Source organism: Nicotiana attenuata, unplaced genomic scaffold (genome assembly GCF_001879085.1).
Source record: "Nicotiana attenuata strain UT unplaced genomic scaffold, NIATTr2, whole genome shotgun sequence".
Taxonomy (NCBI): Eukaryota; Viridiplantae; Streptophyta; class Magnoliopsida; order Solanales; family Solanaceae; genus Nicotiana; species Nicotiana attenuata.
Window position 1 is genome coordinate 52924 of NW_017673129.1, and position 68176 is coordinate 121099.

General features: G+C 40.6%; 1 protein-coding gene across 1 annotated transcript; it reads left to right on the plus strand.

The window, feature by feature from the left end:
- Window positions 1–39345: 39345 nt before the first annotated feature.
- Window positions 39346–41086, plus strand: LOC109215523 (beta-D-glucosyl crocetin beta-1,6-glucosyltransferase-like). The gene has a single exon (XM_019379600.1). It carries the CDS (start codon window positions 39429–39431, stop codon window positions 40737–40739), a length of 1311 nt encoding a protein of 436 aa, XP_019235145.1. The 5' UTR covers window positions 39346–39428; the 3' UTR covers window positions 40740–41086.
- Window positions 41087–68176: the final 27090 nt, after the last annotated feature.

Sequence of the window (68176 nt, forward strand, 5' to 3'; positions counted from 1 at the left end):
GCACTTGAGCTGATAACAACAAGAAAATCAGTAAATAGAAGTAAAGGACAACATAACTCAATTATCAGCAAAGAAATCAGGAAAATTAAAAAAACAAATGCACGACATCACCCTTCGTGCTTTTACTCTCATTCTCACCAAGCAATTAGAATAACAAAATGTGCACGGCATCACCCTTCGTGCTTTTCCTCTCTTTCCTCACATATAATCAATAGAATTGGCACGGAATGGTACATCGTGCGGCACGGCATCACCCTTCATGCTTTACACTCTTTCCTCACAATAGCAAACAATGCACGGCATCACCCTTCGTGCTTTACACTCTTTCCTCACAATAAACAAACAATGCACGGCAACACCCTTCGTGCTTTACTCTCTTCCTCACCCAAACAACAATCACAAACAAGGGCAAGGGAATAAATAAATAATAATAGGAATCCCGGCAAGGGAACACAATAAAACAATTAAATTCCAGCAAGGGTACAACATCAATAATCTCAACGTCCCGGCAAGGGAAAATATTCAATAATCAACAACGTCCCGGCAAGGGAATAGATCAATAACTCTTTCTCTTTCTTTCACTTTTATCACATAGTTCACATTATCACTCGAGCCAATGCTCCAAAGATTTACTTATCTCATATACCTTCACAATTTGTATTTCAACTCGAACCAACGCTCCACGAAGTTCAAAGATCACAATTTCTTTCACAAGATCTTTACAACATATAGAAGTCATCAATTAAACATGGAAAATATAACAAAATCCCAACTATTCGCAAAATAAGGACTCACGGTCATGCTAGACACCAATGTATAGATACTCGTCACCATGCCTATACATCGTACCCGACAATTAGCAAGTAGCAATTAAGACTCAACTCCTATTCCCTCAAGCTATGGTTAAACCAAACACTTACCTCGATGCTTTGAATTCAACTCAAGTCTCAATTATGGCTTTACCTCTCGATTCCGCCACCAATTCGCTCGTATCTAATCACAAATTGTTTAACTACATTAATAAACACTAAATGAATCAATTTGAATGCATAAAAAATGAATTTCCCAAAGTTTTGCCCAAAATTCCAAAATCGCCCCCGGGCCCACGTGGTCAAAACCCGAGGTTCGAACCAAAACCCGGTTACCCATTCCCCCACGAACTCAAATATGTAAATTGTTTTGAAATCGGACCTCAAATTGAGGTCCAAATCCCCAATTTTTTAGAAAATCTAGGTTCTACCCAAAACCCCCAATTTCACCCATGAAAATCCTTGATTTTAAGTTGAAAACATGTTAAATGATGGTAATGATTGAAGGAAATGAGTAAAAATCAACTTACAAATGATTTGGAAGAAGTCTTGTTCTTGGAAAATCGCCTAAGGAGTTGTGTTTTGAAAATGGGGTGAAAAATGGTTCAAAATTCGACTAAGTATAAAAATATGCAGGTTGCAGATATGGGATTTGCGAACTGGGGTTCGCAATTGCGAACCTCGACCTGTTATGGGAATTGCGAGAAAATTGTTCGCATTTGCGAACCCTTTCAAAATCCCAGGATTCGCATTTGCGATCACTTATGTCGCATTTGCGACCTACCCATTTTTGCATTTGCGAACAAATAGATCGCATTTGCGATCAGGCAGCCAAGTCCCTGGTCTCGCATTTGCGATGCAGGGCTCGCATTTGCGAGACCCTCTTCGCAAATGCGAAGTCTGCTGCTCAGAAAAATACCAGAAATTCCAAAGTTCAAAAAAAATGCACCCGTGGCCTATCCAAAACTCATCCGAGCCCTCGGGGCTCCAAATCAAATATGCACACAACCTCAAAAACATCCTACGGACTTATCCGTGCGATCAAAACGCCAAAATAACATCATATACATCGAATTAAGCCTCAAATTTCATGATTCCTTCCAAATTTTCATAAAACATCAATTTTCCATTTTAAGTCCAAAACACGTCAAACGACGTCCGTTTTCAGTCAAACTTTACAGAAAGCGCTTAAACCATATATAAGGGTTTTACCGGACGCCGGAACCAAAATACGAGCCCGATACCATAGTCTTTTAATCAAATTTCATTTTTATTTTCCTTAATTATTTCCAGAAAATAATTTCACACAAAAATTCATATTTCGGGCTTGGGACCTCGGAATTTGATTCCGGGCATACGCCCAAGTCCCATATTTTCCTACGGACCCTCCGGGATCGTCAAATCACGGGTCCGGGTCTGTTTACCCAAAATGTTGACCGAAGTCAATTTATTCAATTTTAATATCAAAATTTAGCATTTTTCTCACAGAATTCATACTTAAGCTTTCCAGCTACGCGCCCGGACTGCGCACGCAAATCGAGGCAACCCCAAATGAGGTTTTTAAGGCCTCAGAAGCACAGAATGAGTAAGGAAACAGGTGATAGACCCTTTGGGTCGTCACAGAAAAACACATGAATCACTGATTTCACGTCTTCTAGTTTCCTTTTTATTTTATTTTTTTAACATTAATCTCTTAAACGCCGTTCATATGATCTTTATTGCATTTCTTTTTGAACGCACAAACAGAAATGTTCATCGGTTCAGTAACAAAAAGTCAAAACATTGGTTCAACGTGACTGATCTATTCAAGATTTGATGCATATTGTCATCATTATTTCTTCTCATTCTATCTTCCCTTCGTAATCATTATTTTTGACAGTTGGATTTTTTTGAACTAGCTAGTAGTACTTATTCATCTCTATATTCTTAAAACAGAAATAAGAAAGTCCCTGATTTTAATCTAAATATGATAGTATATGCTAAACAACTGATAGAAAAAAACAATCTCTCAAGTGAAAGGCTGTTATTTATTTAAAGGACCATGCAATAAACCTTAATGTTTAAATGTACTTGATCATAACTATTTAGTCGTCAAATATTCTTCTTGTTTTTTGCTAGTTTGAACTGCATGCATGTAATGATGAGTAATAAGTAGTAGTTTGTCACGTCGCACTTGGATTTATAATTCCAAACAAGTGAAGAAAAAGAAAAGAAATCTAAAGATATAATCTGAGTTGAATTTATCACAAGATTTGGTTTCCATTTACTACAAAAAAAAAGGACTTTTTTTCAGTCACTCAAACAATACAAAAGATCGTACCATGTTTAGTTCTTGATTTATGGAGTGACTGGTGGCCAATTAGAAGGGCTGAAAATCAGAGCCGAAATTGCAGAAATTACACTGTGTTTTGCTTTTGCTTTTGCCGTCTCTTGTATTAAAAGGTTTAGTATGTTAGTAATGAATATACTTACTATGTTTATGTATGGCAAAAGAGATGGAGAAGAAAGATATCCTCAGTAAACACTGATTCCAACCTTCTGCCCTCCGACTACTTATGTTGAGATGAATTTAATTGTGAAAGCTTTTTGAAATATAGGTGTTGGATAGGTTTCATAGATAAGGATCACGTAGTAGACGTTTAGACTTAAAAAATTTGATTTTTGAATTTTATAAAATAGTTTTTGGAGTTAAGTTGAAAAAAAGTACTGTATTTGAAATTGTGTTTGGATATGTATTTCACTTGAAAAAGTATTATAATTTTACGAAGGGAAGTCAAATTTTACAGGAAAAACTGGTAAAATTGAAAATTCATCTTCAAAATTTATTAATACTCATCTTCAAAAATTCAACTAAATGTATAACCAAACATGATTTGAAAATATTTTTTGGGGAAAAAAATTATTTATGTCCAAACGAACACTTACAAAGACTGGTCTACTTGAAATTTTAAAACGACAGTAGAAGAAGGGAGCATGATAATAAAAAATAAAATACATTTAATGATTGAGACTGAATAGCTAAGATTCAAACCAAAAAAAACAAACGCATTTAATGACTGAATTAAAAATCAGTCATTCAAACCTTTATTAAGTACAAATAAATCAAGCTTAATAGCGCAAGTAATTTTAACAAAACTATTTTTATTATATATTTATTTGTTGTAGCATGTGTTTTTTAGGCTAAGGATCTTACTCTTAAGATTTTAGGTGATTTGGTTGGGTAAAAGATATTTGACTCTGTCGGGGAAGGTAATTACATCAGATATATTGGAAACAGTTTATTTATCTCTACCTTAGTTTGCGTACACCTTATTACGTGGGATTACACGGAGTATGTTGTTGTTACCAAGGTAAAAACTTAAACTCCTTATTTGTAATGTTTACAATCTTTTATTTTTATTTTCCTATTGTGTATTACTCCTCTAATTAATTACTTTTAGTTCTTTGTTGGTGATGAATTCTTAGGTAACAGAAATCCATCAATCTCTGTTAGGATGGCGTGAGAATGAATGGACGGAATAGAAATTAAGGAAACAGTGTAAGACATGGGAAATATCAAAAAGCCAGTCATTCCCTGCATTTTCGTGTTCTCCTTTGTATTTTGTAAGTATTTGTTTGTTTGTTTGCTAGTAATGATGCCATTACTTTTTGTAGAATTGACGACATGTATTATTTTTGTCCATTATTGTACTGCTATTTTTACTTTTTTCAATTTGTTTATTTTACATCTTGTGATTCACTCTGTCACTTACTCCCTCCGGTCCAAAATAAGTAATTTTTTTGATGTTTTCACACAGATTAAGAAATTCACCTTTTAGCATTAATTAGCAATGGAATTGACCATATTAACCTTTACTATCTCACATAAACACTCCTAACACATATTCCAACACTATTTACTCCAAGGACAATGTAGGAAAAAAATAATTAATTCATTCTTGAAATCTGGAAAAATCACTTATTTTGGACCACAAGAAAAATACCAAAAAATCACTTATTTTGAACCGGAGGGAGTAACTATTTATCTCTCATCTTCAATTAATACTACAAAGAATATGAGGAAATAAGGAAAATGATTAGATGGATCTTTGAGTTTCAATTGGTTAACGTTGAAAGAAGAAAGAGTAATGAGTAACAGGTACATTCTGACTTTTGAGACTTTTGACAACTATGTAGAAATTTGATATTCAACTTGAATGTTTTTTCCGAGATATCTAGGCATAAATTTCATTATTATCCGTAAATACAAGACTTTAATATTTGAATGCCGAGCCTTGAAGTAATGATAAAGTTGTTTTAATGTGATCTATAGATTACGTGTTGGAGCCGTGAAAGCAATCAGTAATGCTTGCATTAGGGTAGGTTGTCTGCATCACATCTCTTGGGCTGTGACCTTTCCCCAAACCCTACGTGGACGCGAGATACCTTGTGCATTAGGATGCTACAAGACTTCAATAAGTGAATTTCAAGTAAAATATTAAAGTATTTGTTTGTAAATATATTTTAGGTGAAATACTAATTTTCACTTATTAAATTTTAGCTTTCACAATATTATTTTCCAAATAAAGCTCATGCGATCTAAACTATTGATCAAATATTCACAAACTCTTTCTTAATCAACTTCAATTACTTTTTTTTTCAACTCAACCAAAATATTGTCCAAACGCCTGACAAAAATCTCCAACCCAAAACTTCTATTTCTTCAGTTATATCCCAATGTGGAATCAACTGATCATAAAGGTTACTCCTATAAATTTAGACGAGCAAGAAAACTACTGAAGCTATATCTGGGCTTGGACCAATCCCTTTCCTGAGGTGGGCTGGTACATAATATGTGACGACCCAAAGGGCCATCACCTATTTCCTCATCCATTCCGTGCTTTCGAGGCCTTAAAATCTCATTTTTACTTGCCTCGATTTGCGTGCGCAATCCGGGCGCGTGGCCGGAAAGCTTTTATGTTGAAATATGTGAATTCCGTGAAAAATTTTGATATTAATATGATTATAGTTGACTTTGGTCAACATTTTTGGTAAACGGACCCGGGCCCGAGATTGGACGGTCCCGGAAGGTCCGTAAAAAAATATGGGACTTGGGCATGTGCCCGGAATCGAATTCCGAGGTCTAGAGCCCGAGATATGAATTTTTCCGTGAAATTATTTTTCTGAAATTTTTAAGGAAAATGGAAATAAAAATTTATTAAAAGACTATGGTATCGGGCTCGTATTTTGGTTCCGACGCCCGGTACAAGTCTTAAATATGTGTTATGCGCTTTCTGTAAAGTTTGGTCGAAATCGGACGTCGTTTGACGTGTTTCAGACTATGAGTTCAAAGCTTGAAAGGTTATGAAGTTTAGAAGAAGAATCATGTGTTTTGAGGCTTGATTCAATGATTTTGATGTTATTTTGGCGATTTGATCGCACGAGCAAGTCTGTAGGATATTTTTGAGGTTGTATGCATGTTTTGTTTGGAGCCCCGAGGGCTCGGGTGAGTTTTGGATAGGCATCGGATTGCATTTCTCATGTTTTAAAAATCTGGTATGCTGGCTTCTGCAATTTTCGCAAATGCGAAGGGAAGACTCGCAATTGCGAAGTCTGGGAAAATGGGCACTGTCGCTAATGCGATCAACACTTCGCAAATGCGAAGTCTGGGGGAAAGGCTTGGGCTCGCAAATGCGATCCATTGGCTCGCAAATGCGAGGTGGCCCTGGTCGCAAATGCGATCGAATGTTCGCAAAAGCGAAACCTGGCCACCAGACATGTGTTCGCAAATGCGAACTAAGAATGTCGCAATTCCCAGGCCTGTGATGTTCGCAAATGCGAACTTACCTTCGCATTTCCCATATCCGAGGCCCAGCAAATTTTATACTTAGTCGAATTTTCACCACTTTTCACCATTCTTTCAAAACCCAAACACCATAGGCGAATTTTCAAGAGCAAACTTCATCCCAAATCACTTGTAAGTTGATTTTTTACTCAATTCTTTCAATCTTTAACATCATTAAACATGTTTTCCACTTGAAATCAAAGATTTTCATGGGTGAAATTGGGATTTTTGGGTAGAACCTAGGTTTCTATAAATTGGGGAGTTGGACCTCGATTTGAGGTCCGATTTCAAAACAAATTATATATTTGAACTCGTGGGGGAATCGGTAGCCAGATTTTGGTTCGAACCTCGAGTTTTGACCACGTGGGCCCGGGGGCAATTTTGGAATTTTTGGGAAAAACTTGGGAAACTCATTTTTATGCATTCAAATTGATTCATATAGTGTTTATTAAAGTAATTGAGCAATTTGTGATTAGATTCGAGCGAATTGGAGGTGGAACCGCGAGGTAAAGCAATAGTTGAGGATTAAGTGGATTTCAAGGCTTTGAGGTAAGTGTTTGGTTTAACCCTAGCTTGAGGGAATAGGAGTTGAGTCTTGTTGCTAACTGCTATGTGATCGAGTACGATGTATAGGCATGGTGACGAGTATCTATACATTGGTGTCTAGCATGACCGTGAGTCCTTATAATGTGATTATCATGAACTTATTGTGAATTTCATGTTTATTGGAGTATTTCCATATATTGTGAATAACATGTGAATGGTGATATGATAATTTGATTCCTAGGAGCATTGGCTCGAACTGTGATACGAATATTGAAAGTATATGAAATGACTTGATTCATTGAGGAGCGTCGGCTCCAGTTGTAGAACGAATTGCGAAAGTATAAGTGATAATTGAACCTCTGGAGCATCTGCTCGAGTTGTGAAAAAGAATTGTGAAGTAAAAGCGAGAAAGAGGGAGATCATTATGTTGCCCTCTTGGCGGGCTATTGTTGGGTTGTGATTCCTCTGCATTGTGTTCCTAACGGATACTAGGGTCGCTCAGGTAAATGTTTCCTTGTGTCATATGATGACTATAGTTATAGATGGGTTGGTTGGGTGTGGTAGTCGGTTAGATATAGCTGAGGTGGTCAAGTGTGGTAATAGGTTGGTTATAGCTGTGGTAGTTAGATGTTTGAACTAATGTGGTGGTCAGATGTTGGAATTAATGTGGTTATAGTAATCCCCTTGCTAGAATATTTGAGATGATGTTTTGTTCCCTTACTGGGAAGTCGTTATATTGTTGTTTGTGACGGAATATGAGATAAGAAATTTCTTGGAGCTTGGGCTCCAGTGATATCGTGAGATAAGAAAAGCAAGAAAGAGAAAACGTTGTTGATTATTCCCTTGCCGGGACGTCTGGTTGAACTTGTTGGATTCTTTCCCTTGCCGGGATGTTTGTCAAATGTTTACTTATTTTTATGCCCCTTAATTGTGACTGTTGTTTGGGGAGCCGGACTGTTAAATGATATAGAGGATCGGGTTGCACGCCACAACAATGATATTGAGGATCGGGTTGCACGCCGCAACAATGATATAGAGGATCGGGTTGCACGCCGCAACAATGATATTGATGATCGGGTTGCACGCCGCAACAATGATATAGAGGATCGGGTTGCACGCCGCAACAATGATATTGAGGATCGGGTTGCACGCCGCAACAGTAAAAGGTGAGGATCGGGTTGCGCGTCGCAACAATGATACATGATAAATGATATGGGTCGGGTTGCACGCCGCAACAGTGGTAATTGAGGAGCGGGTTGCACGCCGCAACAATAGTAATTATGGAGCGGGTTGCACGCCGCAACAGCTATTGAGGTTATGTGTTTGTATTTGAGTATTGATTCCTTGTTCATTGTGAACCTAAGCTGTTTTAGTTGTTACTCTGGATTGCTGCTAATATTGTATCTCCCCTTAGCATGTCTCCCCTCCCATGTTGTTAATTACTTGGTATTCGATCCCCGCTGTATAGTTATAACTGCACAGGTTTATGTGATGTCCAGTCTAGCCTCGTCACTACTTCGTCGGGGTTAGGCTAGACACTTACCAGCACATGGGGTCGGTTGTGCTGATGCTACACTACTGTGCATTTTTTCAAAGGTCCAGGTTTTGAGGAGCAGCAGCAGCAGTAGTTCGGGAGCAGACTTTCCTATTCACGAGACTGAGGTAGCCTTGCAGGCGTTCGCAGGCCCGGCGTCTCTTCTCATTGTTTTCTTTTAGACTGTTGCCTCCTTATTTCGAGACAGACAGCTGTTATATTTCTTTCAGACCTTTGTATTTAGTTTATCCTTAGTGGTTCGTGAGTAATGTGACACCAAATCTTGGGTAGAGGTTGTTTTTGACTATTCCGCGTTTTAAATTCATCATTTTAAGACAGACTTCCGCTATTGTTCTTGTTAGACTTTATGTTCTATATTGATCTTATAAACTGTTAAAGATAATTGCTAGTGATGGAAAGGTAATTAAGTTGGCTTGCCTAGCTACCACGAGTAGGCGCCATCACGACTCTGATGGTGGGAAATCCGGGTCGTGACATAATAATGGTTTGAAATGGGAAAATGGATCCATGAGTTTTATTTCGGCTTTATAAGCCCAATAATTCTTGTTATACCAACCTAACAAGGGTGAGATTCCAAAATAGCCAGATTTACAAGTGGTAATTGAAAAATAGCCACAGTTTTAAAAGTAGAACTTTAGCCACTTTTCATGTAAAGATAAATTTGAACGAAAACACTGTTCAAAATCCGAAAAATATTCCAGCATAATATAATAGAGTTCGAAATTTTTACATGTGAACTTCCAGCATAATATGATGGAAGTTTACACATGTGCTCCAATCTCCAGTATATTATGCTGGAACTTTCCATGTGCTGGAATTCCAACATAATATGTCGGATGTTCATACACATGTGAACATCCGGCATATTATCAATCTCCAGTATATTGTGCTAGAACTTTCCGTGTTGCAGTAAAATAGTGACTTATTTTCAATGACTTTGCAAACGCGGGCTATTTTTCAGTTACCAGTCCAACAACTAGCTAGCTCGTTCTATTTTCACACCTAACAATGGACCAAATCTAACTTTATGTCCGATTATGCATTGAATTCATCATCATTATCATAGTCACGATCAACCCATCTTCTTATGCATTAATTAGGGGAATATTTTTTATATATACTATAATAGAAACGTATTTACCTATTTTTTTAGGTTTTGTAGTTTTCAATAAGAATCTAGATTTTGTTTTTTACAAATTATACATATTCCACCTTAAAAGGCTCGCACCCCATTATTAGTGCCTCCAATTAAAGAATTCAATTAAATCCTTTTTTCCCCCTCTTCTCTCCTCTCTCCTTATGTTATGTTCCTTTCCCTAATTTCTTCAGTTTGTTTGCCTAACACACTCATTCACAAATTGGTCCATTCGAAGACCAAAAATACATATGATTCTCGAGCATACATACTGATGACATCCGCAACACACCTCGATAAGAGATATGATACAGTCATATGCTATATAAATTACCTAACTATGAGTCGGGGTTGAATTCACACAGAGTTATAAGGGGTGTTAGGAGTATATATTTGAAGACAGTGAATGGACTGCCCAAAATTGCACTTTCATCACAAGTATTTGTTTGTACTTCTACTATCACTATAATGATTGTATGTTAAGGAAATCAAACTAGAGATGAATGTTTTTGGTATTTTTTCAAGTAGTTTAAAAGCCTAGGGATGTGACCATAACCCAGGTGTTTGCCTAATGGATAAAGACGTTAATACTTATTTTGTTGATTGGAGTATATTATAGCTCTCAACTCTATATTTCCCACTCAATACCTCTCGGTCAGAGAGTGATTTTGCCCAATTTGACTTTCTCAAGTCCAAATGGGTATCAAACAAAATAGTTGATATGAATTCAAGTCGGGTTCTTACTATCTCTAGTTTGAACCCTTTAATCAGGCTAATCAATCTCTCAATTAACCCAATTCTTAGTTAGCCAAATTAACCTAGATTAGGTCCCTCTTTCTCAAGTAGAGACTAAGTCAAAAAGGCATGAATCAATGTTTGCAACCGTTAATTCTAAAATTGAAGCATTAACTAAGCTAAATAATCAACACCAAATCATAAACAAGTATTAAATTAAATACCCATGAAGTTTACACACTAGGGTTGGGTCACAACCCTAGTAAGAATCTAGCTACTCATAATGGAAATTACAAAAAACAAAAAATAAAAAGCTAATTAAACTCATTATTAAAGATAAAAATGGTAAAAATGATGTTTAAATACTAAAATGGTTATAAACTTCCTAAAGTAGTAATGAGTAACAGCTACAACAGTTTTTTCTTCAAAATTTTACCTAAATTTTTGAAACTCGTCTATTTATACTGGGCCAACAATTGCTGACAAAAGTGCCCCCCGGGAGGTCTGCGGCCGCACAATTCTATATGCGATCCGCGAATTTCTTTAGTTGGCAGGAAGGAGGATTCTACAGCCGCACATTTTTGGACTGCGACTGCGAAGCAACTTCTGCGGCCGCACAATTCTTGTGCGGTTTGCATTTCAACAATGCGTCAAGACTTGGTCTTTTGCATACTCTTTGAACTTGGAATTACTTGTCAGTGTAGACCCTGTTTTGCGACCGCACAATTCATTTGCGGTCCGCACATTTGTAAAAATCCTGTTGGGTTCTTTAGCTTGGGTTGCGGCCGCATGTGGAATTTTGCGGTCCGCCTCTTCTGCGCCGCAGAATTCCTTTTGCGGACCGCACTTCTTTGCTTCTGTGCCCTTTATTACCTTGTGCTTCGAAACACTCTTTTTTGAGTCGGATTTCATCATGGGGGACCAAACTTCCAACATTCCTGCAATTTGCACAATTTCATTAGTTTTGGGAACACAATTCAATACTTTCGGACTAAAACAAAAGTAAAAAGGTGCTAATAAGCAGTCAAAATACCCACTTATCAACTCCCTCAAACTTAAGTCTTTGCTTGTCCTCAAGCAAATAAAATAGTTCCCACCTCCAAAAGTTATGGGTCATTTGAGCGAGTCAAAGGTGAGCCATTCACACATCAGTTGGAACCAACGATTACCCACACTACTCATGCATTATCAACAAGGTGACAAGTTAAACATTCATGCACATATAGTTCTAATGTGACATTTGAGCTTTAAGAATTGACTTTACTCATCAAGGACTCTTGTTCTATTATGTAGGCCATGGTGGACTCCAAACTCTTCCTCCTCTGCTTTTCATTTGCTAAGAGCACTTAAGAAGTTAGCACTCAATCCGAAGATTCATGAAAGGTTGACTCATCTCTCACAAGAGAATGTCAGAAGTAAGGCTTCAAGTACCATAGACTTGCCCCTCATGTAGATCGCCACTAATGTAATCTCATTCTGTTTGAAATTGAGTAGGACTTCTTTCGGGATATAATGAAGGCTTTTGGGTTAGGGTAGGATACTGTATGTATAAGTGGTTACACCTTTCCTTAAGCACTCTATCTTTCATTACTCGGTTCACAATTGCCAATTCTTGAAGGTACTTTCTTTTCATTGGGGACTAGAGAGACTTAACATCACTTTTTCTTGTTCATTTCATTATTTTTCTTCCTTTTTGATTTCTCAATGCTTGGGATCATTACCTTTGAATCCATTCAACTCTTCCACTTATTCACTTTTTGCATTTTTCTTTTTGTTCTTTTCTTTTCTCGCCTTCTCTTCTCATAGAGATCATTTTTTTTCTCTTTTTGTGACTTGATACCTTTTTCAAATTCCTCATCTCTCCCCCAAACTTACATTTTAAGCTATTAGTTTCACAAGAGTGTTAAGAAAAACTCGGGTGCCAAGAGAGGATCACGACAAAATGGGTAAAGGCTTGTAACATGGTTATCAAATGAGGAAGGCTAGAGGCTTAAAGGGGTTGAATAGGGATAACAACATTGGTTGGAAATAGAAAACTCAAACGGGCCAAGGAGAGCCTACAATCACTTCTCAAACCAAGCAAAACTTAGGATTTCACCTTGAAACACATTCGGGGCAAGTTTTAGACCCTTCGCACGGATACTTGGAGTAGCAACAATTCATCTCACCCCTCATGAAACTAGATTGTCAAAGAGGATAGAGTCAAGAGCCTACAACGACCACATTCAAGTTTAAAGATCACCATGATCCAATTAAACCACTCAATGATTACCAAAGTCAACACAAGAGTCATAAAGTCACTAACTAGAGCTATTTCTTTTAAAAACCTTGTCTTTAACCATAAGCACGTAGTTAATGTGTTGGTGCCAAATGAAGCATGGTTGACTCTTCGAGCATGACTTAATTAGCTCTTTTATTCATTACTACTACTATTATTACCCTAACACAACATGGAATCATTCTCTTAAGAAGGTTGTCACGCCATTCATCATTTGGACGAGTCACCCGGCTCACACAACAACTACCTTTGGAAAGAACCGTGGCATTAAGAAAAGGCTTATTATCTACTAAAACATAAAAAGAAGCTGCTTAACAAAACAAGAAATAATATGGAAACAAAAATAAAGAAGCTAATAAGCAAAAACTACCAAAAATAGAATGAATATACATAGAGAGAGAGAGAGAGAGAGAGAGAGAGAGAGAGAGAGAGAGAGAGAGAAGATATATACATACAAATAAGAAAAGAGAGAGACCATCAAATTATTACAGGCCAAATGTATGAAAGTACCAAATGTATCAAATAAACTCCACCCCCCGAATAAAAATAAAGCATTGTCCCCAATGCTTAGCAAAATAAGAATAAAAGAGGAAAAGGTGAAGAAAACTCCTTATGGCTCCTTAGACATCTCTGTGTCCCCAGCAATGTCATCGCCCTTTGGACCAGCCAGCTGGATCTCATCATCGTCGACTCTAGGTGTGGCTGGGTTGGTAAACATATGATGCACTGCCTCAGCAGTGCCAGCAGCAAAGTCTGGCTCTTCAGATTGGCCAGCTGGTGCTACCGGTGCTGATGGGGCTGAAGGATCTGGGGCAGACTGGTACGGGTCAAACAACATGTAAAAGGGAAGGTCTCTAGCCGTAGCAATCCTGTTCACCTCTTTCCAGAGCTTGTCCACTGACTTCTTGCTTTCTTAGGACTTCCTCATCTTCTTTACTTCCTTTCCTAGCTCTTCAATCACCGATCTGTGCTGTACCAAGGTGCTCATAATTATCTTCTGGTTCTCCAAAATCTTTTTTAATGTCTCATCAATGGTTGAGGGAACCTGAGGTGCCTGAGAAGTGGACTGCGCCGCAACGATACCGGACCAGTCAGACAGCTTTGCACTAGCTGTCGGCATCCAGTTATTGAGACTTGCATATGTCTGGGAGATTCGCAGCACAGATAGTGGGGAAGTGGGCATGGGCACTGGCCTCCGAGCTGAGGTAGGAGCTGTAGTAGGGGCTGTGGATGATGGCGGAGGCATAGCTGCGGCACTGGAGCAAGGCTCAGCCGAAGTGGATGGAACATCAACTGTCTCAGAAACTACCACGGCTGGCTCATCAGACTGGCCTGTGGTGGTAGAAGGCTGAATTTTCTTCTTCAGGTTATTTACATTCATCAGTCAGTACCAGATAAAAGGCTTCTTCGCCTTCACCTTTGTGTCATAATCCCTCGGCTCTACCTTTGCATCGGTGAGATATTCTGTAATAGTGTTGGGATATGGGTAGGACGATTCATCTTGCCATGCAATCATTGAGATGTTGGCCGATATCACGGCACCCATATTGATTGGGTACCCGGACATAATATATGCCACCAGAACTGCCCGAGGAATCGGAAGGTGAGTATCATTTTTGATTAGATACAGTCTGCTGCATACAAAGGTTTGCCACCCATTCGCCTCGAAACTCAGAGTGCTTCGGTGGATGGGAACCCTAGCGGCAATCCATGGTGGTGGTGGCCCTGGTGCTTCTAGAATCTCCGCTAACCAAGGTTGGACTTCGTCTCCCAGTGCACACTTCTTCAAATATTCCTTTGGCTCAACATCTTCAAATCCCAAGTTTGCATTGAACTTATGCTGATCAAACCTCACTTTGAGGTTATGTACTTTTGGTCACCTTTGTCCCCTTTTCGATATGAGCCACATTGGTATAGAATTCACGGACAAGGTATTCTTTGGCATCTAGTACACTCTGAGTGAACCACATCCACCCCTTGCATGGCCTGAACTATCTCAAAATGTCTGGGTTGTACCTCTCCAAATCTGTCAATAGAAACTGTCGGTCAAGAGTTAGCAACCTCACTGGCCACCACGTACAGAAGCTGGTGAAGGCGTCCAGGCTGACAACGCGGTCCTCCCAAACCTCTTTTTTCTTTGATCTTTCAAGGCCGACAGTTGTAGCATCTCCCCCTCTGCCATCATCGGGGTTATCATGATCTGGTGTATCATGTGCCTCAGGGACTGGTGTAGCCGATGGTTCAGAAGCCTAACTAGCACTCTCCGATCCCTCGGAAGTGCTATGATATGAGGACAACTCGTCCCTGATTTGGTATCTCCCTTGCGGCCTTGACTTTACGGACGACTGCTCCTGAACAGAGGCTGAGTTGCCCTCTGATACTTCCCTAGATGGGACATATGAGCTCGTATCGGAGATATCTTCACCTCTCCCTTTGCCACCTGTCGGTTTCTTCCTTGTTGTCTTTGGTTGGCCAAGGGTTAAGGCACTCTTGCCTCGAACCCTGAGAAGGTTCACCTCTCCCTTTTGAAGTGTCTCCTCGTCCCCTAGATCGAACTGTTGTTTACATCAAGTAAACGCGAGTGTTAGTTGCAAGTCAATGTTCAAACATACACAGGATTCATACAAGTAAAGGATAAACCAGAATACACAATGAGGGTGTTTGGTTAGATCATGCTTGTAGGGAAAGTGATCTGTGGTCTGCATAATATCATTTGCAACAACAAATGGGAAATCGCAGACCGCACAATTTTGTTGTGCGGTACGCACAATTTTACTTGCGCCCGCACCTCTGAAACTCAAAAATGCCAACTCTTTGATGATAGAGATTTGGCTAATGTGCAGCCACAACAGGATTTCTATGGTCCACACAATTACACTAGCGGCCGCACATTGGAGTCTCAAAGTAGGGACTCTCTGATGACAGTAAATGTGTTGTTCTGTGGCCGCGATGGGAATTCTGCGGTCTGCAGATTTAACTTACAGCAACAGATCCCTTCTTCACTAACTTGCCTTAAAATCAACATCTGCGGACCGCACAAATTCAAGTGCGGCCGCAGATTTGAAAAAACTACGTACAAAACAACTTTTCTACCTAGGTTTTTCAAATTCTTGCACAGTTAGACATGGCAACATTATAACAATATGAAATTTCACTAACCCAGTCCCATAGAGCATGTATCAAGCTAACCCAGTATAGATTTACCCCTCATGGACACACAATTGAACTCGAATAACAAATGGCCTAAAAAGAACTAAAAATCTACAAACTAAATTAACTAAAAAGATTAACGTGAAATTGAAGCATACCAAATAGAGTGTGTGTAATGAGTGACTGATCAAAGTGGCTGTGTGTGTGGACAGATGAAATCACCAAGAAAATTCAACAAAGCACAATTTTTGTTCGGAGAGTGAAAAACGATACAATGGGCCCTGTTTCTGTATTTATACACTTGGTTTGCTAAGGGAAAGAAGCGCGAATACGGACATGAATTTTCATGTGTATTTCTCACTCTGTTACGTGGGATCTCATCACAGCTTTTCATCTGCGTTCCACACATTTTCATGCGCGGCCGCACATTTCCTGTGTGGTCGCAGATCGACCTCCGCACCGACAGGCTAAAACTTCAGAGAGTTGGTATTTTCATCATCTCAATTGTGCGGTCCGCAAGCTAAATGTGCGTCCGCAATGCTCTTTTGCTATTGCACCCACAATTGTGTAGTCCACACAAATCAACTGCGGTCTGCATTCCTTAGAACATTTAGCCAAATTTTTTGTCCACAATTCCTGTAAGTCACACTCAGCCCTATAGCACACTTCAATTCAAGTTAGATAAAATACAACACCTAGTTACAAAATAAAAAGGAAAAGAAACACTGGTTGCCTCCCAAGAAGCGCCTGATTTAACATCACGGCACGACGCAGAATACCATCAAGTGAAATAAATGACCGCCATGACGTGACTATCTCCAACCTTTCCCACATAATGCTTCACCCAGTGACCATTGACTTGAAATACTTCATTGCTTTTGTTCTTCAAGTCTAATGCACCAAAAGGTGTCACACCAATAATTTCAAAAGGACCACTCCACTTGGATTTTAGCTTCCCAAGAAACATCCTCAACCTTGAGTTAAACAACAATACAAGATCGCCCACCTTGAACTCTTTGTTCCAAATGTATTTGTCATGAAGATATTTCATCTTTTCTTTGTACAAGGACAAACTCGCATAAGCATGGTATCGGAACTCATCCAATTCATTCAAATGTGCAACACTCAAATTAGCGGCTACATCTCAATTAAGATTCAACTTCTTTAGAGCCCACATGGCCTTGTGCTCTAGTTCCACCAGATGATAACAAGCTTTTACGAACACCAACCGGTATGGTGACATCCCGATAGGTGTTTTGTAAGTCGTCCGATAAGCCCATAATGCATCATCAAGCTTCTTGGACCAATTCGTTCGATTAGCAGTCACCGTTTTGGAAAAAAATACTCTTTATCTCCCGGTTGGGGACTTCCACTTGCCCACTAACTTGTGGGTGATAGGGAGTCGTGACTTTATGAGTAACACCATACTTGTCAAGTAAAGTGTCGAAAGCCTAGTTGCAAAAATGTGACCCCCCATCGCTTATAATTTCACGCGGAGTACCAAACCTTTTAAAAATATTCCTCTTCAAGAATGCCACCACACTTCTCGACTCATTGTTGGGCAGAGCAACGTCCTCAACCCATTTGGACACATAATCCACCGCGACCAAGACGTAGGTGTTTCCACAAGAACTCACAAAAGGGCCCATGAAGTCGATATCCCATACATCAAAAATATCAATATCAAAAATGGTAGTGAGAGGCATTTCGTTTTTCTTTGAGATTCCACTGGCCCGTTAACATTCATCACATCTTTTCACTAACTCACCTTCATCCTTGTAAAGAGTGGGCCAATAGAAACCACAACTAAGCACTTTGGTTTTCGTTCTCGCCCCACCATAATGACTACCATATGGCAAAGAATGACAAGCCCCAAGAATATTACCTTGCTCTTCTTCCGGTACACATCTTCTAATCACCCCATCCGTACAAATCCGGAAGAGGCATGGTTCATCCCAATAATAATCTTATCAATCCCGTTTGAGCTTCTTCATTTTGTTTGAAGAGAACTCATCCAGAATTATTCCACACACAAAAAAATCTGCAAGATCCACGAACCATGGCAACTCTTTCATTGAAATAGCCAAGAGTTGCTCATGGGGGAAGGAGTCATTGATTTCAAGGCCATCATGCAGCCTCCCTTCCTCCTCCAAATGAGAAAAGTGGTCTGCCACTTGGTTTTCACTACCTTTTCTATCTTGGATGTCAACATCAAACTCTTGCAACAAGAGCACCCATCTCATCAACTGAGCTTTGGAGTCCTTGCTCATAAGGTAACGAAGCGCCGCATAATCTGTGTGGACAATGACTTTTGCACCCATCAAGTATGGGTGGAACTTCTCAATTGCAAACACAATGGCAATGAGCTCTTTCTCCGTGACGGTATAGTTGACTTGGGCATTATTCATGGTATTACTAGCATAGTAGACCGGATGAAAAATCTTGTTGATGCGTTGCCCCAAAACAACCCCAACCGCTACGTCACTTGCATCACACATGAGTTCAAACGGTACACTCCAATTTGGAGCGGTGATGATAGGAGTAGTTGTCAACTTGAACTTCAACTATTTAAAAGCTCTCATGCAATCATCATTGAAGTTAAATTAGCATCCTTCTCAAGAAGCTTGCACAACGGGTTCATCACCTTAGAGAAATCTTTGATGAAACGCTGATAAAACCCCGCGTGGCCTAAGAAACTCCGCACACCCTTCACCGAAGTGGGAGGTGGAAGTTCAGAAATCATCTCAATCTTTGCCTTGTCAACTTCAATTCATTCTTTGAGATTTTGTGGCCAAGGACAATGCCTTCCTCGACCATGAAATGACATTTCTCCCAATTGAGCACCAAATTTGTTTCTTCACATCGAGCCAACACTTTGTCCAAATTTGAAAGACAATCATCAAAAGAATCTCCAACCACCGAGAAGTTATCATGACCCAAAATACCCACCTTCGGGATCGTGATGGCGCCTATCATTTCACTTGCTAGGCAAGCCAACGTTAGAACAATTTGTCAGTATTCAACAATTCAAATTGAATAATAAGAAAGAAACTGAAATAACTGCCATAATCTAAAATATAGTGCGGAAAATCATAACAACTGAAATATCTAATACAACGCTGGATCCGGTGTCACAAGTGCACGAGCTACTAGAATAGTACAAATAAAGGTCTGAATAAAATAATAAGTTGTCTGAGGGAAGATACACATCTAATAAAAAGGAAAGGGGACTCCAGGGGCTGCGCACGCGGTACCTCAGTCTCCGCACTGCTAGCCAACCCGAGCACGCTAATAACCGGCGCTGCGACCGACTCCAAAATCTGCACAAGAAGTGCAGAGTGTAATATAAGTACAACCAATCCCATGTACTCTATAAGTGCAGAGCCTAACCTTGACGAATTATTGACGAGGCTGAGGTAGGTCACTTACACTATAACCTGTACGTAGTATAAAATAAAGACAGGAAACGAAAAGTACAGAGCGAAATAATGCAGTTAACAGAAGAAAATAGCTAAATCCTCAAAGAAAACCAGTGAAGGTCAGAATTACCAATCCTTAGAGCTTCGTATGAAAAATACCGGAAACCAACACAACACAAGGAAATAGAGACAAATAGATTGTTGCGGCGCGCAACCCGATCCCACCGTATAACACAATCCTCCCTTATTCCACCGTATCAATCCACCCGTATTTAACCTGTTGCGGCGTGCAACCCGATCCCACCATATCAGCAAAAATTCACCCTTATTCCACCATATCAATCCACCTTTATTTTACCTGTTGCGGCGTGCAACCCGATCCCACCACATCAGTACCAAATATTCAATGAGCACAAACAAATCAATAACTTAAATCACAAGAACCTATACGATTGATGAATATGGAGCTGAATTAGAAAGGAAGCCTCGTACCAACTTGGGAATTCACATATGTAACATTACATGGCAAGACAAGTCCAATAAATGATAACTAAAAGGTGCAAGTACGTCAATTAAGGCAAATAGCTGCGGGTCATGAAGGCATGGAAAGGTCTAACCTTCTAACGAGAAACAATGATGAACAAGTAGCAAATAAAGCATGGGAGGCAATTAAACACATAACAATTAAGGTATGGAAGGAAATACCTAAGGAAAAGCGAAAAAACAGGGAAACAAGTAATTCGGCGGTGTATAAGCACTCGTCATCTCGCATATACACCGCAACACATGAATTTCACATAGAACATAGTCCGAGGGTTCCTAATTTCCTCAAACCAAGGTTAAACTCAACACTTACCTCGCTCCAAAACAGACTCAAAGCTCAACCACGACTTTGCCTTTCGAACAAGCCTCCGAACCAATCAAATATAGCAATTTAACAACCAAACGATTCAAAATAAGCCTTAGGAGCTACCCACAAATGAAAGAGGTTCAATTTAGGTCATTGTTGAAAAAAGTCAACTACCGGGACCGCTTGGTCCAAACCCAAAATTCGGACCAAAACCCGATTACCTATTCACCCCCGAGCTCGGTTATGCAATTTGTTTCGAAATCCAACCTCAATTTGAGGTCTAAATTCTAATTTTACAAAAGTCTCAAATTCTACCCAAACCCCCAATTTCTACCATGAAAAATCCTAGATTTTACGTTGAAATCTTATGAAATGCAATGAGAAGTTGAACGAAAGTAGGTTAGGACCACTTACCAATGAATTGGGGAAGAAGAGTTCTTGGAAACATCGCCTCAAAGGTTTCTAGGGTTGGAAATTTGAAAGAATGAGAAAAATCCTGCCTAACTCAGATTTTGACCAAGCGCAGATTTCGCAATTGCGACATGGGGTTCGCAATTGCGAACCCCGCAAATGCGAATAAACCTTCGAAAATACAAAGTCTTCACATTCTTGGTTCCTTCGCAAATGTGAAACTGAGGGGATCGCAAATGCGACCCTAGATCTCGCAAATGCGAAAGCCATGCGAGGCTCGCAATTGCGAAGTATGCAGTAGACACAAGAAGCACAAGGCTTCAGCTATGATTCTAAGTCCAAATCCACTCCGTAGCCTATCCGAAACTCACCCGAGCCCTCGGGGCTCCAAACCAAAAATGTAGACAAGTCCAAAATATCATACGAACTTGCTCGCGCGATCAAATCGCCAAAATAACACCTAGAATACCAATCAGACACCAAATCAAATGAAATTTTTAATGAAACTTAAGAATTCCTATTTTAGCAATCTGACGTCCGAATCACGTCAAATCAACTCCGTTTTTCACCAAATTTTACAGACAAGTCATAACTATAGTAATGAACATATACCAAGATCCGAAACCAAAATCTAGACCCGGTAGAAATAAAGTCAAACCTTGGTCAAAATTTTGGAACTCTTTAAACCTTTAAACTCCAAATATTTGACAATATGCGATAACTCGAGTTAGGGACCTCCGAATTTGATTTCGAGCATGTGCCCAAGTCCCAAATCACGATACGAACCTACCGCGACCGTCAAAATATAGATCCGGGTCCGTTTGCTCAAAACATTGACCGAAGTCAACTCAAATGGATTTTTAAGGCATAATTTCACATTTTATCAATTTTAACATAAAAGCCTTCCGAAAAAAGACACGGACTGCGCATGCAAATCGAGGAAGGCTAAAATGATATTTGAGGTTTCAAAACATGGAATTAAGGTTTAAATGTTACACCCCATATTTTTGTACGTGAAAGTATGTCGTAAGTCAATTGATGTAAGCTTGGAAATGAGATCTTCTTTGAAAGTATATAAAGTGATTCAATGTTGTTACACCTCGTACTTCACACATCACTATCATTATAGGGTTATCTAATATAAACTCAAAAAGGACGAAATCCTTCTACAAGGATAAGAAAGGTTTACTGAAGTCTTAAGTAAGTTAAGATGAATATGAGGCTCGTTAATCATGATTTAAATGATTTTAAAGTCATGAAATGACTATATATGATGTTTGGATATGAAATATAAAGTTTGGGAAAAATCGGATTTATGTTGCGAAAAAACGGACTAAGGATTTGCCTTGTAGTAAAGCGTTTTGAGCAATACATTTCATGTGTTATATGAGGTCTTTTTGGGACCTATTATATACCAAAATGAAGGTCATGGAACCTAGTTTCCAACGGTCCAAGACATTTATTCATACGATATCGGGGTAGAGAAATATGAATTTATAAAGTAGGGTCGCCAAGTCACATCGCCGTATTTCGGAGAAACTGGCAGTTTTATAGGCCAGGTTGCGACGCAGTTTTCTCCCAATATATTGAGAGTTACATGGAGATATTTATATGAAATTAAATCCCTATGTATCTAGTTTCCAACTCTGCAAATATTTTATCGATACGATATCGGAGTAGAGAGATACAAGTATCCGAAGTGGCACTGCTCAAGCTGCCAAGCAGGCAGCTTACGCACCTGCTTGGAGAATTGAGGCGGTGGTCTTATCCCTTTATATCTCGTCAACAATACAGATTTTACTCACACCAAAACACTCTAAACATCTCCAAAACCATCCCTAACATATCTCAAGATCCCAAGAACCAAACTCAAGGAAAATCAACTCAAATCATCATCAAAGTTGTTAAAGACTACAAGAGAATGCTTCTATGGTGTTGTGGTGTGATTGAGGGCTATTGTGGGCTAAGTTGAGACAGGGTTTCGAGTTGTAGCTACTGTTCAAGGTATGTATAACATCTTCTTGATTGTGCCTAAGGTTAATAGTGTGTGTTTTGTATTTTTTGAGTGAAAAACCATAAGATGCACTTGAAGGAACATGGGATATGGTTGTCTTTTTGGTTGGACTGTTTTGTGGCTAAATATAGGTTTTTGGTGGCTGGAAATTGTGAGAAATAACTTGATAATGTTGTGTCTGATGTTGTTAAGCTTTTTTAGGTGTTAATTAAGTTGATTGAAGAAGAAAAGATGAAAAACAAGTGATTGACGATAAAAATTAAGGTGCCTGACGTATGAGGCCGTTTTGGAAGGCATTTTGTGGATGTTTTAAACAAGAAATAATATGGTACATATAAGTATGATGTTCTGAAGTTTGTAAAGTAATTTATGGAATAAGAGTTGGATTCAATTCATATCTTGTTATGAGTAAAAACGAGCTTGCCTCTCAATATGATTGTTAAGTTAGTTGGAGAAACTCATATTGGATTATATTGTTGTTGTTGCTATTGTTGGTTATAGTTGTTGTTGTTGGGCTGTTGATGACCCTTAGTGGTCTTTGGGATGTATGAAAAATAGGGGATTTGCTGCCCGATTTTCCTTAAGCCATACGACTAGCCAAATACGATGGTATGACATTATATGTTAACGACAATATCATTTCACTTGTTGTAGATGCAAGACGTTGTGTCGAGCTTGGTTGAGTAATAAGGAAGATATCATACAGGTATGATAAGGCTTTCCCTTCTTTCCTTTTGGCATGATCCATATGATACAACGAAACGAGCAAGCACGTAAGCTTCACAGATGATTCTATTCTTAGAAGTACTAGGGTTGCCTATGTTCTTGATTTCCCATATGTCCTACTATCATATCGTCTGTTCATGGGTCTCATGACATTTTGAGAGATCTTATTGACTTAGTTCATTATGCATTGCATTCATTTATACATTATATTGATCCATTAACAGATGGCGTTATATACGCGTATAGTATATGTATATGGGGTATGGGAAAAAGTTATGGCGTTATATACGCACCACCACCTGATCAGTTGGTATACGTTGATGATTTTGCCCACAGAGGCCGAGATGATATGATGGGATGCCTCAAAGGCTTGATGATGTTACGTATGCATAATATGACATTTACATGCACATGCATGACATTATAAATGTTTTATGATTCACAGAGCTACTCAGACTTACAGCTTGAGTACTTACTCCATATTTCTTTCATGTCTTTTATATACTACTTTTCATTCCTTAGATAATCGGTACATTATTTGTACTGACGTCCCTTTTGCCGGAGATACTGCGTTTCATGCCCGCAGGTTCTGAAAGACAAGTTGACAGTCCTCTAGTAGGCTCAGCTCAGCGAAAGGTGTTGGTGCACTCCACTTCCTTTGGAGTTGCCTATTTGATCAATATGATTTAGACATGTATTGACTGGTATGGCGGGGCCCTATCCCGACCTTTATGAATTTTATGTACTCTTAGAGGCTTGTAGACAGATGTCAGGTATATAGATACTTGCATGGCCTTGTCGGCCTATGTTTTGAGTTTACAAATAATCATGTCAGCCTTATAGGCCCGTATGTCTCATGTATAAGTTTCTATATCATGTTGGGTCGTCCTATGTCTAGTATTCCTTATGTTTTATTTTGATTATCTCATGACAGCCCTTTTGGCCCATTTACCAATGATAGTACGATAAGAAAGATATGTTACATTGTTACTCGGTTGAGTAAGGTACCGGGTGCCCGTCGTGGCCCTTCGGTTTGGGTCGTGACATTAAAACTCTAGATGACCTATCAGGTCATCATATTCTCCACTCTAAAACAATTGTTCGTCCTCGAATGGACATAGAAAAGTACTTGGACTGGTGAAAAGATTTGGATATCTACTCCGTATGTCCGACTCGGACCCCCAAGTAGCTGCCTCGACCGGCTGACCTCTCCACTGCACTCGAGTTGAAGGATAAATAGTTACCTCAACTATCAAACCTACTAGGCTAGAATAGCAATCGGCTCCTCCTCATAAGTCAAATCCTTGTCCAACTGGACTGAGCTGAAATCTAATACATGGGACAGATCACCGTAATACTTCCGGAGCATAGACACATGGAACACCAGATGGATTGCTGATAAACTAGGTGGAAATGTGAGCTTGTAAGCCACCTCACCCACTCTTTAAAGAATCTCAAAGGGTCCGATATACCTAGGGCTCAACATTCCCTTCTTTCCGAACCTCATCACACCTTTCATAGGTGAAACCCGGAGCAATACCCTCTTTCCGACCATGAATGCAACATCACGAACTCGACGGTCGGCATAACTCTTCTGCCTAGACTGAGCTGTGCAAAGTCGATCCTGAATAATCTTGACCTTATCTAAGACATCCTGTACCAAATCTGTACCTAATAACCGAGCCTCCCCCGGCTCGAACCATCCAACTGGAGAATGGCACCGCCTCCCGTATAATGCCTCATAGGGAGCCATCTGAATGCTCGATTGGTAGTTGTGCTCAACTCAACCTGCATGCCCAACTCACGCTGTACGGCCCTCCAAAATGCAAAGTGAACTGCGTACCTCGATCAGAAATGATAGACACGGGTACACCGTAAAGACACTCGCGAATGTAGATCTCAACCAATCGCTCTGAAGAATAGGTAACTACCACAGGAATGAAATGCGTTGACTTGATCAGCGTGTCAACAATGACCCATACCGCATCGAACTTCCTCTGGGTCTGTGGGAGTCCAACAACAAAATCCATAGTGATACGCTCCCACTTCCACTCAGGAATCTCTAACTTCTGAAGCAAAACCACTAGGTCTCTGATGTTCGTACTTTACTTGCTGACAATTTAGACACCATGCTATATATGCAACTATATCCTTATTCATCCTTCTCCACCAATAATGCTGCCGTAAGTCCTGATACATCTTGGCGACACCCGAGTGAATAGAATACCAGGAACTTTGGGCCTCCTCAAGAATCAACTCACGAAGTCCATATACATTGGGCACACAAATACGACCATGCATCCTCAAAACTCTATCATCTCCAACAGTAACCTGCTTGGCACCACATGCCGCACTGTGTCGCTAAGGACAAGCAAATAAGGGTCATCATACTGCCTCTCTCTGATGCGCTCAAACAAGGAAGACCGAGTGACTGTACAAGCTAGAACACGACTGGGCTCTGAAACATCCAACCTCACGAACCGATTGGCCAAAGCCTGAACATCTTATGCAAGCGGTCTCTCACCGACTGGAATGTACGCGGGGCTTCCCATACTCACTTCCTTTCTACTCAAGGCATCGGCCACTACATTGCGCTTCCGAGGATGATACAAGATGGTGATATCATGGTCTTTCAACAGCTCCAACCACCTCCTATGCCTCAAATTGAGATCCTTTTGCTTGAATAAATACTGTAGACTCTGATGATCCGTGAAAACTTCGCACGACACGCCAAAAAAGTTAATGCCTCCAAATCTTTAGCGCATGAACAATGGCTGCCAACTCTATGTCATGAACAGGGTAATTCTTCTCATGGACCTTCAACTGCCGCGACGCATATGCAATCACCCTGCCATCCTGCGTTAATACTGCACCGAGCCCAATACGAGATGCATCACAACACACCGTGTAAGATCCTAAACCTGTGGGCAGCACCAACACTGGCGCCGTAGTCAAAGAAGTCTTGAGCTTCTGAAAGCCCGCCTCACAATCGTCTGACCATCTGAACGGGGCACCCTTCTTGGTCAACCTGGTAAATGGGGATGCTATAGATGAAAACCCCTTCACGAACCGACTGTAATAACCCGCCAAACTCAGGAAACTCCAGATCTCCGTAGCTAAAGTGGGTCTAGGCCAGTTTTAAACTGCCTCAATCTTCTTAGGCGCCACCTGTATGCCCTCTGCCGATACTACGTGACCCAAAAAGGCGACTGAGTCCAACCAAAACTCGCGCTTTGAAAACTTGGCATATAACTGTCTGTCTCTCGAAGTCTGAAGTAAAATTCGCAGATGCTACTCAGCTCGTCTCGACGGGGGAGTAGATCAAGATATCATCAATAAACACAATCACAAAGGAATCCAAATAGGGCTTGAACACCCGGTTCATCAAATCGATAAATGTTGTTGGGGTATTTGTCAACCCAAATGACATCACTAGGAACTCATAATTCCCGTACAGAGTCCGAAAAGCATTCTTAGGGACATCGGATGCCCTAATCTTCAAGTGATGGTAGACCTGAAATTAATCTTCGAAAACACCTTGGCACCCTGAAGCTGATCAAATAAGTCATCAATCCTTGGTAATGGATACTTGTTCTTGATAGTGACTTTGTTCAACTGTCGGTAATCTATGCACATCCTCATCGATCCATTTTTCTTCTTCACAAATAACACAGGCGCACCCCGTGGCGAGACACTAGGTCTAATGAAGCCCTTATCGAGTAAATCGTGCAACTGCTCCTTCAATTCTTTCAACTCCGGCAGGGCCATATGGTATGGAGAAATAGAAATGGGCTGAGTGCCCGGAGCCAAATCAATACAGAAGTCAATATGTCTGTCAGGTGGTCCTGGCAGATCTAAAGGAAACACCTCTAGAAACTCACGAACAACTGGTACTGAATCCATGGAAGGAACCTCCGCACTAGAATCACGAACATAAACCAAATAAGCTAGACATCCTTCTCAACCATATGCCGAACCTTCACATACGAGATAACCCTGCTGGTCGAATGCCCAGGAGTCCCTCTCCACTCTAATCGAGGCAACCCCGGCAAGGCTAAGGTCATCATCTTGGCATGACAATCCAATATAGCATGATAAGGTGACAGCCAATCCATACCCAAGATGAAATCAAAATCTACCATATCAAGAAGTAGAAGATCTACGCTGGTCTCAAGACTCCCAATAGTAACCAAACATGAATGATAGACATGATCTACAATAATAGAATCTCCCACAGGTGTGGACACATATACAGGAGCACTCAAAGAATCAAGAGGCACAACCAGATATGAAGCAAAATAGGATGACACGTAGAAATAAGTAGAGCCCAGATCAAATAGAACTGAAACATCTCTATGGCAAACTGGAACAATACTTGTGATAACAGCGTTAGATGACTCAGCCTACGACCTGGCTGGGAAAGCAAAAAATTGAGGTTGGGCCCCACCACTCTGAACTACATCCCTAGGACGGGCTCTAGCTGGCTGGCCTCCACCTCTAGCGGCCTGACCTCCACCTCTATCGGCCTGACCTCCACCTTTGGATTCTTGAACCCTGCCCTAGCTAGCTGAGCGAGCGGTGGTGCAACAGGTGCCAGAATCATGGCACAGGAAATTTGTTGTGGCATGCTGCCCAAAAATCTCTGACAGGTCCTCCTGATGTGTCTAAGACCACCATACTCGAAACATCCATTCTGCTCATGTGGTTGTTGAAACTGAGGCGACCCAAACGGGTCGGATAACCACAGTGATAACTCTGAATCGGAGGTGCACTCATAGGAGCTGATGGTGCACTGTAGGCTGGCTGCCCAGAATAAGGCACATAAGGACAACGACTCCCTGAAGCACTGTGAGATGCCTGAAGCACTGACTGAAATGGCTTGGGAGGATGGCCCCTACCGAAAGTACCCTTGCCTCCATATGAGGCACCACTGAAACCATCGGAATGATGAGGCCTCTTATCAGACCCATGCCCTCTCTCTTGTGCAAGAACCATCATGATTCGCCTAGCTACATTAGCAGCAGTCTGAAAGGAAATCTCACCCCCCGTGTCTTTAGCCATCTGTAGGTTGATAGGGTGAGTGAGTCCATCAATAAAACTCCTCACCCTCTCCCTATCGGTAGGAATCAATATAAGGGAATGAAGAGCTAGATCCGCAAAATGGGTCTCATAATGAGTGACTGATATACTGCCCTGCTGGAGATGCTCAAACTGCCTTCGGTAATCCTCCCTCAGTGTGATAGGAATGAGCTTCTCTAGAAATAGCTGAGAGGACCGGTCCCAAGTAAGAGTAGGCAGTTGGTCGGGTTGATACATAATCCTTCCACCACCTCTTGGCGGAACCCGTCATCTGAAACATAACAAAATTGACCCTATTAGTCTCAACTATACCCATGTTCCGAAATACCTCATGGCAGCGATCAAGGTAATCCTGTGGATCCTCAGAAGGTGAACCACTAAAGTGAACTAGCAAGAGCTTTGTAAACATGTCCAATCTCAATAAGACCTTAGAAGACATGGTAGGCCTATCACTGACCTGTGCTGCAACAACCGGCTGAACTACCCTAGCGGGAGTCTGCGCTCCTCCCCCAGCCTAAGAGACGGTTGGTGCCATTGGAAATGTACCATCCTGGGCCACATTCTCAATAAGGCCCACTAAACGGACTAGAGCGTCCTGAAGCACTAGGGTGGCGATGAACCCCTCCGGGACCTGAGCTGGTCCAATAGGTACGGTCTGAGCTGGAACCTCCTCATCAAAATCTACCTGAGGCTCCTCTGCTGGTGCTACTGCTCGAGCTCTAGGCTGAGCTCTGCCTCGGCCTCTAGGGCGACTTCGGCCTCGACCTCTGCCCCTCGTAGGAGCTGCCACTGGGGGCTCCGGCTGCTGCCCAGCTGAGGATGCAGTACATGTTCTCACCATCTGCGAGAGAACAAGAATAGAAGAGTTCAATCATCAATGATAGAATAAAATCTCACGACAGAGAAGAATAGAAGTGAAATTGTTCCTAAACTATATATCCTCTGGAAGATAAGTACAGACGTCTCCGTACTGATCATACAGACTCTACTAAGCTTGCTCGTGACTCGTGAGACCTAAGTAACCTAGTGCTCTAATACCAACTTGTCACAATCCGGAATTACCACCTTCTGGATCGTGATGGCGCCTAACATTTCACTTGCTAGGAAAGCCAACGTTAGAACAATTTATCCATTTCAACAATTCAAATTGAATAATAAGACAGAAACTGAAATAACTGCCATAATCTAAAATATAGTGCGGAAAATCATAACAAGTGAAATATCTAATACAACCCTGGACCCGGTGTCACAAGTACATGAGCTACTAGAATAGTACAAATAAAGGTATGAATAAAACAATAAGCTATCTGAGGGAAGATACACAGCTAATAAAAAGGAAAAGGGACTCTGGGGGTTGCAGACGCTGAGCAGCTGTACCTCAAGTCTCCGCAGTGCTAGCCAACCCGAGCACGCTAATAACAATCGTTGGGACCGACTCTAAAATCTGCACAAGAAGTGCAGAGTGTAGTATGAGTACATTCGACCCCATGCACTCTATAAGTGCCAAGCCTAACCTCGGCGAAGTGGTGACGGGGCTAAGGTGGGTCACTTAAACTATAACCTGTACGCAAGATAAAATAAAGAAAGGAAAGGAAAAGTACGGAGCGAAATAATGTAGTTAACTGAAGAAATAGCTAAATCCTCAAAGAAAACCAGTGTAGGTCAGAATTACCAATCTTAGAGCTTCGTATGAAAAATACCAAAAACCAACACAACACAAGGAAATAGAAATACATAGATTAATGCGGCGCGCAACCCGATCCCACCGTACAACACAATCCTCCCTTATTCCACCGTAAAAATATCAACAATCATAAAAAAATATATGTTGCGGCGCGCAACCCGATCCCACCATATAACAAAATCAGTACACAATTCACCCTTATTTCACTGTATCAGTACACCCTTATTGCACCTGTTGCAGCATGCAACCCGATCCCACCATATCAGTACAAATTCACCCTCATTCCACCATATCAATCCACCCTTATTTCAACTGTTGTGGCGGGCAACCAGATCCCACCATATCAGTACCAAATATTCAATGAGCACAAACAAATCAAATAACTCAAATCACAAGAACCTCTACGATTCATGAATATGGAGCTGAATAAAAAATGAGGCCATGTACCAACTTGGGAATTCACATATGTAACATTACATGGCAAGACAAGTCCAATAAATGATAACTAAAAGGTGCAAGTACGTCAATTAAGGGAAATAGGAGCGAGTCATGAAGGCATGGAAAGGTCTAACATTCATACAAGAAACAATGATTAATAAGTAGCAAATAAAGCATGGGAAGCAATTAAACACGTAAGACTTAAGCACGTAATTCGGGGGCGTATAAGCACTCGTCACCTCGCATATATGCCGCAACACATGAATTTCACATAGCACATAGTCCGACGATTCCTAATTCCCTAAAATCAAGGTTAAAATTAGCACTTACCTCGCTCCAAAACCGACTCAAAGCTCAACCACGGCTATGCCTTTCGAATAAGCCTCCGAACCAATCAAATCTAGTAATTTAACAACAAATTAATTCAAAATAAGCCTTAGGAACTACCCACGAATGAAAGAGGTTCAATTTAGGTCATTATTGAAAAGCCAACAAAAGTCAACTACCGGGATCGCTTGGTCCAAACCCAAAATTCAGACCAAAATCCGATTATTATTCACCTCCGATCCCGATTATGCAATTTGTTTCGAAATCCGACCTTAATTTGAGGTCTAAATTCCAATTTTACAAAAATCCCTAATTTTATCCAAACCCCAAATTTCTACCATGAAAATTCTAGATTTTAGGTTGAAATCTTATGAAATGCAATGGGAAGTTGAAAGAAACTAGGTTAGAATCACTTACCAAAGAATTGGGGAAGAAGAGTTCTTGGAAAAATCACCTCTAAGGTTTCTAGGGTTGGAAATTTGAAAGAATGAGGAAAATCCCGTCTAACTCCGATTTTTACCAGGCGCAGATGTCGCAATTGCGACCTGGGGTTAGGAATTGCGAACCCCGCAAATGCAAATAAACCTTCACAAATACGAAGTGTTCACATTCCTGCTGCCTTCGCAAATGCGAACCTGAGGGATCGCAAATGCGACCCCAGATCTCGCAAATGCGAAAGCCAACCCCCCAGGCCCTGCTCGCAAATGTGAAGTCTTCATTGCAAATGCGAATGCGATGCTCGCATTTGCGAGCCAGATCTCGCAATTGCGAAGTTTGCAGCAGACACCAGAAGCACAAGGCTTCAGCTATGATTCTAAGTCCAAATCCACTCTGTAGCCTATCTGAAACTCACCCGAGCCTTGGGGGATCCAAACCAAACATTTACACAAGTCCAAAAACATCATACGAACTTGCTCGTGTGATCAAATTACCAAAATAACACCTAGAACTACGAATCAGATACCAAATCAAATGAAATTTTCAATGAAACTTAAGAATTCCTATTTTAACAACCGGACGTTCGAGTCACGTCAAAGCAACTCCGTTTTTCACCAAATTTTGCAGACAAGTCGTAAATATAGTAATGTACATATACCAAGCTCCGGAACCAAAATCCGAACTCGGTAACAATAAAGTCAAACCTTGGTTAAATTTTTAAACTCTTTAAACTCCAAATTTCTGACAATAAGCGATTACTCGAGCTAGGGACCTCCGAATTCGATTCCGAGCATACGCCCAAGTCCCAAATCACGATACGGACACATCGAGACCGTCTATACACGAATTCGGGTCCATTTGCTCAAAACGTTGACCGAAGTCAACTCAAATAGATTTTTAAGGCATAATTTTGCATTTTATAAATTTTTAACATAAAATCCTTCCAGAAAAAATACACGGACTGTGCACGCAAATCGAGGAAGGCTAAAATGAGATATTTGAGGTTTCGAAATACGAAATTAAGGTTTAAAACTCTAGATGACCTATCGGGCATCACAGAAGTCATCCATGAAAACTTCAAGGTAGTCCTCCACCATGTCCGTGAAAATAGCCATCATATATGCGTTGAAAAGTCGCCAGAGCATTGCACGAACCAAATGGCATCCGTTTGAAAGCAAAAGTACCATAGAGACATGTAAAGGTTGTTTTCTCTTAATCTTTCGGAGCAATATGAATTTGGTTGTAACCCGAATACCCATCAAGAAAGCAATAGAAAGCACGGTCGGCCAATCTATCGAGCATTTGATCTAAGAAATGAAGTGGAAAGTGATCCTTCCTTGTGACTTTGTTGAGCTTGCGATAGTCCATACACACCCTCCAACCGATCACCGTTCTTGTAGGAATCAACTCATTGTTGTCATTGGTGACCATCATCATGCCCCCCTTCTTTGGGACACATTGAACTGGAGAGGTCCACGAACTATCGGAAATGGGGTAGACAATCCTGACATCCAACCACTTGATAATATCCTATTCGACAACTTCTGGCATAGCCTCATTGAGTCTCCTTTGATGTTCAATAGATGATTTTTTGCCATCCTCCAAGTTGATCTTATGCATGCAAAAGGCGGGGATTATCCCCCGAATATCCCCCAAGGTCCACCCAATAGCGTTCTTCCTCTTTTATAGCACTGCCAAAGTGGAATCTGCCTGCACGTTAATCAAACAAGAAGAAGGAATAACCAGTAAAGTAGAACAAGGACTAAGAAATTCATACCGAAGATGTGGAGGTAATGGCTTCAACTCCAAGGTAGAAGGCTCTTCAACAGAGGGCTTTGTAGGAGGATTTGTCCTATTTTCAAGATCCAAGAACAATTTCCGGGGTGCATAGTCAAACGACCACATTCCTTGGAAAGAGTTCAGACATTCCATGAAGCCATCCATCTCATCATCATCAAAGTTGAGAAAGCCGACCTCCAACATATTACCAACATTGATTGTAGCACTTGTTTCATCAACAATAACATCGGTCACCAAGTCCACAAAAGAGCACACCTCATTGCTATTTAGTTGCCGCATGGACATACACACATGGAATACCACTTTTTCATCACCAACCTGGAAGGTAAGTTCTCCAGCTTCAACATCACAAAGAGCCTTCCCGGTAGCAATGAAAGGTCTCCCAAGAATAATCGGCACCTTATAATCAACTTCACAATCTAGAATGACAAAATCCGCCGGAAGAATGAATTTATCAACATGAACCAAGACATCTTCAACCACTCCCAATGGTCTCTTCATAGTATGACTGTTTGCATCAAACTAACAGTATCCGAGCCCTCACAAGTTCGGCCTCAAATACTAGGGGACTTTACCCCAAGATTTAGATCTTTAGCAAGGAAAAAAAATTTATGTGTCAAAAGCTAAGGCTTGGTGGTTAGGATTCATTCTAAGGGTCAAACGGTCAAAAGAACCATGCCAATATAGTCCACTCTAGCCACAACATAAGGCTTATGCGCCTCTGATCATGTACCTTGCACTTTCAACAATGAAAGAAATCCCTACTTCCATTACACCTTATTACTATGCATTTCATCTCTTCGATCCTGGATCCTAAAGCCCACGGGCTACCCCTAGCCGGGGACTAATGACCGATAAAAATTTGGACGACCCGGACTACCGAATCCCGAAGGCACCAAGCCTATTAGGCCATTCCCGAATACAAAAGGCTATGGTCACCCTAAAAATGGCTCGGACACGTTCGAAGTCCGTACTCAAAAAATAATGCCCTTACAAAAAATTGAAACCTATTAAAAGGTTACCCTCTACAAAAACATCATCTAAGACACTTAAGCACCTTAAAGGCGTTCGATTTTATCGAAGATTCGATGCCACAAGAATCTGGAGTTGGTATCAAAATCGGGCCCCATTCGGGCCTCCGAAGAACGGATTCTCTAGACTACATTTGATTTTATGCTAAGGCATTAAAAATGATGCGCAAATAGATGTTGGAAAGCAAAGATACGGTGTTGCCAAAAGGGAAATTTTTATATATTCCAAAAAATATTTACGAAGGCAATAAAACAACCTCAAAATAAACAAAAAAGAAAATACACAAGGAAAAACTAAAAAAAAAAACTAAGGCATTTATGCCTGGTCTTCTCCGGGTCTCAACTCATCACCAGAACTGTCGGAACCCTCAGAGCCTTCGGGACCCTCAGGCTCATAGTGTTCCTTCTCCTCGGCCGACAAGTTAAAACCTCAGGCATGGACCTCCTCGAGGGTCTCTCTCCAGGATATCCGCTTAACATACTCGGCCTTCGTCTTTAAGCGGGCCTCGGTTATCTCCACATCGGCCTTATATTGGGCAAGCATTTCCTCAACGTCGGAGGAATCAATAGAAGTCACCTCCAACATGGACCTCAGCGCAGCATATTCTTGGCCGAGGGCATCCCCTTCCCTGACGGTTGAGTTCAGTTGTGCCCGGAGTTCATCGTTTGGCCTAGACCGCTTGTCGGCCTTGTCCCTTGCTACTCAGAGTTGGTCCTTGACCGATGCAAGCTACACTTTTGTAGCCTCTTTTTCCGAAGCCAACAGGTCTATCCTGCCCTTCCACGCCTCGGTCGTGGCCTTGACCTGTCCATCTCAGCCCGAAGCTGGTCGATCAGGTCTACCTTCTCTTGGACCTGCGAAGTTGCGTTGTTAGTTATCATGAGTAGCTTCTCATTTTTAGCCTCAAATATCCTTACCTTCTCGACCAGATCGACGTGCTCCCGCTTCACGGACAAGGCCTCCTTCTGAGCCTTTTCTAGCTCGGCTCGGAGAATTGGGAGGTCCTTGAGGGCCCCGTCTTGTTGTTTACTGAGAGTCTTGTACATTTCTGTCTTCTGGACTTTCTCTTTGAGCTCGAACTCGAGACTGAAGGAAGCTTTCATGGTAAAGCACTGAAGCCTGAAAATAATGAAGCTATTAGAACATGTCTAAAACTAAGAAAGATTCGCAAAGGAGTACGAAGGATAGACGCCTTACCCAGTTCAATGCTTGTTGTGCCTCGTTGAAGAGGCTCGACGTGCCTACTTTATTCATCTTTTCCTGGTCCTCCTCGTTCACCAGGCACCAAAGGTAGCTGGCTACACCCACTGGAGTGGATAGGGCCAGGGCATCCGCTGGAATAGTAAGAACGACCTTCTCTTACAGTCGGGGTCCACACTCGAGGCAGGGAACTGCATCACTAGTTTCGAACTCGAGCTCGGTTCGCCCACTCCCGATGGCACATCCTTTTTTGGGACCTCCAGGTGATCAAGCCCGGAAAAGTCCTCCAACGTGGCCATGTCCATGCCATCGAAGAACGTCCTGAGTGCATCATCTGGGACCGATAATGTCTTGTTGGATTTCTCTTTACCCGCTTGAGCCTTTTCGAATATGGTCTCGGTATAGGATAGCATATCCATGATGTCAATGACACCAGCTACCTCCTTCGAGACAGGAGCGGCTTCTCGGGAGGCCGCGACCTCTGTCTCTCCCTCTGGTTCCCGAGATAGAGGGGGATAGACCTCGTGGTCACCTTCCCCGACTGTCTCCTTCTCCCCCTCGTTGAGGATCGACCCATGAACAATAAATTCAAGGTCGTCATCCTTCGGATAATCCCTGAGCCGGTAGAGGGAATCAGACTCAGGTACCCTGGACTTGGAGCTCTTTTTGCTTTTCCGGACCTGGGTGGTCACCCTCTTCTTATTCACCTCGGCGTCCGGGGAGGCCGAAGACTTCCTCTTCTTATTCTTCTTCTTTTTCTCCTCCTTTGCACCATCCCCGGGATATCGCGAAGTGGAGGGTTCGGCAAGCGAAGAAAGATCCTCGTCCTTATCCAACAGCCTGAGCTCGGTGGTCTTGGGCAAAACTGTAGGAATAAAGAAGACTCAGCGATGTATAAACCAAGAATATGAGAAGGTAATCGTTGGGAGAGAGCCTCACCATGGGAACGAGCCTCCTATTTGGCCTTTGAGAGCTAGCTCCAAGAGCGCTCGAAGTATGGCATCTGTTTGTAGAGTCCCTCGATCCACTCCTTGAAGCGGGGGACTGCATTGGTAACTTGGGCAACCGCTGCACAACGACTAACACAGGCAATTAGAAAAAGAATAAAATGGAATGCTAAATACTCAAGAAGTAAAAGACTCATGGGAGGCGTTCCACTTCTACGGGAATGGTAGAAATTCGGAAGGGATGAGGTCTTCGATTTTCACCTGAACGAATCTCCCCTGCCATCCTCAATCTCGATCCTCGTCGATACTCGAGAATGGAGCTTTTATAGCTCGTCGGACGAGCTTGATCAACACTCCTCGGAAGATTCAGGGATTGTATAGACGAAGCAGATGGTCGAGGGTGAACCGAGGTGCTTCGGTGTTGTTCACGAAATGTCGAAGGAGGATTACAATCCTACAAAAAGATGGGTGAATCTGCCGAACGAACACCTCATACCTTTTGCAAAAGTTGAGGACTACTGGGTCAACCGGGGCAAGCGTGAATGGGTACATGTAAACACTTAAGTACCACTTCACGTTAGTGGAGACGTCGTGATTAGGCCCGAGGACGACCACCTTCTTGACCTCCCAGTTACAGTCTACTCGGACTGTGGGCAATGTTTCCTCAGTAACAGAGCATATGTAAATCCATGCTCCCTCGCCTAGGTCATGTTGACTAGAGGCTTTCTCGACGTTGAAGTCGTTCCTGATAGAGTATCCCCCGGGTATGAAGCTCTTCAAGGGAGACTCCTGGGCCACCTCAGGAACGGTCACCTCGGCATCTGTGGTCAGGTTGGAAGATGAAGGAGCGATTTTCTAAGGCACGAATTTGGAAGTTTTTGCCATCGGGATCTGGAAAATATGAAGGTTTGAAGAAAAAATATGAAGGTTTGAAGGAAAAATATGAAGATTCGAAGATGAGATGAAGATATGAAGGTCTTGATTGAAGATTCAAAGAGAATGTGTGAAGATTGAGGATGAGGATATGAAGGCCAAATGAGCAATGTATAAAGATTTGAAGGAGTTAAAAGGAAAGTAGAGAATTTGAGGGTAAGTCTAAGAGTTCTGGAATCGAAAAGTAGAGAAGTAAAAAAGGGCCGGAGCTTTTATAGAGGAAGGACAATCAATGCGTGACGTTTCACATTTGAGGACAGTCAAACGGCGGTTGACACGTGTCCAAAGTCAGAATGACGCGACTGATGGAACATTTCGTTGACCCATCATCTCGGTTGTAACATACGAAGGAAGGAATCGGGGTCCATCTATCGATTCTAGTCATTTCGGTAAACCTACAATCCAGAAAATGAGGGGACTATCTGTGTATGGGTAAATTTGGGGGCAATGTCTACCCCGATTTTCTGATGAGAGAACGGAGGGATAGCACAGATCTACGAGATTATAATCGAGGTTAGAGACCCTTCGTATCGAGTCCCAGGAAGAGTGAACGATGTGTCCGTCATAGGGTATGGTAAAGCTACGCGCCCCGGGCCAAGTATAAGTTCTAAGACCTCGGGAGACACGGTGAACGGTTGTGCATAACGGATAGAGGGCCATGATATTTGCCCTCAACCGGATATCACGGTGCGAATCTCACTCGATGTCGATTATGGATCAGTAATTATCGAAAAAAGAAGATTTTTACCTCTTTTAGACTTTTACTAGGATTGAAACTTCCTACTATATAAAGGGAAAGTTTTTCTTTAGTCTGACACGTTGTAACATGCAATTCAAGGCAATAAAAGTTTATTTTTACTTTCTAGGTATTCTCAAGAACTTTGCTCACTTGTACTGTTCTTTATTCACGACCAAGCTCAAACCGAGAGTCCAATTGAGGACGAGGTTGTTGTTCAATCTAAGATCAGACTTGGTCATAATATTGCGATTGTTTTGATTGTTTATTTCATCTTTAATTCATTTATCTACTATTCTTAATTATTCGTGTTGAATTAAACCACGTATCATTTAAACCACATACAAATTTAATTGTTACCTAATTTTGTGGTAAACACCTTCCAAAACTTCCTCATTGAGTAAGTGGCAAGACCTTTATATGCCAGTAACGAAATAGCATACAGATTGAAGTGTAGTATTTTGATTAACTATTATAACCTGATCTAAGATTCAAACTTGACAAATTCAAGCACTAAGGTTTTTCCTATTAATGAGGTTGCCTCACTTTTGACATTATGAATTCATAATTAATAGTATTTGTTTAATTTTTAGTGATTTTCACACATAGACGCATTTATAGTTAATTTGTGTGTGTAAACTTTAGTGTAAAAAAAACGAATGAAATTTTGTTAAAGACCTTCGTGATTTTAGTATTTTTTACTCAACTGCAAACTTCCGGCCGGCTTAGCTGTATTCCGTACGATCAATCGATGGAATATGATAGTCCCACTAAATGATTTTCCATACACGTCAAACACAAAAAAGAAAACAACATTAATCCCAAACGGGAAAAACTACAAATGGTTAATTGTTTAATGCTCATTACGTCTTCACTTTGGTCATCATGTATTTAAAATATTCTCAAATTTCTAGAAACTACCATATTTTAATCTTGACAGGGTAGAACGTCATTTGACAAATAACCATGCATTATACTAGTTCTAAAAGAGAAATGGTCTCATATGACCAATTATAGTTGGAACATATGAAAATGACACCACAAAAATTTCTAGTATTCAAATTTTTCCATTTTTTTAAATTTCTTTGTAACAATCGATCTCTTGTGAAAAAAATTATGTAACTAAAAGTACATTTGTAATAGGCTGTATATAGCCGATCTCTATTTCTAGAACCATCTTCGTGTTCTGTACAAAGTTAGATGATATCGACTTGTATAAGAAATTATTGAAGTAATCCAAGTTAATTATACTTTTTCTTGCTTCCTTGGTTTATACAAAGTTTGTCATACATATATACAGAGTTAAGGCTGCCATAGTATAAATAATAAAGGGAAGGAATCAAGGGATTTCCACAATAATTAATGGAGAAAGACCAGAAATTTCCAACTGTCTTACTCTTTCCATGGTTAGCACAAGGCCATGTGACACCTTATTTGGTGTTAGCCAAGAAATTAGCACAAAGAAACTTTCACATATATTTTCTTTCTACCCCCATAATTCTTGAATCCATTGAGAAAACCCTAGCCAAACAACCCTCAAGTAATTTATGTATACAATTAGTGGAATTTCATTTACCATCTTCACCTAAGCTTCCTCCTCATTATCACACAACCAATGGCTTACCTCCTCATCTTAACTTCACACTTATCCAAACTTTTCAAATGGCTTCCTCAAAATTTTCCACCATTGTTGACACTCTAAACCCTAATTTTATCATATATGATAGCTTCCAACCATGGGTTGCAACCATAGCTTCTTCACGTAATATTCCTGCTATTCATTTATACACTTCAGGTATAGCTACTTTTTCAAAATTCTATCATATTCTCCAAGAAAATATTAGGGAAATTAATTGTGATATTAATGAAATTGCTGCCCAAGATTTAGATGAAATAGATAGGCAAAAAGTTTTAGGAGGGATAGCCCTAAAAGCCTTTGAACAATCTAATGACATTGTTTTGGTCAATAGTTGTAAGGAGATTGAAGGCAAGTTCATTGATCATCTTTCTCAGTTGTCCAAAAAGGAGATAATACCAATTGGTCCACTTATTCGTGACGCCATTGATGAAGAGGAAGACTTAGAGATCATACAATGGTTAGATAAAAAAGATGAATCTTCATGTGTTTTTGTTTCTTTTGGAAGTGAATATTTCTTGTCAAAGAAAGATATTGAAGAGATAGCTAAAGGGCTTGAGTTAACCCTAGTAAACTATATTTGGACTATAACATTCCCTGCGGGTGTGACTACTACAATTGAAGAAGTTTTGCCACAAGGTTTTCATGAAAAATCAGAGAAAGGGATGGTTGTAAAAGGATGGGTACCACAAGCTAGAATTTTAGGACATTTTAGTATCGGCGGGTTCGTGACTCACTGTGGATGGAATTCTTTATTAGAAAGTATATGTTTTGGTGTTCCTATAATAGCTTTGCCAAAACATCTTGATCAGCCTACAAATGCAAGATTAATGGAGGAACTTGGCCTTGGTTTTGAGATTTTGAAAGATGAAAATGGAGAGATTAAAAGAGAGGAGGTGGCTAGAGGAATAAGGAAGGTGATGGAAAATATTGGAGAAGTCAAGAATAATGTAAGAGAAATGAAGGAGAAGATTAGAATGAAAGGTGAGAAAGCGATAGATCATTTGGCTAAAAAGATTAAAGCCATCTTGAAGTAGTGATTGGCCATTCATGGCTTAGACTTTGCTACAAGCTTATTGCAAATGCATAAAGATATATTTTTATGATTGTATCGTGTTTCAGTATGTAATTTCCACGTCAGCAAGTTGATGTTCAAAGGATTCAGTAATTAGGGAAAAGTCAGTCGTGTATTTAGGAATTCAAACTATGTATTATCAATAATATTCCTAGCAGAGCTTCACTTCCCTAATATAAATTGACTAGTCTTCATTGTAACACTAAAAGTCATCTCTTCATCGTACTAGATTTGATCATAATAACTTTTTTTTTTTAATAAAAGGCCAGTTTTGGCGTACCTCGACTCATTCTATGGGATATTTGCTACTTCCCTCTACTGACTGTATGTAATATATAAATATGCAATCGCATATTATTAGCTAGATACTATCTTTTTTTTAAATATAATTTTACGTCGTTAAGTGGCGCTGGCCTATTATTTCAATCCAAAAGGTGATACAAACAGGGGGGTGTATCAAAAACCTCTGTCCAAAGAAATCTGATTAGAAAAGAGCACAACAGTTCATACAAAATGATTTCTCCAATGTTTATGCCTTATGGATGACATGTAAGCTTTGTCCAATATATAAGGTCCTGCTGCATCTCTAGGAAGATCCTTTGGATTATAAAAAATTGATTCACCTTCTTCAACCCCACGGTTAGCAAGAGCATCGGCGACTTGGTTCGCCTCTCTATAACAATGTGAACTCCTCCGGATAGTCCCTGCCAAAAGTTTTTTTAATCTCCATAATAGTATTATGTGTGAGCACGTGATTTTTGCCCGATTAAAATATTCCTACATAATTCACAAAATAGCATTTTTCTAATAATTTTAATTTTTATAAAATTTTTAGAAATTTCTTGCTAATTGTTGTTTGCATGTAGTTGCATGTTTAATATTTTAAAATTACAAGAAATACCAAAAAAATGTCAAAAAATTTCATGCATTGCATTTTAGGTATTTATTTGTATTTTTAGGATTTAAAAATTACAAAAAATACAACAGTCATGTATACATTTTAGCTTTTAGTTTTAATTAATTAGCGTCAATTTAATGAAAATAAGTAAGATCAATTCTACAAAATAGATTAAATTAGAGTCTAATTTAGAATTTTATTTACCTTGTTCATGATTTTTAATTAATGAAATTAGAATTTCTAAAACGAAGAAAAGGAAAGTGCAAAAAATGCTTTAATCATTTTTAGTTTTGGGTTAATTGGTTAGTGTTTTTGATCCACATGTCTATTAGTTTAATATTAGGAAAAAATCAAAATTGGCTTATTGTTGCAAAAATTCAGATTTATTTTGGAATTTGGCTAAGTTAAAAGGTCATCCTTTTATTGTTCTTGTAATTGGGCCAGACAAGCCAAATAGCCCAACCTCCCTTCAACAAACTCACCTCCCAACTCAATCTCCACAAGCCAACCGGTCCACCCCTTTTAAATAACCAAACGACACCGTTTGGGTGTCATGCCATCTCAGTCGTTCATCAAACAAGATCGCACAGTTGGGAACTAAAATAACTCTCCCTTATAACGGTTTAAACGGACCCCCCCCCCCCTCCAAATCCTAGAGACAGCCTCACAATCCCCCCTCTTTATCATCTCTTTCATCGCCACCGCCCGCCGCCCACCGGAAATCGCCTACGGCGGCGGACACACTCAAAACCACCCCAAATCGCCACCCTACAATCCTCTTCTCCTCCTCATTCCTAATCCCCAAACGGATTCCTTCATAAACCCCTACAACTCCAGGGATTTTAGATCGAAAAGTCACAAAAACCTAAAATTCACTACTATGTTGAGTCTCCCCCGATTATGGCCAATTTGAGGTTCATATTAACACCAATCGATTGCCGTCATTAAGAGATTAGCGTTTGAAGTCAGTGTTGGTTTTATTTCAAACCACCAGAATCCGGTCAATCACCTACCAACCCACCGGAACTCCAATCCTTTCTTCATCATCTTGCGTTCAGTCCTTTTGACCGACTGTGGCTAATATCGATGTATGTAGCACTAGCTTCGTTGTTTTTTAAGCATAAACCAGTGCTCATGTGACGATATCGACCACTGCCCAGATTATTTGAAGCCAGCAGTAGTGTCGCCAATAGGTAATTCTTCCTTCCATTCTTTCATAGTCGTTTGGCTTAGTTGCATGATTTACTGATTGATTTTTCTGTTTGTTGTTTTACATATTATAGTTTAGCTTTAGGTTAATTAAGGCATTGTTTTAGTTTAGTTTCAATCATACTTAGTTGAATTTGTTAAATTGTCATTTGAATTGCTTGTGTAATGATGCATTGGCAGTTAACTGATAATATGTCCCTTCATATGTTTAGCCTGTTTAGAATAGTTAGGATTTTTAAAAATTCAGTTATTCTATGATTAGGATAATAGTCCAGGTGCATAAAATAGGTCAGAATTCGAATTTTTGTTTTGCTTTGTTGTGATTTTTTAGTCCCTATAAGTTTCTTGTGATAGCTGTTTGTAATTAACAAAGGTTAAAGGGGTCAAAGGGATTTGGAAAATTAGGAAATCTAGTTTATTTGTTTGGGGAAGTTTCTAGAGGAAGGACTAAAGTGCAATTCCATAATTAAATTAGGTCAAATTGGGGTCAAAAGAGATAATTTTTAGAAGTTAAAGGGTAGAAAATAAAAAGAACCATCTAGAAACAGGGAAAACTGTCCAAATTCAGTTTTGAAAGATGCTCTTTTCCTGAATTTTAGGGGCTGCTTGCTGGGAATTATTCCCTGATTTCTTTAGAGCACATGACTGATTTTTACACTCTATATAAGAGACTTCACCCTCCCTCACAACACACGCTATTCCCTGCATTTTTTACCCACAAATACCCACTGATTTTACACTGAAAAACTCTCTGAATTCTAAACAAACAAACACAGATTTCACACACAAAAAGCACTCATAGGCTGGTTTTCCCTTGACATTGAAAGAAAAACAGTGTGAAATTTTACTTTACAAATTCTTCAAAGCAAAAAAGAGGAACAGAAGTCATTTAGCTTCAGGTTTTTTTACTGATTTTCTGGGTTTTTCTTCTTTAGCTGGACTGCTTGATTTATGCTCTTGATTTGAAGCTGTTACCTTGCTGATATTCCCGCTGATTCAGAGACTTATTTTCTTGGTTTTTTGTTGATTTCTTGGCAATTAGGTACACCCCTATGATTCAGTACAACTCTGGCCTACAGCATAATCAAACTTCCCTATTTGCTTCTATTTGAATTTTAAGTATGTTGATGTGTTTACGTTTTTTTTTTTACTTTTCTTCTGAAATGTCCTAACATGTTCAGTGATCTAGATTGAAATCCTCTCAACCCCATCTTTCTATTTTTGTTCATGTGACATCTTTTGTCAACTTTTTTGTAAGTTCTCATGTTAATTTAACAATACAAGTTGATGATTTTCATTGTTTGTTTGAATGGTGCTATAAATGGATTGAAACAGGTTACATGCTCTATTTTGGTCAAAGTTTTGGATTTCATATAATTGCTCTTGTTATGTTATGGTTTAGTGTGACTTCAGATTTTAGATGCACTCATGATATTCTGCGCTGCTAAGTGATTATCCTAGTGTTAAAGATGGAGAGGGACTTCTGTGTTTGAGTATTGAATTGCAGCTCATGGATTTTATGGTGAGATTGGCTTGAATCTGTCGAGGCAGAGCAAGGAAAATGAGCTTCACAGTCATTTGTTTTAAGCTGAATGTTAAATATCTCACATTTTAGATTAATCTGTTAGAGTTTTTCTTTATTTGAAGTAAGCAAATGTATAATTGAATCAAAACATTGTCAGGAACATTGGAGTTTAGTTGATTTGATTTGTTAATATGAGTGAGGAAATAAATTGATTTTGTTGAGCTATGAGTTGTGTTTGAAAGCATGAAAAATGTTGCCACATTTGCAAATAGACTTCTGATCTTATTTGGATCAAGCCCGACTTTAGGCCTTGAGTTGTGGGAGACTGAGAATCCTTCCAGTGACGAGATGGGCTCCTTGATCAAGCCCATTGCCTGCTTTATTTGATTAATTCATATTGCTAAGATAATAATGTGTTAAGTTATTGTTAGATACCTCTTAAAGTGTTTTGACCAAATTCTCTTTATCAATTTTTAATTGCTTTCATTTCTGTTTCCTTTTCCTGAAGTAGATAGCTTTAACATTACTAATATGTAAACATGCCCGGACCTTAATAGGCTGCCCTAGAGCTTTACATGTAAAGGTGAGGTTGTTTAGGAGTTAATTAACGAATTCCTACTAGCCTAAATGAGTTCATATCCGAACCACAACGAATTGTTCCATTTTTTAAGTGTTAGAAATTAAGTACAACTCTTGAACACCATAATTTGCTTTTGGCGCGATTAATAAATTATTGTGACTATGGGTACGGTTCCCGTGGCATAGTCATGATACATAATCTCCAATTCGAGTGTGCTTTCACGTGACTCGAACATAACTTCGAATAATAAGAAAAAATAAACATGTCGTAAATTCCGGGTGCATTTCATGTGGCGCAATTTATAACGTGTATCAAAATGACAAGTGTACGACATCGTGACCTGTTCCAGAAATAATTTCATAAATACTAAAAGTGGTTAAAAGTTAAAAATGCACAATAGGTTTTAAACATGTAATAAATCAGATAATTATTCCAATTATTAATTGTTGAGAGACCGTGTTAAAATCACAGAACTCAGGAGTGCCTCACACCTTCTCCCGGGTTAACAGAATTTCTTACCCGGTCTTATGGATTTCAAAGACTTTAAAACAGAGTCAAATTTCCTCGATTTGGGATTTAAAATAAACCGGTGACTTGGGACACCATAAATTATTCCAAGTGGCAACTCTGAAATAAATAAATAATCTCATTTCAATTAATGTCACTTTAATTGAAAAAACTCCCTATCCCCCTCAGAAAAAAGGAGGTGTGACAGCTCTGGCGACTTTGCTGGGGAACTAACCCAGAATCTCTGGTTCAGGGTTCAAGAATTCGAGCTTAGAATAACTGTTATACTTGACTTTTGATTATTATCTTATTTTTACGTGTTTGAGCCTAATGTGCTAAATACTGATTTTTACCGCTTTGATATTGTGTGAACTGTATATAAACTGTTACGAAACCCTTCTTCTCTCTGAGTCTTCTAAATCTTCTGGGAAGCGTGCGCTTCGCGTGGCTTCTTTCCTGTTAGAGTCATATCCCAATTTTAGAATGAGTATCGGACAAGTTGCAAAGTCGGTGAAGCTTCTGTATTCCCGGTACGCTGCCCCCCCTCCCCCCCGGCTCGAGTTGTCCGCTCGGATAAGCCAGGTCTAGAACAATACACCCAGGATTTAAACTTAGAATAACATAGCCTCTTGCCGGATCCCTAGTAGGAATGTTTGTTTTGCATCACGTGCATTTGACTTTGGGGACTCAACACAGGGGTTGGGTCCGTCTAGGACAGGTGTACCCAAAAATTAAAAGACCATCCTGATGCATTTTTACGTGCTACTTGTACATTTATTTGCTTCAGCTTGCATGTTGACCGACTTCTAGAATAGGAAAGAAAAAATCAAGAAAAACCAAGATTGAGGTAAGAGAGAGAAAATCACTCGTTTCTGAAAATCCTGGTATCCAAAATATCCTGTAACTCTGCCGAAATTTTGAAAAAGAAAAGAGAAAAAGAAGAAGAGTCATTTCAAAATAAATTTTCCTGTTGCGTCAAAATTTATCGAACTACGCGGGTTTGCTTCTCACCGGATGTGGGATACGTAGGCAACCCTCATCAGGTCCAGCCCCGCTTTTGCAAAAATAATCATAAATATGAAAATGTCGTCATTTTATCATAAATAAAGTTAAGTGATGCCGTTTTTGTCCAAATAGCCAGAAATGTCCCGATCGGACGCCGGAAGGCTGTGTTTGCAAGAATAGCCGCCTATGGTCCTTTTTTCTAATTTTTGGCCATTTAGCAAATACAGCCCTAAAATCTTCCCTTCCGAAGTGCTGAAAGGCCGTATTTGCAAAAGTAGCCATGATTTGTTTTAAATTAGATTTTGCAAAAATAATATTTTGTTAGGTCAGTTTTCAAACGAAACTTACATGTTTTGACCAGTCACCCTAATTTAAATGTGCAGAATGAGCACCATTAAGAACCTACCTTTTCGAGTCATAAATGAGATTCCACTAGGACTCCACATGTGGTGGAACGACCTGGGGGAGGTCGTCAAGCGTTCTGTGACAAAAGGCTTTAGGTGGGCTCAGCAGTCTTCTGAAAATTAAACCAAGGGTTGATATAATTGAAGCTTTGATACTGTTTTGGAACCCGACACATAATGTTTTCCACTTCTCTGATTTTGAGTTGACCCCTACACTAGAGGAGATAACAGGTTATGCTAGTCTTGACGGGAATCTCAAGCATCGATATCCAGTATCACCAAGAACTGTAACCCCTCATAAGTTTTTGGACCTTCTGAGTATTAGCCGACAGGTTAAAGATGAAAATTTGGCCGGAGGATTCTGCACATTCCATTTCTTATACAGCCGGTATGGGGAACCCCGTGGATTTGAGGCTCCGAACACTGGTTTGAGTCATCAGGGAAATAACAACGAATGGGAAGGACGTAGAGGTTTGGCCTTCGTAGTGGCATTTTTAGGCACTCTGATATGCCCAAGGAGTGACGGACATATAGAACTGGGGCTTGCAGGAATGGCCGACTTTATGGTCAAAAAGGCCAATGGCACTATTATACCGATGATTCTCGCAGAAATTTATCGAGCTTTAATCGCTTGTCGAGCTGGGACAAAGTTTTTTGAGGGTTGCAACTTCCTTTTGCAAATGTGGCTGGTAGAACATCTTTGTCATCGCCAGGGGTACATGAACTACAGTCTGACCGGACTCAATTGCATTGAAGAATATGAAAACCGGGTAAACGGTCATGAGTTGCCAGAAGGTACTGAGGCATGGTTCGCGTATTTTGGTTCTTTGACCGCAAATCGAATTGAGTGGACTTTCGATTGGCTCCCGGTCAACGAGGTTATTTACATGTCTGCTGGAGTGTGCTTCCTTTTATTGATGGGTCTTCGGAGTATTCAGCTGTATGCTCCGCATCGGGTCCTATGCCAATTGGGCAGATACCAAACAGTCCCTCATGATGAAGATTTGAGCCCACAGGTTATTGAACTATGCCCAAAAGCCGCATTCCTAGAAGAAAAGGTTCGCCAAATTTGGCACCAATGTAGGTTTTTGGAGCCACAAACTCAAGTACGGGATTTGTCCACGGGTGAAGTACCTAACTACACGGCCTGGTATGGTAAAAGGGTTCGAGTCGATTAAGAGCCATGTCCAACAATTCACCGATGGAGAGCGAGATCAGTGGGTTTGGTTAGCTAAAGATAAGGGATACTGGACTACCATAAGCAAGCTAGAAGATCAAATTAAAAACATCAAATTTGATAGTAGTTTACAGGCTGCCGAGGATGAAGGAGAAAAGAAAAGGTTGGCCCAAGAAAACAAAGCCCTCCGAGCTCAAATTCAAAAGATGAAAACAGCCACTGAAACCCCGGTAAGAAGCGAAAAAGATGAAAAACTCATAAGCCATCTGAGGCGAAAAGTACATGATTATGGGTTTGATCTGGCAAAGGCCGACGATGAATTGGCAAAAGCGCGGGCAAAGTTGGCAAAGAGTGCAAAAGAACGGACAGGGTTTATTCAGTAGTTAAAGCAAAAGTATGACAGAGGAGTCACAATCTTAAAGAAAAAGCTGACTACTCTTGAAAATGAAATGGTCCAGCAAGCAAAGGATTTCAAAACAGGAAGAGAGCATTGCTATACATTGATTTCCCGATTGAAAGAAGACATACAGCAATTTCAAGACAAAAACCATACGGACAAGCAGGTGTTGGAGGCTCGGTCTCAGCAAATAGGATGCCTACTCCAAGAAAAGGCTGTCATTAGAATGAGGATTAAAGAAATTGCTGATTATGTCGCAATGAAGTGCATGAATGCGAAGATATGACCTGGTCTATGTTCTTTGCTGCCGTGATGACCTTTGTCCGTCAAGTGATGGCTGATTTAAAGTACCTGCAAGAAGAAATTGCACGCAGACCCGCGTTGAGACCAATTGATGTCCCGCAGGCCCCCGGAGTAGCATTGGAGGCTCTTATGTATTCTTGATTTTCTTTTGGCTTTGAGTCTGTATTTCACCTTTTCGAGTCTGTTAGTCTTTTCCAAGCCTATTTGTTTTTCTGTATTGAGTATGTATGTTCCCTTTTTATCGTCAGCATTCCCGAGTCCTTGTAATAGAAAAACCCAAAAAGATTTTATTTAATGAAATATTGAAAATCCAAAATTTTCTTTTCTTTTATTTTGCATTTATTCCCTGAACTACGTAATGATCTGATTCATGCAGCGTTGTGATATGTAGGCAATCCCCATCGAATTCGATCATAACTATAAGCAATGCGAGTGAAAAATAAACCGAAAAAGAATTAAAAAAGAGGAGAGAAAGAAAAAGGAAAAATTGGGTGAAAAGAAAGAAAAGAGTGAAGAATAAAAGAGCGAAAAACAGCAAAAGTGGAAGAAAAGAATCAGGATTTGAAATTTGAGAAAAGAGATAGCAAAGCCGGGATGAAACACACATCCGTTGCAAAATATTTAGAAACGTTTAATTGTTCAGGTGCATTGCATCCCAATATGCGATTCCCTATCTGTTAAATTTCTCTAACTAACCGGCTTGTTGTGTGGCAATTAGACAGGTCATGTTTTAGGTGGTTGGTCTTGTGGTAATCTGGCTTCCCATCCTTACTTCACAAGATCCAAAGGCAGTATTCCTATGGCTTCTGAAAGTCATCTACCAATTATTAACCCTTCAGAGGATAGCCCGGTATCGATCATCCCACAGTTAGAATCAGCAGCTGCTGAAGAAAATAGAAGTTTGCGTTGATGTATGTTAGAGATGTGGGACAATTGGTCTAATGGCAAAGAACCGCCCATTACAATCCCCGGATTTCCTGAACTGCTTCCCAGGACAAGCGGAACCTCCAATGTCCCCATTCTCGTAACCAACCCATTCATCCCGTTTGGGTACCCCACTATATCAGCTAATTTCACCCGTATGCCTTCTAAGATTCGCTCCCAGGCACCATTTTTGAGAGTATCTCCTACAGTATTCACCGCACCACCAGTCTCTACTACGGCACAGCGAATAATGCCTAGGCCATGCTTCGAACTATTAGCTTTCACTTTTCAAGTACCACAATTTCAGCTAGACACAGCTCATGTCACCCCAAACTCCTACCCTCAGCACCCGCGATACAAGTCTTCAGTGGAACAAGAAAGAATGGCAAGAAACTCTAAGCAAGAAGAAATGGCTCGGAAAATGAAAAGTATCGAACAAAGTCTTAAGAACATGCAAGGCTTGAGTGGCTAAAAGAGTGTTTCGTACTCCGATCTATGCATGTTTCCTCTGTTCATTTGCCCGTTGGCTTTGAGGCGCCAATATTTGAAAAATACGACGGGCATGGAGAGCCGATCGCTTATTTGAAAAGATATTGAAATTAGCTGAGAGGAGCGGGTGGAAAAGAAGAACTTTTGATGGCCTATTTCTGGGAGAGCTTGACGGGAATTGCGTCCGAATGGTACATGGACCAGGACATCTCCCATTGGCATATATGGGATGACTTGGCTCGAGATTTCATCAGGCAATTTCAATACAATGTTGATATAGCTTCAGATAGGAATTCCCTGACCAATTTCAAGAAGAAAACCGCGGAAAGCTTCCTTGAATACGCTATCAAGTGGCGTGAGCAAGCAGCTAGAGTGAAACCGCCAATGGATGAGACAGAAATGGTAAATGTTTTCTCGCAGGCCCAAGAGGCCGATTACTTCCAGTACATGATGTATGCCATGGGCAAACCTTTTGCCGAAGCCATAAAGATCGGAGAAATGGTAGAAAATGGCCTGAAGACTGGCCGAATCATAAGTCAACCTGCATTGAGTGCCACTACCCAAGCCATCCAGAATGGCTCGGGGGGTTTAGCAAATCGAAAGAAGAGGGAAGAAGGAGCCATGATGACTTCAGGTTCGAGAGTCCCCCATCGATCACGTGATCATTCCTACCTGCCTCCCAGAACAACACAACACTACTATCCCCATCAAGATGCAACTTATGCCGTGGCACCGCCTCCCTATGCGGTGATGAATGCCCAGCCCTATACACGACCATAACAGCATTACAACCAAAACAGAGCTCGTCCTCCAAGAAATAACCATCCTCACCAAGTTCCATATTACCCTCATCCACAGCAAACCAACTATCAACGTAATACGTGCCCCCGTGAGCCTCCCACAAGAAATGACTTCACCCCTATTGGTGAGTCCTACTCTAGCCTGTTTCCAAAATTAATCCAGATGGGTCTATTGCAACTTGTGCCTCCAAACCAGCAAAATCCTAAATCTCCATCATACTGGCCTGGTACTAGGTGTGCCTATCATTCGGGGGCAGAGGGTCATGATATGGAAGATTGCTAGACTCTCAAGAGGGCAGTTGAGAATTTGATAGAATAGAAATGAGTGGTGTTGAGGGATGAGGAAGTTCCTAATGTGACTAACAATCCATTACCGGCTCACAACAATGGGCCGGTCATTGGAATGGTTTGTGATGATAAAGAGTTTGATCCAGCCTTGAAAGCTATCATCGCCATTGCCGATTCGGAGGCAAGACCTAAAGCGGCAGCGAAATAGGCCAGAAATGAGAAGAAGAAAATCACTCCAACTCCTCAAGTTGCAGAAAAAGCTATGGAAACAAAATCTGGGGCAGCACATGCTAAGGACACAATTCTCTATGTTCCTAGGGCCCCAAGGAAGGAACAAATCATGTTAAACACTCCCAGAAGATTTGAGCAAAGGAAAGTCATGCTGAATGTGCCAAAGCTATATGTGCCAAAAGGGACTTATGTGGCGCGGGGACCGGTAATTTCACCAAGGTTGATTTAGCCCGTGGTTATCAGCCACGCACCACAGAGCCCTATGAGAGACCCCCACAGCAGTCCCCTGGAATTATAGCAAAACAATGGTTACTTACAAGGGGAGAGAATTTATAGGAGAGGTGAACGAAATGAACCAATCTGGGAAGTACCACAACCCGGAAGAGCTAAAGAAGTTAAAGCTGAACAACGAGAAACGGTTTCCACCCAAGAAGCCTGTGAGCGCTGAAGAAGCAGAAGAGTTCTCCGAAAAATGAAAACTTCGGAATACACCATAGTTGACCAGCTCCGGAAGACTCCTTCCCAGGTTTCGCTTTTATCCCTACTATTTAGCTCAAATGAACATCAGAAGGTACTCTTGAAAACATTGAACGAGGCATATGTCCCGGTTGAAACTTCAGTCGAACAATTGGAAAGAATGGTTGAACGTTTCTTCGAAGTCAACAGGATTTCTTTCAGCCGCGATGACTTGCCCCCAGAGGAGCCGCCCACAAGCCCTTCACTTGACTCTCAAATGCGAAGGTTATTATGTGAAGAGGGTCATTCTAGATGGTGGGTCCGGGGTTGACATTTGCCCTCTCCCAACGCTTCAAAGGATGGAAATTGGAACAGAAAGAATTCGACCAAACAATATCTGTATGCGCGCTTTTGATGGTGTCAAGCGCGATACAATAGGGAAAATTAACTTGATTTTGACCATTTGCCCTGTGGATTTCGAAGTGACTTTCCAGGTTCTGGATATGGATACTTCGTATACTTTTCTCCTAGGAAGACCATGGATTCACGCTACAGGGGTTGTGGCCTCCACTCTCCACCAAATGGCCAAGTTTGAACTTGAAAACTAAGAAATTGTTGTCCACGGGGAGGATGAACAGTCCATTTACAGGGACCCGTTAATCATGTGTCTCGAAGCTAGAGAAGGAAGTGAGCACATTATCTATCAATCCTTTGAAATTGTAGTCGCCGACCAATGCGATGAAGGGGCTCCATTCCCTCAACCTTCCTTATCTAATGCCTCGGTCATGGTCGCTAGTGAAATGATTAAACATGGGTACAAGCCCAGAAAGGGGCTCGGGGTATCTCTACAAGGCATCACAGAACCAATCACTTCGACCGCCAATAAGAAGTTCTTCGGCGTAGGTTTCCAAGCTACAAATGCCGACATAAAATGGGCTGATGAGCGCAAGAAAAAGGGATAGGTCCTACCTCACCCGTTCCGCATCTCTCCAAGTCATTTGTTAATCCCAAGTATGTAGAAGAAGAAGAAGAAGAAGAGGCCTTCACGACTGAGGAGATTGAGGATATTTGTGAAGCCATGAAACAAATGTTGTACGAGTCCCACATGGTCCAGCTGGGGGAAGGCACGAGCACTGCTGAGGTGTTGTACATGGGACCAAATGCCAAGCTTCAAAACTAGAAGGCTACCCATTCCCTGTCAGACAGGAATCACGGTAGTCTAGTCTTGCCATCTTTTTCTACATTACGAGTTATTTCGGGGTGTAACTCGAATGTTTTTATTTTATTGTCTTTTGATTTCGATGTAAACCCTCTTATCTTCAATGAAATGAAATGAAATCAATATTTCATCGTCATGGATGTCTCCTTTTTCTTTGTTCTGATTTTGTTATTTTTCTTATCTTTTTCTTTTCAGTTATAATAATGCGAACTTAAATAACATGACATGCTTGCGGACTTCATGCTCAGATCCTAAAACACTATCTGTGAAATAATGAATCAAGAACTGGAATATGATGAAGATGAGGCTTTTAGGGAAAGAAATCGAGAATTGGAACAATTTGAGAATAAGCCTAAGCCAAACTTATATAAAACCGAGCCAGTTAATTTGGGCAGTCTAGAAGAGGTCCGGGAAACTATGATAAGTATTCACGCTGATGAAAGAACTAGAGATGCATTGATCTAACTTTTCTTTGAATTCAAGGACGTGTTTGCATGGTCCTATGATGATATGCCAGGACTGAGTGTTGATTTGGTAGTGCATAAATTTCTAACTTATCCCGGTTATCCACCCGTCCAACAAAAGCATAGAAAGTTTGAAACAAACATCAGTGATAAGATCAAAGAAGAAGTCAGTAAAGAGTTGAAAGCTGGTGTGATCTGAGTGGTCCGATACACCACATGGTTGGCTAATGTGATTCAAGTGCCAAAGAAAGATGGGAAAACCCGAGTCTGTGTTGGTTATTGGGATTTGAACAAAGCAAGCAGCAAGGACAACTTTCCATTGCCAAACATCCACATTCTTGTTGACAACTGTGCCAAACATATGACACAGTCTTTCGTGGATTGTTATGCTGGGTACCACCAAGTTCTGATGGATGAAGAAGACGTAGAAAAGATGGCTTTCACCACACCTCGGGGCACTTACTATTACAGGGTCATGACGTTTAATTTAAAGAACGCCGGGGAAACTTACATGAGAGCTATGACTGCATCTTCCATGACATGATGCACCAAGAAATTGAGGTGTATGTGGATGATGTGATCATTAAATCCAGAACGCAGGAAGACCATGTACGGTATTTGAGAAAGTTCTTTGAGCGTCTGCGCAAGTATGACTTGAAATTGAATCCAACTAAATGTGCATTCGGAGTTCCATCTGGGAAACTTTCGGGGTTTATAGCCAGTCGGAGGGGTATCAAGTTAGATCCAACAAAGATAAAGTCTATTCGGGATTTGACAACTCCAAGAACCAAGAAAGAGGTCATGAGTCTGCTAGGAAGATTGAATTACATAACGATCACGACCCAAACCGATGGGCCACGACGGACACCCGGTACCTTACTCAACCGAGTACCTATGTAGCGTATCTTTCGTATCATACTACCATAGGTAAATGAGCCAGAGAGGCTGTCGTGAGATAAATAGAATGAAACATGGGGAAAATACTCTACATTGGACGACCCAACATGTAATCCAAACTTATGCATATGACGTACGGGCCTATAAGGCCGGCAGGATCTTTCATATACTCAAAACATAGGCTGACAAGGCCATACAAGCATTCATATACATGACATATGTCTACAAGCCTCTAAGAGTACACCTTGACATAAAGGTCAAGACAGGGCCCCGCCATACCAACCAATACATGTCCAAATCATACTCACCAAATGTAAGGCCCCGAAAAACTTCACTATGTAAATTAAGGTTTTGTGGTGTCAAGGTAGGCTAATATGTTGTATTCTCAGAGTCTTGGGTTGAACAATGCATTGGGGAGTAGAAATTTTAATCACAGGTAGACCAGGCTTTAAGCCGGTGAGGCCTGGATAAAGCCAGGCTGGACCAGGCTTTAAGCTGGTGAGGCCTGGCTATGAGGCCTGGATAAAGCCAGGCTAGGCCAGGCTTTAAGCTGGCGACGCCAGGCCTGTAGCCCGGTCCAAAAATTTTGGACTATCCATTTTTCTATCCTTATAACCCGACCCAACTTCTTTATATACACGCAATGTGTCATTTTTGATGAAAAATCTGATGCTTTAGAGTGAGAGAGTGAGACCTAGAGTGAGAAAGTAATCTTCATCAAATCCTTCTTCAATTCTTACTCAAATCTTTGAAGATTAACGAGGAAAACACACTAAAATTTCATCCTTGAGGTAAGATTCTACACCCTAAACCTTAATTTCGAATTTTAGCTAAATATGGGTAATTAACAAATGGGTTTATGGGTATAAGGGTTGATTATCTCGCATGCATATATGATAAGAGGGTATGGGGAGATTGTGAGCTAAAAATGTAACAAATGGGATGTAGGATGATAGAATCTCTCACAAAAAGGTCTTAAAATCATAATGCACACTTAGTGCTTGATAATGTGCTCAAATGAGCTAGAATCTTGATTATCTCTCTAACTTTTGGTTCAACTTGTAATTCTCATAAAATAGATCGAAGTTGCTAAGAGTTCCAGAATTATTGTAAGAATTTAAGGAAAGCTCTATTGAGGTATGTATGGCTAACCCCCCCTCTTCTTAGAAATTGAGCTCCCTTGGTGTCCATGTAAATGTTGTAGGTTCCGAAATTTGATTGGTGTAGTGCTTGCTATTTCAAAATGAATTGGTGTTGCAAGAATATATGTGAAAGGTGTGTCTCAATGTTTTCAATATGCTATTTTTGGTAAATTGTGAAGAATGAGAACTATGTGCTAAAATGCCTAGATTTCAAGTCAAGTTTAAATTGTGATTATTATGCCGAATCATGTGAATTCCTCTCTATGCTTACAACTTGAATTGCTCTTGTATGTGCCCATTATCTTAAATCGCAAGGTTAATGTTGAAAGTAAAAGTGATGTGAAATGTGAGATATGAAATGTGGCCTAGTGCCAAGTATGATGTGATAATTGTGGCCCCAAGTGCCGATGAACTGATATATGTGAACTAAGGATTGAAATGAGATGATTGATGGAAAAGGAAAAAATGTCTTGGTAAGACGGCCTAGCCGATCGGGCCGTGATCGGACGCCATGCCGCACTCATGGTGGTATTGTGCTGATATTGAAACCAGAAAGTGAGAACGAAATTGTGACTGAGGTACATGTCTCAAATAAGGCAACCTAGCCGATCGGGTCGTGATCGAACTCCGCGCAAGAAAGCGGTGGTATTGTGAATGATGATGTAACAGTATTACATGTCCCAACCTAAAGCTATGGAAATTGTGTGAAAGCTATGTGATCCCTTATTTGATGATGTGAGGATTGTTTAAAGCTTTGTTGATCCTTATGATTTCTTTATTCTTGTATGGTTGTTCTTTCTAATGAGATGGTGTTTAGTTATACATACTAGTAATATTCCACGGTACTAACGTCCCTTTTGCTGGGGGCGCTACATCGTTAAATGGATGTAGGTGATTCCATAGCAGGCAGTATTGGTCGCAGCTAGTGACGCATCTTCCTTTCAGCTGACTTGGTGAGCCCCACTTCATTTCGGGGTCCTGTATCGTTGTTTATCATGTACTTTATATTTTGAGGTATAGTTGGAGCCTTGTTGCCGGCATTTCCATATTACTCTTCAATTGTATTTAGAGGCTCCATAGACAGGTTGTGGGTAGTGTTTGATGTTGGGAATTGTATTGGTAGTGTTGGTATTTGGCAAACGTGTTTTTCAATAAATCTATAAACTTGTACAATTTTGGAAATATTGAATGATGTTGTTAATGGGAATGAAATGGAAGTGATTAATGAAATCTTTTCAGTATTTGATTAATGGAGTACATCTCCTCTTTATTTAGGGATGAAATTGGGTAGAATGAAATCTAACAGGCTTGCTCAGTCGAGTTCACTCGGTTGAGCGCCGGTCGTGCTCCTCGGTTTTAGGGCGTGACACCAAACAAGCAACTCCGGAGCAAATGGAGCGCACCAACATCTTCCGCTGAGCTGATAGCCTACTTGGAGGACTCTCAACTTGTCTATCGGGACCTGCGGGCATGAAACATAGTGTCCCCAAGCAAAAAAGGATGTCAGTACGAATAATGTATCGAGTATGTAAGGCACATAAATAAGTACATAGCAGACGTGGAAGAATTATAGAGTAAATGACTCAACCTGTAAGTCTGGATAACTCTGTAAATCATGAAATAATTGTAGTGTCATGCATATGCGTACGAATGTCATGTCGTGCACAGGTACATGTTTCATAACATGATCAGGCCTCTGAGGGCATCCCATCATATCATCTCGGCCACTATGGGCAAAATCATCAACGTATACCAGCTGATCAGGTGGTGGTACGTATATAACGCCGTAACCTTTTCCCATATCCCATATAAATATAATATACTTGTATACGCCTATATAACGCCATCTGGTCATGGGTCAATCTACATGTATAAATGCATGAAATGCATAAGTAATACGTTAATAAGATTTTCTCAGAATGCCATAAAAATCAACATGCCTTTCGGATAAACTTTATCAAATACGTATTTTTCTGAGACCCATGAATAGAATATATAATAATAATTCACATGGGGAATCAAGAATATAGACACCCCTAGTATTTCTATAAATAGAGTCATTTATGAAAGTTGCGTATTTTGCTCGTTTCATTTGTATTATTTGGATCATGCCAAAAAGAAGGAAGAGATAGCCTTAACATACTTGGAGTAGGGAATAATCCATATGATATTCTTGGAAAAGGTTGCACCGTGCTCTCTTAGAATTGTAAATCCCGTTGTTATTACGTAGTGTAACTTTGTATAAAAATTGTGCCCAAAATCCGTCACTTTCCTTAGTTTTAATTCACGTTTCATGTGAATTAGACTTGAAGATTTTCAAGGCTCAAGTGGTCGTCGAAAATCACTTCTTATGCAGTACTTGAAAGGAAACTTAATTCTCTTGGTTGGGAAAGGTATTATGATATCTCACTTTATTATTTTCTGTCCAAATGAAACCAACTCAAAATGTCTTACACGTGATTGTCTTGATGTCTTATGTCATCACTTTAAATGGCCACTTAAGCTAATATGACTAAGAGTCATATGTATAATATGTGGCTTGCTGCCACGTGGGGGTGGGGCTGGGAATTATAATCTTTATCCAACTTATTAGATAATTAGGTAATGTCCCATTACCCGGTAATTAATCAATTACTCGCATAATTAAGAATTGTCTCAAATTACTTAAAATTCTACTTATTTGATAAACTTTATACCTCATACTATCATGGTCATATGGTACCTTGTATGGTACTAGTCCATAAATATCGGGGTATTATAGCTTGGACCGTATTTCATCCCAAAATGTCGAACTTTGACGAAATTTATTTCCTTTTTCTCCTTCACGAACTTACTCATCATGTGTTTAAAATAGCATAAAATGCTTATAATCTTAAAATAATCTCATTCCCGAGCTTTCATCAATTTATTTATGGCGTACTTCGCGTACGAAAATATGGGTTGCAACAATCACCAGGTTCATCGCTCAGCTGACTACCACGTGTGAGCCCATATTTAAGCTGTTGAAGAAAGATGCGGCAATCAGATGGACGGATGAGTGTCAAGAAGCTTTCGACAAAATCAAAGAATATCTATCAAATTCGCCAGTGTTGGTCCCACCCGAGCCTGGGAGACCTCTGTTCTTTTACCTGACAGTCTTGGAAAATTCTTTCGGCTGTGTCGTGGGGAAACTTGATGTGACCGGGAAGAGAGAGCAAGCCATATACTATCTGAGCAAAAAGTTCTAGTTATGAAGCCAAGTACACTTTGTTGGAAAGAACTTGTTGTGCCCTAACTTGGGTCGCCCAGAAGCTTAGACATTATCTGTTGGCCTACACCACATATCTCATAACCAGAATGGATCCTCTGAAGTACATATTCCAGAAACCATGCCTACCGGAAGGTTAGCAAAATGGCAAATCTTGCTCACTGAGTTCGACATTGTCTATGTCACCCGCACGACAATGAAAGCTCAAGCCTTGGCGGATCATCTAGTTGAGAACCCGGTTGATGATGAATACCAACCCCTAAGTACATACTTTCCGAACGAGGAAGTAAATTCAGTTGAAGTAATTCCAGAGGACACCAATGCTTGGAAAATGTTCTTTGATGGAGCTGTAAATGCAAAAGGTGTCGGGATTGGGGCAATTTTGATTTCGCCCACTGGTCAGCACTATCCGGCCACAGCCCGGCTTCATTTCTTCTGTACAAACAACACCGCTGAATATGAAGTCTGCATTATGGGTATGAATATGGCAGTTGACATGGATGTGGAAGAATTGTTAATCATGGGACATTCTGACTTGATTATCCGGCAAGCTCAAGGTGAATGGGAAACTCGAGACATCAGGCTTATTCCATACAGGCAACATGTAGAAAATCTTAGCAAACGGTTCAAGTCCGTCGAGTTCAGGTATATCCCTCGATTCCACAACGAGTTAGCTGATGCATTAGCTACTTTGGCCTCAATGCTGCCGTATCCAGGCAACATCCATATTGACCCGCTGGAGATCCAAATTCTAGAAAGACATGGTTATTGCAATGCAGTTGCAATAGAACCAGATGTTCAACCATGGTATCATGATATCATAAGGTTTTTGAAAACAAACGAATATCCCGAGCAAGCCAATGGAGACCAAAAGAGAACCATTAGAAGGCTTACCAGTAGTTTCTTCTTGAGCGGAGAAGTCTTGTACAAAAGAACTCCAGATCTGAATTTTTTTAGGTGTGTAGATGCCCAAGAAGCTGAAAAGATCATGAACGAATTGCATTCGAGAGTATGTGGGCCCTACATGAATGGATATGTCCTTGCAAAGAAAATCCTTCGGGCGGGTTATTACTTGATGACCATGGAAAAGGATTGCTTCAGTTTTGTCTGGAAATGCCATCAGTGTCAGATACATGGTGACCTGATTCATGCACCGCCTTTAGATTTGCATCCTATGTCAGCACATTGGCCATTCGTTGCTTGGGGTATGGATGTCATTGGGCCAATCGAGCCGAAAGCTTCAAATAGGCACAGATTCATCTTGGTTGCCATTGGTTATTTCACAAAGTGGGTTGAAGCAGTCACTTTCAAAGCCGTCATCAAGAAAGCAGTGGTGAACTTCGTGCATTCCAACATCATTTGTCGTTTTGGTATTCCTAAAACTATCATTACAAATAATGCTGCAAATCTGAACAGCCACTTCAAGAGGGAGGTATGCAAACTATTTAAGATTACGCATCGTAACTCTACCCCTTATCGGTCCCAAGCTAGTGGCGATGTTGAAGCTGCAAACAAGAATATCAAGAAGATCCTCAAGAAAATGATTCAAAGTTCTAGGCAGTGGCATGAAAAGCTGTCTTTCGCATTATTGGAATATCGCACAACCGTGCGCACATCAGTTGGGGCCACGCCCTATTTATTATTTTACGTCACTGAAGCGGTAATGCCTGCAGAAGTTGAGATTCCCTCTTTTCGAATCATAGTTGAAGCTGAGATCGAGTATGATGAATGGGTCAAGACCCAGTTGGAAAAATTAACCATGATTGATGAAAAGTGGATGGCCGCAGTCTGCCACGGACAGTTGTACTAACAAAGAATGGCCCGTTCCTACAACAAGAAAGTGTGTCCTAGAAACTTTGAAGTGGGGCAACTCGTTCTGAGGCGTATTCTCCCGCATCATCAGGAAGCAATAGGAAAACTTGCTCCAAATTGGAAAGGTCCTTATATTATAAGAAGAGTGTTTCCAAGAGGAGCGTTGTACTTGGGAGACATTGAAGGAAATGACCCCGAAACCGCTATCAATGCAGATATGGTCAAGAGGTATTATATTTGGCCCTTTTCGCAACTTTAATGCTCTCCGGTTGGGATGACGAAGGCTTTCATTCTCGCTACCCAAACACTACCAACCCTTGCAAACCCTTTGACCCGTTTCCCTTTCTTTAATTACCCTCTTTGGAACCAGGAAGTTGTTATGAAAAGTAAATAAAACAAAAACAAAAAAAAACAAAAGTAAAGAGAAAAGCAAAAGAAAATAAAAAACAAAGTTCCTTGAACTATGTTCGACTTGATTCCGAAAGGACACGTAGGCAGCCTCTCTCTGGGTTTCAGTCACACCAAAACAAAAATCCACATTTCCCCAAAGTTGAAACTGGGGCAGAAGTTATAATGGTTCGGCGATGGTTTCGCTCGAAAGGTTCCAAAGTTGTAACTCAATCCAAATCCTTTTACCCCAAAACCCTGTTCAAGTCCTTCTGATCGATCGGCAAAGAGGTTCAAATTGGAAGATACAGTTACTTGGATTTGTTACCATTAAATGTGAGAAATAAAATTAGAGAGTCTTATTGGTGAAAACCCTCACGGGCACCATAAGGCGATGGTAAGCAGAGAAACTGAAAATGAGAGAGTCTTGTTAGTGAAAACTCGCAAATAGCACAAAGAGAACTATAAGGCGACGGTGAGAAGAGAAATGAGAGAGGCCAACTAGTGAAAACCCGCAAAGGGCGCCACTAATCAAAAAGAGGATCCTCACAACCATCAGCATCAACAGAGTCCTGGAAAGGTTTCTCGATTTCAAGGCAAAGTTGTGATGAATTTCTGAGAGTCGGATGGTTTACACAGATCAGGCATCCAGTCCAAAAGGCATGTCGTGTTCATTGAAGTCCACATGTGCTCCAGATAAGTCCTTCTTTCCTTTCCCCAAAAGGGATACCTCTCGTCTAAGTTCATTTGTCCATTTTGTTATTTGTTTTTCTTTGAATCCCTTTCGGTCTAATTCTGTTCTGAAACTAAGACAAAGAAAGGATGGCAAGATTGATTTACAGGGTTTTGTTTGATATGAGCCAATATTCAAGAAGGCACCCAGCCTCGACAGATGCATCGAGTCGACTCCGACATGCCATGATGGCCGATGTTTCGAAATCAAAAACTCCTGAAAAGAAAAGGAAATCAAAGTCAAATGCCCACAAAGGCAAAATAAAGTTGAAAGGTTAAGTCCCATGTGACTAACCATCATGGCAAAGTTGATAATAGGCTAAGTCTAGGTGATTTGGCGATTGTTTATGCTCCCGCTTGATTATGTTTCAATGTCATAATATGGTTAAATGATGAAAAATGGGCTCTAATTGTGAATTTTACACATTGCAGGCTGGTGAGCCTATATGATGCCTTAATGTTGTGATTGGAGTTGCATTGGAGCAAGAAAGACCCCTCGGAGCTGAGTGCGCGCAAAGACTAGACAAAGAATTGAAGAAAAAATGGCCTGAACTAGCGCGAGCTCTAGCGCGAGGACTAGCGCGATCGCGCTAGTCTAGAAGCGGGAGGCAGAATGTCAGGAAACTAGCGCGAACTCTAGCGCGAGCATTAGCGCCTTCGTGCTAGTCCCAGTTCCGGAAAAGATTTGTTAGGGGCAAAATTGGAAATCTGGAGGAAATTTCACTTAACCTATAGAAAGTCAAGCTCGCCCAAGGATTAGATATCAAGGTTTTCATAGTTTAGTGCAAGAAACATAGAGGCAAGAGGCAAGGAGGAAAATCCAACATCAAGTTCTTCTTTTCTTCTTCTTGTTTTTACGTTTTGAATGAAATTAATTATTATTGAGATGAACATTGCTATGAGTGGCTAAAACCTATTGTTCTAGGGTCATGGGTGAAACATGATTGTTGTTGTTCATCGTTTAATTTAACAAAGTTGGTTTAATCATATTGGGTTGTTTATTTAATTCTCTTCTCAATTATTTTGCTGAGTAGCTAACAGTGGAATACTATCTACGAATCTATAGTTGAACTCGAAAGTGGGAACTTTGGATTGCATATAGAATTAAATAGAGCAAGTTCTTGAACCTGGCATCGGGGGACGGATTCGCGGTAGACATATACCTAATTGCCTTGCTTGGTTGAAATACAGGATTTATAAATGCGTTCTTGTTGATTCTAACTCCATAGACATATAGGCGTTAGGTTAACTTGAATAGGCGAGTAAGAACTCGACAGATTCTTATGAGCAATATTAACCCTGTCAATCAACAACCCAGATAAATCAATTAGTTATTTTAAGCCAAGAACGCAACATGATTGTTAACTAGCCCGTGACCCTGGAATACTCTCCTCTACTGATTGTCATTCGAAATTGCTATTTGTTTGGTTGATTATTTTAGTTAGTTTATTAATTGATATTTTTAGGTAGTAAATTAAAGAAAAATATCTTCTGTTAAAAAAATCTCTTGGATCGATAAGTTAATTGAGTTTAAATCAGTCAATAGTTAATCACAAGTCTTTGTGGGAACGATACTCTACTCACTACTTTATTACTTGATGATCACGTGCACTTGCATGAGTGTTTTGGTCGCAACAAATTTTTGGAGCCGTTGTCGGGGACTTAGAAATTAGCTACTTGACTGAGTTAAGCTTTTATTAGTTATTTGTTCAAGCTTTAATTTTCAGTTTACTTTGTTTGTGTTAACACAAGCTCTTCTCTTGAATGCGGAGGAGTAGAAGCGCAAACAATCTACTTCCCCTTGATCCTGAGATTGAACGAACACTTCACAGAGTGAGGAGGGAAGTAGACGCAAGAACCAGAATTGAAAGAGAGTTGGACATAGTAGTCCAACCACAGCCAATAGAGATGGTAGGGAATGAGGAATGCGCAGTGATTGAAGCCGCAAGGCCCAGTCTTGCTAACATGACTCAGGCTATTGTGAAGCCTGATATCACAGGGCACTTTGAACTCAAACAATACATGGTGCAGCTGATCCAGTCCACAGGGCAATATGTGGGTCTATCTGAAGAAGACCCGCAAAGGCACATTCAGAATTTCTTGGAAATTATGGACACTTACAATTATCCGAATGTTTCCAAGGACTATGTCAGGCTGACATTTTTCCCCTTTTCACTGCTTGGGGACGCTAAAGGAGTGGTTGCAGAAGGAGCCTGCAAACTCAATCCGCACTTGGGATGATCTAGCAAGGAAATTCTTAATCAAGTTTTTCCCCACTAAGAAAACCAAGGTATTGAGGAGTCAAATTCTTGGGTTCGAACAACGAGATGGCGAGACACTTCGTCAAGCATGGGAAAGGTACAAGAAGATGCTCAGAGACTGTCCACATCATTGCCAAACTGACGAGGTATTGGGTCACACTTTCGTGGATGGGTTAGATGATGCCTCAAAGATGAATCTTGATTCAGCTTGTGGGGGTAGTTGCATGGCCAGACCATACAGTAAAATCCAAATCTTGCTAAATAACTTCACTGCTAATGATCATAATTGGCAAGGTGAGGGTGATTCACGAAAGGCAATTAAGCAGAAATTAGCTGGAGTACTTGAGCTCGATGATTTGACAGCCATGAGAGCCGATATTGCAAAGTTGGCTAATCAGATGACTAGGATGACAATGCAGCAACCACAACCAACGCAACATGTACAACAAATGGCTATTTGCTGCGAATTATGTGGTGACAATCATATGAGCGACATGTGCCCTACGAATCCTGAATCCATATACTATGTGGGGCAGCAGAACAAAGGTCCACCGAATCAGCATGCACATTACGGGAATTCTTACAATCCAAATTGGAAGAATCATCCCAACTTCTCATGGGGTGGAAATCAGCAGAATCAGAATCATTATAGACCCAAAGGGAATTTCAATCCACCTCAGAAGCCATCCCAACAAATGAAAGAAAGTACAAATGATTTGCTAAAGAAGTTGTTGCTTGACAATCAGCAGCTCAGAACCGATTTCAGAAATCTTGAAAGGCAGATGGGGCAGTTGGCAACGAATCAGAACACCAGACCTGCAGGCGCTCTCCCCAGTGATACAGAAAAGAATCCTCAAGTGAATGCAGTTACACTCAGAAATGGGAGAGAGCTAGAGGAAGTGCCAAAGAAAAGAAAAGACAAGGCCACACCCGAGGGGGAGTTGATACCTAAGGAAACGCATGAATCAAAGAATACTGATGCAATTCCAGAGCCAGTGGAGGCTACAAGGCCAGCACCACCTTTCCCCCAGAGATTGCAGAAAAAGAATGATGATCGTATGTTCAGCAAATTTCTCTCCATGTTGAGCTAGGTTCAATTAAATATTCCACTTGTTGATGTACTACGTGAAATTCCAAAGTATGCTAATTACATAAAGGATATAGTGGCTCACAAGAGAAGATTGAATGAATTTGAGACAGTGCACTTACTGAGGAGTGCACCTCAAGGGTCCAGAACAAGCTTCCTCAAAAGCTTAAGGATCCTGGCAGTTTCACCATTCCGGTGCGCATTGGTAATATTGATGTGGGTCGTGCTCTTTNATGAGGAACGCGCGGTGATTGAAGCTGCAAGGCCCAGTCTAGCTAATATGACTCAGGCTATTGTGAAGCCTGATATCACAAGGCACTTTGAACTCAAACAGTACATGGTGCAGCTGATCCAGTCCACAGGGCAATATGTGGGTCTATCTGAAGAAGACCCGCAAAGGCACATTCAGAATTTCTTGGAAATTATGGACACTTACAATTATCCGAATGTTTCCAAGGACTATGTCAGGCTGACACTTTTCCCCTTTTCACTGCTTGGGGACGCTAAAGGAGTGGTTGCAGAAGGAGCCTGCAAACTCAATCCGCACTTGGGATGATCAAGCAAGGAAATTCTTAATCAAGTTTTTCCCCACTAAGAAAACAAAGGTATTGAGGAGTCAAATTCTTGGGTTCGAACAACGAGATGGCGAGACACTTCGTCAAGCATGGGAAAGGTATAAGAAGATGCTCAGAGACTGTCCACATCATTGCCAAACTGACGAGGTATTGGGTCACACTTTCGTGGATGGGTTAGATGATGCCTCAAAGATAAATCTTGATTCAGCTTGTGGGGGTAGCTGCATGGCCAGACCGTACAGTGAAATCCAAATCTTGCTAAATAACTTCACTGCTAATGATCATAATTGGCAAGGTGAGGGTGATTCACGAAAGGCAATTAAGCAGAAATCAGCTGGAGTACTTGAGCTCGATGACTTGACAGCCATGAGAGCCGATATCGCAAAGTTGGCTAATTAGATGACTAGGATGACAATGCAGCAACCACAACCAATGCAACATGTTCAACAAATGGCTATTTGCTGCGAATTATGTGGTGACAATCATATGAGCGACATGTGCCCTACGAATCCTGAATCCATATACTATGTGGGGCAGCAGAATAGAGGTCCACCGAATCAGCATGCACAATACGGGAATTCTTACAATCCAAATTGGAAGAATCATCCCAACTTCTCATAGGGTGGAAATCAGCAGAATCAGAATCATTATAGACCCCAAGGGAATTTCAATCCACCTCAGAAGCCACCCCAACAAATGGAAGAGAACATTTTTGAGAAGAACTTTTGACGAAGGGAGAGCACAGAGCCGCCGTGGACACCGGGTTTCATCTTTTCTTCCACCAACTTAATTTTAATGTTTCTTTGTATGATTTGTTGTTTGGCTACCATGTCTATGTGGAGCTAAACTTCACGTTCTAGGGTTGTGGTTCTTTCATGACTATTGTTATTCGAATATTGATTTTGATTTCTTGATTTATCGTATTAGTTTATTTATTCAATCCTGCGCTTAATTATTTAATTGCTTGATCACCAATTGAATACTATCTACGAATCTAGAATTGAACTCGAAAGTGGAATTCTAGATTGCATATAGGTTTGAGTAGAGCAAGTTCTTGAACCTGGGCATCGGGGAACGGATTTGCGGTTAGGATAGACATATACCTAATTGCCTTGCTTGGTTAATTTACAGGAATTATAAATGTGTTCTTGTTAGTTCTAATTCCATAGACATATAGGAGTTAGGTTAGCTTGAATAGGCGAGTAAGAACTCGACAGATTCTTATGAGCAATATTAACCCTGTTAACCAATAAACTAGATAAATTAGTTAGTCGATTCAATTGAAGAATACAATAGGAATGATAGATAGCCCATAACCCTAGATCGTTTTCATTACATTGATATCATAAAAATCTGCTCTTTCTCTGTTCAAAGTTCATTATTTATATTTCTTAATTTAATTAGTTCAGAATCAAATACTTCTAGGTTTAATTCTTGTTTAGATAATTAGGATAGTCTAATTTAGTTAATAGTTAATCACAAGTCCTCGTGGGATCGACATCCGACTTTTAGTCACTTTATTACTTGACGACCGCGTATACTTGCGTGTGCGTTTGGCCGCAACAAGTTTGTGAATTTTATTGCAAGTGTGTCTATCAAAGAAACATTTCCTGATGAGCAGTTATTGGCAATCACCTCAAATAAATCCCCGTGGTATGCAGATTATGTGAATTTAATTGCAAGTGGGGTGACACCACCAGAATTGATACCTGATACTAGACGAAGATTCTTACATGACGTGAGGCTCTACAAGTGGAATGAGCCATTCTTATATCGGCTATGTACAGACCAGTTGGTGCGAAAATGTGTTCCTGAGGAAGAGATGAATGCAATATTGCATGACTGTCACGCGTCACCATACGGAGGACATCACGGTGGAGATAGAACCGCCCAGAAAGTTCTACAATCAGGTTTCTATTAGCCAAAATTGTTTAAGGATGCACACGCCTTTGTCAAAATGTGTGACAGATGCCAAAGAACCGGAACGATCACCAAGAGGCATGAGATGCCTTTGCAGAATATACTAGCAGTAGAGCTTTTTGATGTTTGGGGGATCGACTTCATGGGACCTTTCCCATACTCCAATGGGCACGGGTACATCTTGGTGGCAGTGGACTACGTGTCTAAGTGGGTGGAGGCCATTGCTCTTCCCACTAATGATGCGAAGGTAGTGGTGAGTTTTGTAAAGAAGCACATTTTCACACGCTTTGGAACTCCACGAGTGTTGATAAGTGACAGAGGATCGCACTTCTGCAACAAATTGCTGAATAATATCCTTGCAAAATATGGAGTCAAGCACAAGGTTGCCACAGCCTATCATCCCCAAACGAGTGGTCAAGTGGAAGTGTCAAACAGAGAGGTGAAGCAGATTCTGGAGAAAACA

Coding starts and splice junctions, on each gene's coding strand:
- LOC109215523 (XM_019379600.1), top strand. CDS start 39,429: ATGGAGAAAGACCAGAAATTTCCAACTGTCTTACTCTTTCCATGGTTA.